General features: G+C 40.7%; 1 protein-coding gene and 1 long non-coding RNA gene across 3 annotated transcripts in view; one reads left to right on the top strand and one right to left on the bottom strand.

Annotated features, from left to right (window-relative positions):
* Positions 1-53,673: 53,673 nt before the first annotated feature.
* LOC131039095 (uncharacterized) lies at positions 53,674-68,808 on the bottom strand. Of its 2 annotated transcripts, XR_009104603.2 has the most exons (5): positions 67,914-68,808; positions 67,615-67,693; positions 66,888-67,107; positions 66,666-66,804; positions 53,674-54,127 (listed from the first exon to the last, which is right to left on the bottom strand). It is a non-coding gene; the product is annotated as an uncharacterized LOC131039095 (long non-coding RNA). The 2 variants fall into 2 exon arrangements; XR_009104602.2 differs by lacking the exon at positions 53,674-54,127 and having other exon boundaries at positions 66,390-66,804.
* Positions 68,809-70,651: 1,843 nt separating this feature from the next.
* Positions 70,652-72,089, top strand: part of LOC131039085 (cytochrome P450 720B2) — a 2,486-nt gene continuing 1,048 nt past the window's right edge. The window contains exons 1-5 of the mRNA XM_057971733.2: positions 70,652-70,991; positions 71,085-71,415; positions 71,524-71,679; positions 71,757-71,993; positions 72,071-72,089. The exon at positions 72,071-72,089 is cut by the window's right edge and continues 65 nt beyond it. Of these exons, the coding sequence (XP_057827716.1) occupies positions 70,768-70,991; positions 71,085-71,415; positions 71,524-71,679; positions 71,757-71,993; positions 72,071-72,089 (967 nt within the window). The 5' untranslated portion in view covers positions 70,652-70,767. The remainder of the gene's footprint in view (positions 70,992-71,084; positions 71,416-71,523; positions 71,680-71,756; positions 71,994-72,070) is intronic.

The following is a 72,089-nucleotide window of genomic DNA, read 5'->3' as shown; positions in this document are numbered from 1 at the left end:
ACATCATGTTTCTTCAACAAAACACACTAATATGAATTGAGCCAACACCATGAGGATAGGGTCGAGTATCATGGCAACTAATCATAATACGTGAAGATGGGGTTCACACATAAGTGTTGGCTCTCAACAATGTCACACTTCCAAAATTGTCAGTCTCAAGACTTCTCCTATTGGGTCAACACCCATCGATGGCCACAAGGCCAAATCAGTGTATCTAGGCTTTGAACTCCTTACTCTAGGCTTAGAGGACCCTACGCAAGGTCTATGAACACTCACTTGGTATTACAATAGAAAGAGCCTTCCTCTAGAACTTTGTTTTCAATGCACACATCATCGGTACTAACTGTTATGATGGATGGTCTATTAGGATGGTAAATAAAATGCTTATTCTTTTTCCACCCTTTGAAACTACAACAAGGTATTTGACTTGGCAGGGTCTCCACACATCACTTCAATAACAAACATTAGGCAATTCAACCTTTTGCCTTCTCAATGCATTTTTTTTTGTCTTTCACTTCTTTTCTCAATCTGATACATAGGGATATCAGACCTTTCATGGCATCATCACACGCGCCTTCCAATATGTAGTCCTTTCATATTTTAGGTGCCTACATACTATGTTGTTGTTAAGTATTGATGTAGTCTTAAGATATCTCATGACTCCATTACATGTCCACACTTGGGTTTACAAACACAACTCTATCAAAATAAAAACAATATCACTAGTAAAACTATGACTGTGACTGATGCTCTGCAAAAAGGATTAGAAAATCTGTTTGATGGCAACACACACAAGAGCACAAGAAACAAACGTTAGTGTTAGCAACAAAAGATTATCCTAAACAGGCATATCAAGAGAGATATTAAGCATGAAATAGAAAGCATATAAACATAAAATGAAATAGCTAATCAAGATGCTCATAGTTGCTCCTCCCTTGTTCCTCTCCTCTCCAAGTCCCAAATGAGTGTAGCTCTCAGCAGCTTTTTGCACTATGGATGCTTATGGAGGATTGAGATTTAATACTAAGCTTCAAATATGAAATGAAAAGCTAAATACTATGCTAGAGTAGATAGTGATGCTATGAAAAAGCTCTATGCTAATGCCAGTATAACAACAATACTCTAAAATGCTTCTCCTTTGCTTGAGGAGAAGGGTTCTATTTATAGAAGAAATAGGGAAATGAAGGGTTAAGATTGAGCAATCTTAACAAGGGTTAGGATTGAAAGTTGGGGATCCATGTGCACAATTGGCACCAATAAAATGGTGACAAGTGTCAACATAGGATTGGGTTGAGAGAAGAGGTTGGAGGCATTAAAGGCCTGAGAAGACCTCATGGTTATCTAGAAGGTAAGGGTCAAGTCTAAATTAAGATTACCCACTGGATTAAGAGTTAATCCAAGGATAAACCTTTGTGCAAATGTTTAAGAGATAATCATGGTCAAAGCATTAAAGGCTTGATGAGACCTTTGGGTTGGGTAGAGGTTGAGTCAAAACAAATGTTTTAACCATGTGGGAGGGTTTGAGGTAACCATTAATGGTTTTTGAAGACTTTGTGGATTAAGTGGTTGAAGGTTGGAAGCTTTCAAAGGTTATCCAAGACTTTGAGGGTTAATTTGTTGAACACACAAAGCATTAATTGCTTTTCAAAGACTTTGGAGTCTTTGAGAAGTGACTCCAATTTGCTTAGGAATGTGACAATATTTAGGGGATGGATTAGGCTAATTAGGAAGGGTTTAGAAGAATCTAGAAGGGGTTTAGGCATACAAGTGGATTTTGTAGGAAAATGCAAGTGGGAGAAATTTTGGTATTTTCAATTAAAATAAAATCATTTATTTCAATTAAATGGTGTAATTTGCATTTGGATAAATATTCAAATAAATATTAATTTATTTAAATGAGAAAAATGAAGATAAAGCATTAAAATGCTTGAAGACTTTGAGGGAAACCATTAAAGGCTTGAAGACTTTAAGGAAAACCATTAAAGTCTTAAGAAGATTATAGAAGGAAGCCATCAAGTTTGAAGACTTTAAAGCCATCAAGTTTGAATACTTTAAGGGAAACCATTAAAGGTTTCAAGTGGGTGAGGATAAATAGGATTTTAAATAAATAATTTATTTAAAATAGTTGTGCAACTTGCTTTTGTAGGAAAATACAAGTGGGTGGAGGATAAAGGTGATTTAAATAAATTATTTATTTAAAATAATTGTGCAACTTGTATTTGTAGGAAAATGCAAGTGGGTGGAGGATAAAGGTGATTTAAATAAATGTTAATTTATTTAAATGTGAGAGGTGGGATTTTGGGGGATTTAAATAAATATTAATTTATTTAAATGTGAGAGAAGATTTAATTAAATAAATATGATTTATTTATTTAATTAATGGTCTGAATTTGGTTAAGTGAATTAAATCAAACAAATTGAATAATTTATTTAATTAATAGGAGAATAGGGTTAAGATGAATTAATTAAATATATTAATTTAATTAATTATTAATTGATGGTTAAATAATCAAATAAATACTAAGTATTCATTTAATTAAGTGGACAGATTTATGTGACTACATTTGCCCCTCTTTGAGACGGTGCGGTTTATCGCGTCGTTTCAAAGAAAGAAAAATAGGTGTGAAGAAATGCCCCATAAAATGTAAATTTAATGGGTGGTATGCCCCCTCGAGGGATGGGCCGATTTTTTTTTGAAAAATCGGGCGATCTCTCGAAAAAGAATGAAAAGCGAAGGGGAGGTAGAATAGAAGAAATTAGAACTAATGATGAAAGAATGGGAGAAAATGGAGTGAATATGAAGAAACAACAAGCCAACGAATACCCTGAGGTCATGCAAGAGATACATAGCAGATGTAGTGTGGGGTTTTGATTGATGCTATACAATTGATCAAAATTGTTTGGACAATCTGGTGCAATCGGTTTAATTGCCCCGGTCAAGTCAAAGCATGACAGTTGATGTCAGTTGGTCGCTTGGACATGATAAAGTCTGAGTAAGTGAATCAAAGTGACCTGATGTGACTTAGACAATTGATGTAATTGCCCGATGAAGTCAAGGTATATGAAGCAAAATACTCGTTGAGACGTAGACAATTGATGTAATTGTCCGTTGGATTGTGTTTGATTGGCTAATCAATTGATAGTATGTGCGTGTGATGGATGGTTGTGGGGAATCATGGTAGCCCCGTTGAGACTAGGTCATTATGATAAATGCCTGATGTAGTCTAGGATTACCATAATCGATTACCTGTTGAGACCCGAAGATACTTGATCAGAGTATCTGTTGATAGTCTAGGTGTGTGTGAGACGATGTATCTGTGCAGATAGAGTAACTTTCTTGACTTATTGGATGACTTAGGATAGGAAACACAATCCCTCCTAGTTAGAGATGGATGGTGATGAACGTGGCTTGATTAGGCTGATTGGGACACGATGTAGGGTATGTGATGCTGATTATTGAGATGGGGAGGGTGGGGGGGGGGGGGTGCAATGTTAGATAGAAGAAATGGAGGACCTATTACATTCCTATGGAAGAAGAGGAAAATAGAGTATCCATTGTCATTACTATGTATGAATGATATGCAACTATTTATGAATGTATGGATGGATGGAATGCAACGGAATGCAATATATACAAATGAGATGGAATGATGATCCATGGTGCATTATTTTTCATCATTGAGCTTTAAAATGTTGTAAGAAAATACAAGCAACTTGACATAAAGATTCAAGATGACCAGAGTCTTTCTTACATGGATTTGATATAGCAAGTTAATACAAGCAACTTGATATAATGGATCAAGTTGACCTGAGTATTGCTTGCGGAACAGATAAGGATTATCTCCTTTCATGCATGACTTGGATCGTCCTTCTTGATCTTAGGCTGATCATATCCTGAGACAAGTGCATACCGTACTAAGAAATAAAAACCTTTATCCAAATTGGATGAGGAGGAACCAAAGAATGAGCATTGTACCTGTAAACAAACAATATATACATAAAGAATAAAGAATATGGATCCTTGGTAATGGTTCATGCTCATATGGTCAAGGTATACGCTGTAGTCAGCAAGCCGTAATGATCTATGACTGCATTTGGCATAAGATCACGTAGCTTAGTGAACTTCCCACGTAGACACCATTAGTACATGCCCCAGAACTTCATCGGAAATAATGCACAAACGATACAAAACAATGCTGAAAGATCCCGATACAGATAAACAAATGAATTACTCACAAATCAACCAAGTATTTGATAGCTTAACATAGTTTTCTTGTCAAAGAAAATGTCATCTTGTCTTTGTTTTGATAAGGAAGGATGCATCCTTGTTTTAAAGACAGTTTTGGATTGTTGATGTGGATTGTGTGGTTGTTTGGTAAATGGTCATTGTGTGAGTAGTTTGTCGCAATGTTTGTTTTGGTATCTGCATGGATGAGTATGTACAAGGTGTTGCCATGTTTTTGTGTGATTTTTCAATGGTTTTGTCGATGTTTTTGGATTTTGAATTGTTTTGAATGTTTTTGGTATTTTTGCGAGATATTTTTGAATGTTTTTGGATTTTTGATGATTGTTTGAATGAAGAACTTAATGAATCATAAGACAATGTAGAATCCACTTCCATCAATAGGTTAAAGGCATTGCCCCCAGTTTTAGACATGACTATGAAAAAGCGGGATGCAAGATGTATGGAGTACTATCATAATTGCAGAGGAATAACAAGCCATGGTTGATGGATGGATGGATGTATGTATGAAGTAGATGTGATCGCCACAAGTCTGAAAGATAATGGAGCCATAGCCTTTACGAGTGGCGCCTGTTTGCCAGGTTTTCACCATCGTTCTTACCCAAGGTGCCACCGGAGTGGTTGTTCACCGTTTGGATGCATGATTTTTCTTTACTTTTTTGAATGTTTTTATATTTTCTTCAGGACATTTTTCTGAATGTTTTTTGGTATTTTCTGGTATGCAGGGGAGCCTGATGCTCTGTACAGCTTAGGTATAAAACCGTTTGAGGTGCATGCTGTTAATTGGATCTGCAAGCGGTTCTCCTTCTGATGTAGCCAACTGATATGCCCCGGACCCAAATACAGCAGTGACAACATATGGGCCCAGCCAGTTTGATTCAAACTTGCCCTGATGTTCTCTGTTTGGTTGGTTGCGAGGATTCTCTCGTAGAACAAGATCACCTACCTCAAATGTACGAGGTCTAACTCGGTGATTGTAGCTTCTGCTCATGCGCTGCTGATAGGCTTTGAGGTGATTGTATGCAGCTTGTCGTTTCTCATCAAGTAACTCTAAGTCCTGAAGACGGGATACTCTGTAGGCTTCATCATCGATGAGATTGTGCAAGGAAACCCGTAATGATGGTATCTCGACCTCAATAGGCAAGATAGCTTCGGCACCATAGACCAATGAATAAGGAGTTGCACCTGTAGGGGTCCGAATGCTAGTTCGATATGCCCATAGCGCTGGATTCAATTGAACATGCCAATCACGGCCGGCATCATTGACTGTCTTCTTTAGGATCCTCAGTATGTTTTTATTGGATGCTTCGGCCTGACCATTGCCTTGTGGGTAATAGGGAGTGGAAAAGCGGTGTTGGATATGAAATTTCTCACAAAGCTCACGAACATCCTGATTTTTGAAAGGAAGACCGTTATCTGTGACAATGGACATGGGCACACCATACCGGCAGATGATGTAATTGAGGATGAATGAGGCGATCTGCTTGCCGGTGACTTGGGTAAGTGGAACAGCTTCGATCCACTTGGTGAAATATTCGGTGGCGGTAATAATGAATTTATGGCCATTGGATGAAGATGGATGGATTTTACCCACAAGATCAAGACCCCATTGACAAAAAGGCCATGGTGTTGTGATTGGTTGCAGTTCTTGAGCTGGTGCATGTATCAGGTCGCCATGAACTTGACATTTCTTGCATTTCCTGACAAAGTAGTAGGAATCATTTTCCATAGATGGCCAATAGTATCCAGCTCGCATGAGTTTCTTGGCTAGTGACGGACCACTTGAGTGAGTCCCGCAAATTCCTTCATGTACCTCTTCCAAAGCCTTTGTTATCTCATCTTGTTCCAGACATCGAAGGAGAGTACCATCAAGACTACGTCGGTATAGGGTTTCAGCAATAATGGTATATCGAGCAGTTTGGCGAATGAAGGTTTTTCGTTGGTTATTTGATTGGTTGGGAGGAAGGGTGTGATCACGGAGATAAGTGTAGAACTCACCATACCATGGGGATTCAGAACCAACAAGGCAACATATCATTTCAGATTCGGGGATATCATAAGCGGGGATCCAAAGTTGTTCTACCAAGAACTCGTAGCGTGTTGAATTTTGTGGAAGATCTAGTAGAGATGCGATGGTAGCCATAGCGTCAGCAGCTCGATTCTGATCTCTTGGTATCTGCTCAAAAGTGATAGTAGTAAATGATGTCTTTAGAGTGTCCACCATTTGCTTATATGGCATGAGTTTATCATCTTTGGTCTGATATTCATCTGTTGCTTGTCGAATGACCAGTTGCGAGTCGCCATATACTTGTAGTTCTTGTAATTTCCATTGTATGGCTAATCTGAGTCCTGTGATCAAAGCCTCATACTCTGCTATGTTGTTTGTGCATGGAAATGTGAGCCTGTAAGACTTCGGGATGCTATCACCTTGAGGTGTGATAAACAGAATGCCTGCCCCCGAGCCATGCCTAGTGTATGAACCATCAAAATATAGTTTCCATGGTTGTGCTTCTGTGATCATGAATATCTCTTCATCTGGAAAATTGGAAATGAGAGGATGATCGCCTATGAGAAGTGCATCGGCCAACTGATCTACAATGACCTGCCCTTTGATAGCTTTACGGTCCACGTACTCAATATCAAATTCACTTAGAATCATCACCCATTTGGCTAAGCGACCTGTCAATTCTGCTTTGCTGAGTAAATACTTGAGTGGATCAATCTTTGCAATGAGTTGTACCTTGTGTGTTAACAGATAGTGCCTTAGTTTGGTGGCTGCCAAGATTACTGCTAGGCAAGCTCGCTCAATAGGTGTGTAATTGAGTTCATAGCCCACAAGTGTGCGAGAGATGTAGTAAATAGCACACTCTTTTCCTTCTGCATTATGTTGTGCCAGTAGTACACCCAATGTTGTACTTGTTGCTGAGATATAAAGTAACAACGGTCTACTTGGATCTGGTGGCATCAGCAATGGTGGATTCATGAGATAGTCTTTAAGCGCCTGAAATGCTTGCTGGCATCGGGCATCCCACTGAAAGCGGATGTTCTTGTGTAGCAGGTGTGTGAATGGGTGACACTTATCAGCCAATTGTGCAATGAATCTGCGGATGGATTGAAGCCGTCCTTGTAGTGTCCTTAGCTGACTGATATTCCTTGGAGGTGGCATGTCCATGATTGCCTTAACCTTTGCTGGATCGACCTCAATACCTTTGCTTGAGACAATGTATCCTAGAAGCTTCCCGGAGGTCACTCCGAAGACACATTTCTTTGGGTTGAGTCGAACATGGTATTGTTCCAGTCTATCAAAGATTTTATCTAAGATGTGAAGATGTCCTTCTCTAGTAAGTGATTTTGCTAGTAAATCATCCACATAATCTTCCATCATAGTATGCATCATGTCATGGAAGATGGTGGTCATTGCTCTTTGATAGGTCGCTCCTGCATTCTTTAGACCAAAAGGCATTACATTCCAGCAGTATGTGCCCCATGGACATGTGAAGGCTGTCTTATGTTGGTCCTCTGGTGCGATCTTTATTTGATTGTATCCTGAAAAGCCATCCATGAGTGAAAGCATGGCATGTCCTGCTGTCAAATCTACTATGATGTCAATATTTGGTAGAGGGAAGTCATCCTTAGGACATGCTTTATTTAGATCTCTAAAGTCTGTACAAATGCGGATGCCCCCTTTTGGTTTGCCAACTGGCACAATATTGGAGATCCATTCTGCATAATCAATTGGTCTAATGAAACCAACATCCAGGAGTTTCTTGAGTTCTGTTTTGACTAGCACGGCAATCTGAGGATGCATCTTACGAAGCTTCTGCTTGACAGGTTTGGCTCCTTTTGCTACTGTGAGATGATGCATGACTAAATCAGGATCAAGCCCAGGCATGTCTGCATATGACCATGCAAAGTTGATCTGACGCTGTTGGAAGAACTCTATAAATTGAGGTTGTTCCTCTGGAGTGAGAAGAGATGCCAGATGTATGATATGAGGATTTTCAGGAGTCCCCACATTGTATTCTTTGGTTTCCTCAATAAGAATCGTTGATCGTTCCTGTTGTGTACTGGCAGGGAGGATGTCAAACCCTTCATCCTCAGGCGCCTCGGAGAGGTTTTCACCATTGGATACGCTCTTTCTTTTTACTTTTGTCGGATCAAATAGTGCCACAGTGTGGTTTTCACTGGAAGATCCATGTTTTATTGTTATATTTTTGCAGCTGAAGGATTTGGCATCCGCCCCGAAGTATGCTGCGCTATTAAGTTCAATGGCGAATCCAGCTTTGTGATCCCCGCTTGGTAGATTATCCCTTAATTCCAAAAAGTCAATGATAGCCTCATCGTTCTGGAAGAGGTCAAGACATGGGGGATTTGGTTGGTTCCATTCAATGAGTTCAGGGTGGATAATGGGCATTACCTCATCGATTAAGTTAAGTGCGGGAGATGTATCAATGAGGGTTAAGACAGTGTGGTGAAGGTCGTTGATGGTACTCTCCCTGTCAGAATCAGGCGTAGGATGAGACGTAGGGTCTGTGGAAGATGTTTCCAGCTCAGGAACCCAAGTGGTCTTTATCTGTGCTTCTCCGTAAACAGGGATGTCTTTGCGGGGTGGAGGTGGTGATGTGTCTTCCTCATCTGAAGTGTTAAGTTGCACTGAATCGAATTCCCACTCATGTGAGTCAGTCTCTGAATCACTTTCCAGCATCCGATTGCTATACCATACTGGGATGTCGCTGGAGTTGAATACTGCAGGTGTGATTGGTTTATGTACCTTTGAGGTGATCGGTGCTGCAGGAACTGTGATGGGGTTTAAAGGTTTTGTCACTGGAAGTATCGATAGTGTTGATTTAGTGGCTTCTATTGGAACGGCTAGTGCCATAGATGTTACTGCGGGTTCCAATGTAGTTGCTGCTACTATTGGTGTTATTGATGGGATTACTGGTGCGATTGGTGGTATGTTTGGCACTGGTGATGGTTGCGGTGGGGTTGTGAGCCTCGATGGGGCAGTGGAGATAGTGTTTGATGGTGCTTTGAGTATGAAAGGTGTCCTCTTTGCAGTAGGTGGGCAATATGGTTTGCTAGGTTTTCCTTTGAATCTGAGTTTAGGAAGGATCTCTTTTTCAAAACCTAGGCCTGTATTACCTTTGGGCTTGAACTCTGGCAGCAGCGGTTCATGTCGTCCTTGTTTGCAGGATCCCAAAGCACTCTGACCATCATATCCCATTCTTTGCATAATGAGGAGGCCTTTGCCATATTGTTCCGTAGGAAGTGTAACTTGCGGTTTGTCAGTGGTGATGGGATCTTTATAGATCCAGTCCGCTAGGTCCTCATCTTGTGTTTCTTCCTCTTGACTCTTTCCAAGGATGAAAGGCGTTAAGGCACATGCTGGCGTGATTAGTCGTTGCTGGAGTAACTGCTGTGGTTTACCATGTGTTCTAGGAGAAGTGGGCATTTGTCCCACACAAAAGAGTTGACTTAAGTTATATTCCCCGGGACCTTCCTCTGCGACTTTCATCTTAAGCTTTTCTTGCTTGGGTATAGGGGTGTTCGAACTGGCAAGAGAGGTGGGATTTACATATGATGTGGAGGAAATGGCTTCCCTATTATTAGGAACAGTAATTTCTGGTTGATGGCTGATATTATGGCAAAATGCAAAGGGATTTGCATCGCCCAGGATTGTGATCTCTGCACCATTATGTGGGAACTTGATACATTGATGGTAGGTAGATGGAACAGCTTGCATGGCATGTATCCAAGGTCTCCCTAATAATAGATTATATGGCAGAGGAAGGTCCAGAACCTGACAAATGATATGCTTTACCACAGGGCCCACTCGGATTGGTAGTACCACAGCTCCTTTGGATGAACACTCTGCATCATCATAGGCCTTGATGGTGATCTTCTTGCGAGGATCCACTGATTCTATTGCATATCCCAATGCTGTGACCAACTGTAGTGTACAGATGTTTAGGCCTGCTCCATTATCTATCAAGACTCGCTTGATCCTGTGTTGGTTGACAAAGCCTTCAATGTGGAGTGAGGCGTTATGAGCTTGTTGGAACGAAGAGTTGTCACTTTCAGAAAAAGTGAGACAAGGTGATGACTTTAGAGTTCCAACCATGGCTTGAAATTGGTCTGTGTTCAGGTTTGCAGGGACTGACGCCTCTTGGAGTGCTTGATCCAAGATTGTTTTATGAGATGGCGATAGGCGCAATAGTTCTAAAATGGATATAAGCGCAGGCGTTTTGTCTAATTGCTCCACAAGATTGTACTGCTTTGGGATGGAGGTGGTGCCTTGTGGAGCTGCCTTGATGGTAACTTTGCCGCGACGCGTAACAACATTGCAATTTGAGGTGGGATTTTTGAAGGTGATAGTTGCAATTTGTTCACTGGCATCATACAGGTGATTGACAGTGTAATTATACGCAGCCTGCGTATAATCAGTGGTATCAGGACCTCGTCTGGAAGTGGAAGGACCCCTTTGATCTTGTGATGGAAGTGGATTCTTGAACATCTGATGATCATTATTGGTTGTTTTTGGGTCATGTCCTTCAATTTCAATTTCTCCTCGGTCAATAAGATCCTGAATGAGATCTTTCAATCGATGACAATTACTTGTCTTATGTCCTCTTCCTTGATGGAACTCACAATGTTCAGTATCTCTCCACCATGCCGGTTTGACTTGAGGCTCATAATTTGATAACTTAGGTAAAGTGATCAAATTCTGAGAAATGAGTTGTCGCATCACTGTTTCAATGGGTTCCCCTAAGGGAGTGTATGTGCGTTTTTGTTTTTGTGGACGAGGTCTTGGTTCATCATGAGATGTGATGCGACCTTGATTAAGAGGAGCATTTGTGTTATTTTGAGGTGGAGGATTTTGTCCTGCAAACCGAACCATAGGTTGTGCATTTTGGACAGTCCGAGCATCCACAACCCCATCGTTGACGATATTTTTATTCTTGTTCCAGAAGTTTGGTTTATCACTATTGAATCGCGGGCGAGGACCATCTTTTGGTTCATTAAAGATTTTGATGAGTCCTTTCTTGATGAGTGCCCTTTCACATTTTATACCCTTGGTGATCATATCGTTAAAGGAGTTTGTGTCTTTGACATCCAGGTGAAATTCCATTTCTTCGTTTAAGTTGGAAATGAAAATTTCCACTAGTTCTCGTTCAGGTAACTGAAGAGAACGTCTGCTAGACATTTGGCGCCATCGTTGCAAGAATACTGAGAATAGTTCACCTGGTTTTTGTTTGGTATTGCACAAATCAGCCATGGTGATGTCGCGTTCAATATTATAAGAGTAATGAGATAGGAACTTCTGGATGAGTTCCTCAAATGTTCTAATGCCACCTGGTAGTCGGGAAAACCATGATGTGGTTGTTCCTCCCAAGCTTTGGGGAAAAAGGCGCATTAAGTATGTGTCTTCATATGCAACTTCGAGACAAGCAGAATGAAATTCTCGGACATGATCACGGGGATCTCCCTTTCCTCTATATTTTTCGAATTTTGGTGTTTCGAACCCGCGTGGAAAGGGTGGCATATAAAGATTCCTATCAAACGGATAGGGACAGATGTCGTTAAGTGAGAATTGATTGGTCCTAACACCACTATGAAGTTGTTGGGCGAGATTCTCGACTTGTTGCCGCAACATCTCCATTTCATTTGGAGGAGGAGGTGGTGGGTTACCTTGAGGGATGTTATATCTGATGTGATTTCTACCTCTTTCCTCCTCATGGCGACTTTGTCTTTCTGATGCTTGTCTTATTTGGGCAAGATCAAAGTCTGAGGGGAGTTTGGCTCCTTCTTGAGCGAGTCTTAAAAAGTGAGCATCCGCATTGCTCCTTAATATTTCATCAAATAATCTGTTAAAATGAGGGTTATGCTGAACCCTTTCGATTGTTGAAGGAGTGGGTGTACCTGGGTTTTCATCATTCCCATTTCCTCCAAGTGCTTCTTGAAATTCATTGAGGTTGTCCTCTTCTTCCCCAATTTCTATTTCTCGTTGCCTTGATCGTGATCGGGTTTGAGCCATTTTGTTTGCAAGTTTGTTTTTGAAGTTGATTGAAGATGATGATGAGTGGTGATGAAATGAAAGATTGATTGGTTGGTGATTTGTGTTGTATGGGGATCTCTAGCACTTTAAGGTAGATGTAACCGAAATTCCTTCTTTGAATTGCTTGTTTGTTTTGATGATTTTGGGATGTGATAAGGTGTAGAGAAATCTGAGATGTGTTACAGATTTTGACTACCTAGTAATGAGAGGATTCACTCATGAACTAGTTTTAACCTGCGTAGATGTGTCTCTTAGGATGAGCTTATCCTAAAAAGTGATGTGATGTGTTTGATTTCAAGCAATATCTAAAAAGGAATCGTGGGACAAGAACCTCTTAATGTTTTGAGAGTTGGGATGGATTGATGATGAAGTGATGATGTATGAGTGGGATGATGGATGAAAATGTTTTCAACTTTCAATAAAAACTTTGTGTCACAAATGGGACAAACTCTTCTTCTTCCCTTTCAGACGTTGGTGGCACTTCTCGAGCTATGTTGTAGGTGATACAGATGTTTGGGAAGAAGTTGGGATTAATCTTTCCTCCTTGATTTTTGTGATAACTCAGAGCTCTATATTGCATAAAAGCTCTGCGGTTCAATGATTCTGAATCAAACTCGTTTGTTTTACCTTGAAGGTATAGACGCATGCGATGTAGAAAGACTCTATGGGAGACAAAGATTTGTCGATTGATATAGAAGAATTTCCTCGTTTTGATCAAAGCCTTTGAGCTTAATGGTCTTCTTTTCAAGGTGATATTCTGATGACACTCCTTCTTTCGCAAGATGTGAAGAATGGTCATAAAATGTGATTCTTTGTTGTTTGCACTGTGTTTTTGGTATTTTTAGTTGTGTTGACAGATGTTGGATGAATACTTTGTTTTTGGGATTGATTTTCTGATTTTTCTTTGACAAGAAAACAAAGCAAGCACACAAACACAAGAATGTTGCCTCAAAAGGCACAAATGAGTATGGGTCTAGATCAACCCAATCCTTGGACTTGTTTTTGACCCTTCCTTTAGATTTATTTTAAGGTGTAATTCCAAAGCCTGAAGTCGGCTCAATTTGCACTAGGTCTGTAAAACGAACACACTTCAAACACTCTTTATCCCTAAGGTCAAATGGCCAGTTGTGATAAATTTAGCCCACATCTTGATATTTCTTCGACTTTGGTACTACATACCTTATGAATCCCGCCGTGGCAGGTAAGGATGTGATATACTAAGTCTTGCACGAGCATAACAAATAGATGATCCCTATGATGGGGGAGTCACCACTTTTATCAAGCCACAAGTGACTTTTCAAAAAGCTATGTTTCTACTCAAGGAAATATGTATGGTGAGTATCTTGGGAGCAAAACCATCTATGCTCTTGCACTAAATTATATCTCAAATATCCTCAATCAATAGAACAGGTGGGCTACTACTTAAAGGTGTTTAGTCATGTTCGATGTTTTTGGACATAAGTTCATTCTGCAGTGACTCACTTAAGAGCCTTGTAACTGGTGGTGGGGCCCATTTGTCCTTTCGGCCAGTTACACTGTAGGAACAGCTATACCCAAGGCTACAGCTTTTGCTCTCACCTGATTTCTATAGCGGCTCGAAGGATTTACCGCTCGAGGTCGTTCCCAAGAGTATCGATCCCTTGGCAGGCCTCTCTTAAAAAGATAAAATTTGAGTGTTACTAACACTTTTCTCTTGCACCTAGGACCACGAGAGCCAAGGGAGAGGATAGTGTGTGTTAGAGGTAGGACCACTCGACCAACTCTTTGCACAAGTGTGCCAAGCACGAAAAACACTTGTTCTTTTTAATCTATCATTGCAATGTGATCTAACTATTTGGAGATGTTGCTCCAACAATCATGGTGTTCTTTTTAATTTTCAAAGGCAATTGTTTGAGTAAACTAGAATTTGAAAATCCTGGTCAACTTAATGAAAAACACGTTTGCATGAAGTAAAATTGCTTTGAAAATGAGACAAGTTGATTGTGAATTTTATTTGCACCAAAAATGGAAGTGTGGATTGTGAGTTTTATCTTGATGCAAGAAATAAAATTTGCCTTGTTGATTTTAAGCACCAAAACGAAGTTTGTTTTCTAACTTGCAAAAAAAATAAAGTTGTTTTTGTATAAGTTTGTGGTTCTTTTTACCTTTGAACAATGAAATTCTTTTTAAGAGCCCCAAACAAATGTGTGATTCTTTTTTAAAAGCCCAAACTTGAAATGTGAAGTTAATTTTAAACCGAAATAAAAAGTGAATTCATTTTTAAAACCAACTTCAAAAACAAGTTAGTAAAAAATATAAATCTACTCTTTAATCTAATTTAAATCTGCACAAAAGAGAAAAATAGTTAGTAAAATCCGCCTATTTGGTGGGCTTCTACAAGCCTAAATTTTTTTTTTTTTTTTGGTTTTTTATTTTTTTTGGTTACAAAGTGATTTGTACAACGTTTTGTTACAATAGCGCTAGTCTGCGTTTGAACAGAGGCACTATTTAACACAAACGTATTAAAAGAAAGGGAAAGACAGAGAAGGGAAAAGCACTGAAACAGGGGGAATAGCGCCAAAATAATGCCAAACGCACCAAAACAGTGTCAAAATCGCAACCTGTGTGACATTTTCAACATTCAAACATGTTATTGGTTAAAAAAAAAAAAAAAAAAAAAAATTGATCTTTTTGGTGTTTGGATTCACGTCGGGTTCACCAAATGATGCTCTGCAAAAAGGATTAGAAAATCTGTTTGATGGCAACACACACAAGAGCACAAGAAACAAACGTTAGTGTTAGCAACAAAAGATTATCCTAAACAGGCATATCAAGAGAGATATTAAGCATGAAATAGAAAGCATATAAACATAAAATGAAATAGCTAATCAAGATGCTCATAGTTGCTCCTCCCTTGTTCCTCTCCTCTCCAAGTCCCAAATGAGTGTAGCTCTCAGCAGCTTTTTGCACTATGGATGCTTATGGAGGATTGAGATTTAATACTAAGCTTCAAATATGAAATGAAAAGCTAAATACTATGCTAGAGTAGATAGTGATGCTATGAAAAAGCTCTATGCTAATGCCAGTATAACAACAATACTCTAAAATGCTTCTCCTTTGCTTGAGGAGAAGGGTTCTATTTATAGAAGAAATAGGGAAATGAAGGGTTAAGATTGAGCAATCTTAACAAGGGTTAGGATTGAAAGTTGGGGATCCATGTGCACAATTGGCACCAATAAAATGGTGACAAGTGTCAACATAGGATTGGGTTGAGAGAAGAGGTTGGAGGCATTAAAGGCCTGAGAAGACCTCATGGTTATCTAGAAGGTAAGGGTCAAGTCTAAATTAAGATTACCCACTGGATTAAGAGTTAATCCAAGGATAAACCTTTGTGCAAATGTTTAAGAGATAATCATGGTCAAAGCATTAAAGGCTTGATGAGACCTTTGGGTTGGGTAGAGGTTGAGTCAAAACAAATGTTTTAACCATGTGGGAGGGTTTGAGGTAACCATTAATGGTTTTTGAAGACTTTGTGGATTAAGTGGTTGAAGGTTGGAAGCTTTCAAAGGTTATCCAAGACTTTGAGGGTTAATTTGTTGAACACACAAAGCATTAATTGCTTTTCAAAGACTTTGGAGTCTTTGAGAAGTGACTCCAATTTGCTTAGGAATGTGACAATATTTAGGGGATGGATTAGGCTAATTAGGAAGGGTTTAGAAGAATCTAGAAGGGGTTTAGGCATACAAGTGGATTTTGTAGGAAAATGCAAGTGGGAGAAATTTTGGTATTTTCAATTAAAATAAAATCATTTATTTCAATTAAATGGTGTAATTTGCATTTGGATAAATATTCAAATAAATATTAATTTATTTAAATGAGAAAAATGAAGATAAAGCATTAAAATGCTTGAAGACTTTGAGGGAAACCATTAAAGGCTTGAAGACTTTAAGGAAAACCATTAAAGTCTTAAGAAGATTATAGAAGGAAGCCATCAAGTTTGAAGACTTTAAAGCCATCAAGTTTGAATACTTTAAGGGAAACCATTAAAGGTTTCAAGTGGGTGAGGATAAATAGGATTTTAAATAAATAATTTATTTAAAATAGTTGTGCAACTTGCTTTTGTAGGAAAATACAAGTGGGTGGAGGATAAAGGTGATTTAAATAAATTATTTATTTAAAATAATTGTGCAACTTGTATTTGTAGGAAAATGCAAGTGGGTGGAGGATAAAGGTGATTTAAATAAATGTTAATTTATTTAAATGTGAGAGGTGGGATTTTGGGGGATTTAAATAAATATTAATTTATTTAAATGTGAGAGAAGATTTAATTAAATAAATATGATTTATTTATTTAATTAATGGTCTGAATTTGGTTAAGTGAATTAAATCAAACAAATTGAATAATTTATTTAATTAATAGGAGAATAGGGTTAAGATGAATTAATTAAATATATTAATTTAATTAATTATTAATTGATGGTTAAATAATCAAATAAATACTAAGTATTCATTTAATTAAGTGGACAGATTTATGTGACTACAGTGACAATCAATACCCTTAGGACAGTCATAGAAATTTAATCTATTTCATTTGGTTTTCATCCACAAACCCTTCTGAAGGTTTCATAGGGTCGCCTTACCCCTCTCTCTATCATCAACCACTTCAAAATACCAATTGCTTGGTCTTCTCACCAAATTCTTCACTCTTACTGCCTTTTACTGTCTAATACATAGAGATATCAGACTGTCCTCATGCCCAAACACGTACCAAATCTAATTTGGAGCCCTACACACAACATAATATGATACATAGCATGAACAAATTCTGTCCCACACATTTGGGTGAATTTATATGCATGGGAGACCAAACTATACATTATTTATCCTCTCGGTTAACACTAGGCAGGGTTTTGACATTTTTTGGAAAAACTATGATATCTTCTTTAAAACACTATGAAATTCAATACCACAAAAAGACAAAATGAAGTTAACTCTATAAACTGTAATCTTGTATTTATTTTTAATTAATGCTTTCCTACATTGTTTGATCCGCCATCTTGTTAGAAATCTCATCTCTATTATGCTTTGATGGATGTCGCATCTTGTTACAAACCTCACATTTTGGCACTAGCAGAAAGGATTTTAGCAAAGGTTGTGGAATGTGGCTTTTAAATCCACCAATTGTCATTCCATCTTGTGCATATGGCTTTTACATGAAGAAGAAATAAATTTGATAAATAGGCCATACGGTGTATGATAAGTCAAGGATGTAAGTACTAAAGGTGTGGCACTAGTGGCTCTGGTACATGAAGGTGACTAGAGGTTGTGGAAGGAGAAATGGTGGAAGTCGGATCTATGGTAGTGGGAGTAGATGTTATTTATACATGAAAATGTTAAGCTAATACTCATCAAATAGCTAGGAATCCAACTTAAGGCATTATATTTGTTAATAAATTTCTCTACCATTGAGCTACTGCCCCCTTTCTTACCATTCCATTGTTGGCTTGAGTGTAGATTATTTTCAACACCCATTATAAGACACATTATAGGTTCTTGAGGCTCCTAACCTAACCTAGTTTGATAACATTTTGAGCTACTACTCATGGACTAGCTAGGTTACCAAGATATGACCTTCTATTTGTTGTTCGAATGCGATCTATGACTAAGTATTAGAGGATCTTACTAACTTGGGTATCATGCTTTTATGTGTCTCTGACATGACTCCTAGTAACTATATAAGGATCTTACTATTCCTAGATCTATACAAACATTTTAGTCATCTCATGACAGCCAAAGAGGGCAATAGTAATTGTATATGGTGAAAATGGATAGCAATAAACAACAATATTGAAAGACTAAAATGGATTCAACCACCAAACCCTAGCCTAACAATGAACAAAGATCCACCATAACATATGAAGATAACCTAAGACAATGCAAAATAACTCAAAAATCACAAAGATTATACCATCACATGTCCACTAGGGTTTTGATCTCCATTCTTCCTATCTCCAGTGATCTTGTTTGATATGCTTGCTCTCAGATTTTTATGTGCACAAGAGCTCAATAAAGAACGGAATGTGGTTGCAAGTAGAATTGTAGTGTAGCTAAGTCCTCCAAAATTAGTCATTAGGGTTTGTCAATGAAGAAAGCATCTCCTTAAATAGAAGACACAATAAGAAATGGAGGGTTAAGATTGAGAGGTGTAAAAAGAGAGGTCGGCTAGGATTAGAGGGTAGGTATAAGAAATACCAAAATAACGAAAGAGGTAGGTAGTGTAGGAAATAAGAGATGAATGACATGTGTCATGTGTAGAAAAAGATAATGAATTAATTAAATAAATAAAGATTTATTTAATTAATAGAAGAAGTGGGATAATTAAATAAATGAAATATTTATTTAATTTAGGAAAGGGATAATTTAAATAAATAAATGTATTTATTTAAATGAGAAATAAGGCTAGAAGAGGATAAATGAATTAATTAAATAAATAAAGATTTATTTAATTAATAGAAGAATTAGGCTTAGATAATTAAATAAATAAAATATTTATTTAATTAGACATGACAATTTTGGGTGTCTACATTTTGCCCCTCTTTGAGACAATGCGGCTTGTCGCGTTGTTTCAAAGAAGATAAGATGAACTGATACCAAGTTGCCCCAGGATGGGAATGATATGCCCCCTCGAGAGATTGGATGAAAAATGTCTGAAAAGATTGCAGACAATCTCTCGATAAGAAAGATGGGATAGAATGGACTGATCGGATAGAGTGACAAAGTCACGGGATGAAGAATACTGACTCAGGAAATGAGGGCGAGGGCTAGGGTAGGCTATAAGATAGACCACGGGCAAAAGACATCCTCATTGTCATCCACACCCTTAGAAGATCACAGTGCAGAGCGAGAAAAGAGCAGCAGTAGTCAGCAGCGATGGCATTCGTTCATAGATTCGACCGTGTCCGCCGATTCCAGCGACCAGCCGATGCAGGAGAGCCGGTAAGTACCCGAAAACCTCCTCGTACTTTCACGCATTTCGAGTTTTGTCATTAATGCACGTTTAGGAGCAATAAATGCGCTAGGAATAGGATAGTGTAAAAGTGCAAAAACGCGCAACCGCGTCTGTGTCAGCGCCAGGCGCGTCTGTGTCCAACAGGCGCGTTTGTGTCGGGTCCAGGCGCGTCTGTGCCTGGAACCGCGTTTGTGTTGATTGCGGACGCGTTTGTGAAATTCAGCCACGTCTGTGATTTTTAGTAGCGTTTATGTCATGCAGGGACGTCTGTGTTCCCTGGTCGCGTTTGTGTCTGGCATAGGCACGTTTGTGTTCAAAAAGCGCGTCTGTGTTGCAGAGGCACGTTTATGCCATCTATAAGCGCGTTTATGAGTTAAAAGCGCGTGTGTGTTGAAACAGTGCGTTTGTGTGTTTAAATGCATGGTTTTAGTCCTTTAGGTCAAATCGGCAGTTCTGTGATGAACATACGCTGTCGATTGGATAAACTGCTGAGAGGATACACTCAAGCAGGTCCTCTAGGAAGATTAGGATAGATCAAGGCACTTTGTGATGAACAGGGAGCACCAGGATAGGCAGCACTTTGTGATGAACAGGGAGTGCGAATGTGAGTGACACTTTGTGATGAACAGGGAATGTCACACACGTAGTACTTTGTGATGAACAGGGAGCACTACTAGGATAAATAGCAACACTTTGTGATGAACAGTGAGTGTCACTAGGGTAGATAGCCATATGCATTTAGGTAGCAAGTAGCATTTTGTGATAAACAGTGAATGCCACGATAACTAACAAGATTGATTTGCTTGACTGCAGGAGTATTTGCCGATGTTGGAGTCACGGGAGAGATTCCCATCGACTCAGAGACTGCGACCAGAGTTGTCTATCCAGGACATGATTTCCGTTGAGGAGATGGGCCTCACACATATGCTCTATGTGCCCGAGTTTCGGGCAAACATGGGGTTGCTGACTGCGTTGGCCGAGAGATGGCACTTAGAGACATGCACGTTTCACCTGCCGATGGGTGAGATGACAGTGACATTGGAGGATGTATACAGGATATTACATGTTCCCATTGATGGAGAGTTGATCCCCTACGACCGTGATGGTGACAGGGAGGCCTTGAGACGGGTCTTTCAGGATCCTGAGTTGGAGATGCGAGCAGGCCATGTAGCCTGGGACACCATGACTGCCACAGGATTAGCATTGCCGGCAGTTGTTGGGGGAGTTATCAGCGGATACTTGTGTCCAGACAGGGCCACTCGAGGATTGGCAGTGGGCTGGGGAGGGGCCTTGGAGACGCTGATGGCAGAGCACACTAGGTATGCATGGGGGCCATGTGTCCTAGCACATTTGTATTATGAGCTGCATCAGTTTGTATACCATGGATCAGTGGGTTTGGGCTGCGGTGTGACTCTCTTGCAGGTGTGGGCTTATGAGCACCTTCCCATCACACGGCCGATTCATTTCAGAGGCAGAGGACAGGGACAGAGTTTTGTGCACCTATATGCGATGATTACATCCCAGCCTCGGATTGGGAGATTGGAGCACTGGAGGAGAGTCATTGATGACATTGACATGGTGATCTGGAGGCCGTACCTGGGGTGCGAGGAGTGGGAGGACGATGCACTGGAGCTGCCCTACACCTTCCGGAGTAGGTACCTGATTGGGCGGACACCCTATGTATTAGAGAGACAGCTGGTGGACAGGGTATGCAGGCAGTATGGCAGGACTCAGAGGATGCCCCGAGGCTCAGGCATGTATGCCCGTACTGTCAGAGATCAGGTGCAGTTTGGCCCACTGCTATCCTATGATCAGGCAGTTATGCAGCTAGCGGAGATGACGCCGATGCCATGGGACATGTGGCCAGAGGTAGATGATGCAGGGATGGACGCAGAGTACTCTGCGTACTGGGCAGAGCATCCATTTCCTAGGTTGACAGATCCAGCAGAGCCAGTGGATGGAGAGGGTGGAGGAGAGGATGATGAGGGAGGAGGGGATGGAGGCAGGGGCCGGCGGAGGCGGAGGGGAGTGGTGGGAGAGAGACGGGTAGCACCTCGGAGGGAGGGAGGTCAGGAGAGAGCAGCTCCAGTGGTGAGAGGACGGGGTGGACTGCCCCTACAGGTGCCAGCAGCACAGGGTCCCAGAGAGGGACAGAGACAGGTGCAGCCAGAGGGACAGAGACAGGTACAGCCACAGGTACCTATACAGGCACAGGGACAGGTGCAGGCAGAGGCGCAGGGACAGGCACCTGTAGAGGAGGAGCCACAGGCAGGGACGGAGAGCGGAGACTCTGAGGAGGATGAGGTGCTTAGGTTGCGGGAGATCTGCCAGGGCCAGGCAGATGAGATTGAGGATTTGGTTCGAGAGAGGAACCACCTCAGGATCAGGGTCCGAGATACAGAGCGGGAGAGGGATCAGGCCATCCAGAGATATACCGAGGTCGAGACAGCTCTGAGGGCAGGTAGGCGGGCAGCAGAGGATGCAGGGGCAGGCTACGCCTATGTTTTGCGAGCCGGAGAGGAGATCGCCTACTAGAGGGATCTATATTATGCAGCCGTGCCAGTAGAGCAGCGGGCTAGGAGCTTCCAGAGATCGTCGCGCACAGCGACGGCTACGGGAGGGAGCCGCAGGAGACAGGCATCCAGCGGTGGGGTTATGGGGCCTCCACCACCACCAGAGGGACAGGGGGATCCTGGGGCGGGTCCATCTATAGCTCAGACTCCGTCGAGGCGAGGCGGCTCCGAGGGAGGGAGTTCCTCATAGCTATAGTGGGCTCCCATTGTATCAGTAGATGTATCATTGTTGTATTGTAGACACCTGCGGGTGATTCTTTTGTAGCCATATGATTCTTTTGACATCATTGTATTATGACACATTTGATTATATATATGAGATGATTCATTTTTTTGCGGCAGCTATATGCATGTGTACCTTATGTGATGAGATGTTCTTATGTGATGCATGTTTTATGATATGGATGCAAATATGTATATGATGCAATGCAATATTTCTTTGTTCTTTTATGTTGTATATGTGATGCATGATGCAAATGTAAATGTATGTGATGCAAATGAATATGATAATGCAAATGATTATTTACATAATGAAAATGTGAGATGTGCTAACATGTGTTGTATGCAGGATGTGATGCAATTATGATATCTATATGTATGTATGAAATGCTTATATGTGGTGATGCAGGTGCAACTATATGAAATGCAAATGTTTTTGGTGTGTCATTATACTGAGTCATGTGATAGCGGGCTACGCGGACTCGAGAAGGACAATGGAAGTCAATCAAGAAAGGGGGATGGAAGACAGAAGATATGAACGTGAAAGAGCTTCTTGTGCGTTATCATCATTGAGCTTTATTATGGCAGAATAGGTTATGACAATCGAGGCATTTGTTCGGCCCAGAAAGTCATTGTACCTGTTTGCATGGAGATAAGACAGTCACAAACAAGGAATGCCCCAGTTCATACTAGACTCACAGTGTCCTCATATCCTTGGACAAGTCATAGCATTACTAAAAGACAATCCACAGACAGCAAATGCAAATAAGTGACGATACCCCATCCTCGCCTTTCTAGTCAAAGACATCCTGGAGATAGAATCTCTAGTCAAAGACATCCTGGAAAAGCTAAAAGACATGTCACCATAAAGATAAAATCAAAAGAAAACCAAGACTCGACACCAACATCCACTGTAGTCCTCAAGTTTGTGTCTCTTGTCACTTGTTTAAGTCTTATTTGATTGTGGTCACAATGTTCACTTTCACCAAAAAGGATAGATAGCACTGAACCATAATGTTGTCCGAGTCTGTTGAAAGATTTGATTTTGTTGAAGCCCATTGTTGCCGCTGTGTCTCATCTGAAACTGACTGAATCCATGAAACTGATACTTTATTGTGGAGAAGATGGAACTTTATTGCGGATCTGCGATGCAAAATGTTGCTTTATTGCGAATTGTGCGCGGATAGACTTGAAGGACGCTAGAAAAAACTGTACTCCTCGAAACATGTGATGTTCTCAGTTCCACACCCATTACTAGACGTAGGAATTGGCCGTAGTCACAGATAGGATCTTTTATTATGGATGGAAAAGGAGTGAAAGGGGAGGGTTTATTATGAATGGCTAACCAATCTTGGGTAGATCAATAACAAGCCATGATGGGAATGGGTAAGTTTATTGTGAGTGAATTGGTCGTGAGTGTGTGCAAAGTGAAAGGATGAAAGGGAATCCTGAAGGAGGGAGGAGCAATGTCTCTACACATGGCGCTGGTGACCCAGTTTTCACCATGGTACTTGCCCAGGGCGCCACTGAAGTGGTTTTCACCGTTAGACGAAATTATTTCTCTTTACTTTTTTGGATTTTTCAATTTTTTTGTTTTTTTTGTTGTCACAAGGTGCCTGTTTGCCAGGTTTTCACCAAGTAACGATTTTTTTGTTTTATAATTTTTTTGTATTTTTGAATTTTTTTGATTTTTTTTGTGTTTTTGCATTAGGATACACAAAAAGAGCTTATGTGTAGAACCTGCGAAGGTGCATGCTGTTGATAGGATCCTCCAAGGATTCACCTTCTGTAGTAGAGAGCTGATATGCCCCAGATCCATATGCTGCTGTGATGATGTAAGGACCCAGCCAGTTGGGTTCAAATTTGCCCTTCTTTTCTCTGTCTTGTTGATTCTTGCGGTTCTCTCTGAGGACTAAGTCACCTACCTCAAATGTGCGAGGCTTGACCTTGTGATTGTAACTGCGACTCATTCGTTGTTGGTAAGCCTTGAGATGATTAAAAGCAGTGTGTCGTCGTTCCTCCAGCAGTTCTAGTTCTTGTAAGCGAGAGACCCTGTAGTTTTCATCGTTGATTATGTTTCTCAAGGAGACCCGTAAAGAAGGTAACTCGACCTCAATAGGCAAGATGGCTTCAGCACCGTAGACAAGTGAGTAAGGTGTAGCTCCTGTAGGTGTGCGGACACTGGTACGATAGGCCCAAAGTGCGGGATTGAGTTGGACATGCCAGTTACGGCCAGCGTCGTCGACTGTCTTTTTAAGGATTTTGAGAATTGTTTTGTTAGATGCCTCAGCTTGGCTATTACCTTGGGGGTAATATGGTGTGGAGAAACGATGAGAGATATGGAAGCGCTCACAGAGTTCACGAACATCCTGGTTCTTGAAAGGACGCCCGTTGTCAGTAATAATGGAAGTAGGGATCCCGTATCGGCAAATGATGTAGTTCAGGATGAAAGTAGCAATTTGTTTCCCAGTAACTTGTGTGAGAGGCACGGCTTCAATCCACTTTGTGAAATACTCTGTGGCTGTGATAATGAATTTATGTCCGTTGGAAGAAGGAGGGTGAATCTTGCCTATGAGATCGAGTCCCCACTGACAAAAGGGCCAAGGAGATGCAAGTGGCTGTAGTTCTTGTGCTGGTGCGTGTATGAGGTCTCCATGAATTTGACACTGCTTACACTTCTTGACAAACTGATATGCATCTTTTTCCATAGTAGGCCAGTAGTATCCAGTCCTGATGAGTTTCTTGGCCAAGGTAGGACCACTAGTATGCGGACCACATATCCCTTCGTGCACTTCTCGTAACGCAATCTGAGCTTCGTCACTCTCTAAACATCTAAGGAGGGTGCCATCTAGACCTCGTCGGTATAGGATATCAGCTAGGATAACGTATCGGGAGGATTGGCGGATGAAAGTGCGGCGTTGGTTGTTCGATAAATCGGGAGGTAAGATATTGTCGCGAAGGTATGTGAATATGGAACCATATAACTGGGATTCAGGACTGACAACACATATCATTTCCGTAGGAGTGATCTCATATGACGGAATCAGCAGGTTGTCAACCAGGAACTCATAACAGGTCTCATTTTGCGGTAGGTCAATGAGTGAAGCAATTGTAGCCATGGCATCAGCAGCACGATTCTGTTCTCTTGGTATCTGCTCAAACTCTATCTTTGCAAAGTGTTGTTTCAGATCATCTACCAGTTGTTTGTAAGGCATTAGCTTTTCATCTTTTGTTTGATAATCATCAGTTGCTTGACGGATGACAAGTTGAGAATCGCCAAAAACACGAAGTTCCTGGATCTTCCACTGAACTGCAATTCTTAACCCAGTTGTTAATGCCTCGTCTTCCGCTATATTGTTGGTGCAAGGAAATGATAAGCGGTATGACTTTGGTATAGAATCACCTTGGGGAGTTATAAAGAGTATACCCGCTCCTGCCCCATGCTGTGTGTATGAGCCATCAAAGTATAGTTGCCATGGCTTTGCAGGTGATATTGTTAGAATGGACTCATCTGGAAATTCTGACTGTAGAGGAACATCATCTATCATGGGAGCATCTGCCAGTTGATCTGCGATGGCTTGTCCTTTGATTGCTTTTCTGTCCACGTATTCAATGTCGAATTCACTCAAAATCATTACCCACTTGGCCAGTCGCCCAGTAAGTGTAGCTTTGTTGAGCAGATATTTTAGTGGATCAATTCTGGCAATCAACTTGGTCTTGTGAGTGAGCATATAATGTCGTAATTTTTGTGAAGCGAAGACCACAGCGAGACATGCACGCTCAATTGGTGTGTAGTTTAGCTCATATCCCACCAATGTGCGATTGATATAGTAGACTGCTTTTTCCTTGCCATCAGATATTTGCTGTGCTAGTAGTGCCCCCAGTGTTGTTGGAGTAGCTGATATGTAAAGTAACAATGGTTGATCTTGAATTGGTGGCATCAAAACTGGCGGGTTCAAAAGATAGTCTTTAAGTGCCTGAAAAGCCTGTTGACAGTTCTCATCCCATTTGAACTTAATGTTTTTGTGTAGCAGGTGCTGGAAAGGATTACACTTATCTGCAAGTTGTGCTATGAATCTTCATATAGACTGGAGTCTCCCTTGTAAAGACCGAAGTTGACTGATATTCTTGGGTGGTGGCATGTCCAAGATAGCCTTGACTTTTGCTGGATCCGCTTCTATTCCTCTTTTAGACACAATGAATCCTAGGAGCTTCCCGGAGGTTACTCCAAAGACACATTTCTTTGGATTTAATCTTACCTTATATTTTTCCAGCCTATCAAAAGCAACTGAAAGTATGTCCAAGTGTGTATTTCTGTCTATTGATTTAACCAAAAGGTCGTCAACATAATCTTCCACCTTTACATGCATGAGATCATGGAAGATAGTGGTCATGGCTCGTTGATACGTGGCACCTGCGTTTTTCAGCCCAAAGGGCATGACATTCCAGCAGAAGGTTCCCCATGGACAAGTGAATGATGTTTTATGTTGATCTTCAGGTGCAATCCTGATCTGATTATATCCAGAGAATCCGTCCATTAAAGATAACATCTCATGGCCTGCTGTGAGATCAACAATTAAATCAATGTTTGGTAATGGGAAATCGTCCTTCGGACAAGCCTTATTGATATCCCTGAAGTCTGTACATATTCGGATGCTGCGATCTGGTTTGCTAACAGGTACTAAGTTGGAAATCCATTCAGGATAATCAATTGGGCGTATGAATCCGACATCTAGTAATTTCTCCAGCTCTGCCTTGACTAGCAATGCCACCTGTGGATGCATTTTTCTCAATTTCTGTTTTACTGGTTTTGCCCCCGGTTTGACTGTTAAATGATGCATTACTAAGTCGGGGTCTAGTCCAGGCATATCAGCATAAGACCATGCGAAGTTGACTTGTCGTTCCTTAAAGAAGCTTATGAATTTTGCTCTCTCGGTCTCTGTCAATGATTGAGCCAAAAATATGTTGTGTGGAACCTCTGCTGTACCAATGTTTGTCTTTATAGTCTCTTCTACCAACATGGATGATTTTTCCTCGTTATCTCTTCAACCAATCTATTGAATTGAGGGTCCATTATAGATTCTTGTATGTCTGCTGATAGTATTGAAGAATTGTCCACATTATCATTGTGTGTAGCGTTGTGTATAGCGTTTGCGCTTTCCATATTTGGATTTTGTCTATAAACATTCATGTCTGGTAATGTAGTGTGCTCAGGATTGTAGAAGACATCATTGTCATACTCATAAGAACTCATGTTTACGAACCCTTGAGCTTCTTTAGCTTTTCTCCTAGATTTTTGAAGACGGGTTTCAACCATGAACTAGGTGTTTAGCAATATGTGAGAGACTAGACGAAAATGACAAGAGTATGTAAGACCAAGAGTTGTATGGAGTGTAAATGAATCTGAAGTTTACTTGCAATGTCCAAAGTGTAAGACCAAGTATGTATGTAGTAGAGTAGGTGTGACTTCCAAAGAGAGGATAGTTTCTCTTGATGAGGTAAGCTGACCTTGACTCTAAGTAAGACCAAATGAGACCCAAAGGTAAGAAACCTTGATGAGGGACCACTTAGCAAAGTGTTGTAGTATGTCGTGTGTTGACAAAGTATAGTGAGGACAAGCAAGTGACCTTTTGACTCAAGTTTAGACAAGTATGAATGTAAAATGAGATGTGAAGCAATGATGGACTGTGTAAGACCTTAGAGCAGGCTGACTGCTAGATGAAATCTGAAGAGACAACCTAGGAAGCTCAAGTATGCCGAAACTGATTTCTTTGTTTGCTGGACTGTTAAAATTTTCAAATCCTGACACAGACGCCTCTGTATACTTCACAGACGCGCTTTTAAGACACAGACGCTATTCTGTTTGACGCAGACGTGATTCTGAGATTTCCTGTTGATGTTTGCTGGGACTGTAACAGTTTTTTTGCAATTGTGGACACAGACGCGCCTGTATACTTCACAGACGCGATTTCCAGACACAGACGTGTCTATGTTCAACACAGACGCTGATAAAACCACAGACGCTATTCTGTACTTCACAGATGCGTTTATCAGACACAGACGCGGTTTTAACAGACACAGACGCATTTCTGTAACCTTAGTGCAATCTTTCCTATCTGTGAATTTGTTTTGCTGTGACCAAATCTGATTTTTCGACTGTTTTTCGTGACAAGAGGACACAGTATTGATGACCCAATGTTTGCAGACTGTTTAGACTCCAAAAAGTGTGTTGTTTGATGTAAAAAGTTTTTGCATACACTTGAAGACACAAAAGACACAATGTTTTGCTGTTTTGTCTTGATTGTTTGAATGTTTATCATAAGTCAAGCACAATTCTTATGGCTGGCCAGGACAATAATTGTTGATCCCACATGGGGTTTTACCCCCGAGGCTACGCTATTCAGAGCGGATACTTAGATTCTTGACCTCACTGGCTCCACCCTCGGCACTCACTTCTCGGGTCAGCCAAGCATCAGTCCCCATGAAAACTCCCCATGGCGAACTTTGTATCTCTACTAAGAACCGTATGTGTGTGGGCCGCTACCAGAGGTCCGACCTCCTGCCTCAACAACTAGAAGGATTTGGGCATCTAAAACAAAATGGTGCTAGTAAGGGCATCCGCTCGTGTGGCCATACATGCGGCACTTTCAGCTCTGTAAATACAGAAGGCTCCCAGCCGGTAGGGGTTACGCCCTACAAATGATCAAATAAATTTGATCAAACGGGTTTATGGGGAGACATAGTGTCGGTATGAACTAATCAGCACACGTTATTCATAGTTTTCACCATGAATACATTTGATTATAGTGGCTTGGAAGAAGATGGCTTTTCTTTTGCTACCACTTGGGTCGTTCTCTTCTCACTAGTAGTCCTAATGACCACACGGGAAGACAGGCCCTCTAAAGAATAAACAAAAAGAGCCTATTGCTCAAGACACAAAAGACAATGGTTCAATTTTAGTGCACCAATTGAAGTGTTTGCTAAGCTATGAAGACAAGGCACACAAATAAAATTACAAAACCCTAACTAAGGCCCTGCAACAAAATTGTTAGTAGTTTGGGCTGTTTCAAATGATAACCCCTTCCTGCAAGCACACAAGTTAGGTAAATTTTAAGAAAACCCAAAAAGACTTTGTGAAAAGAGGCCTTCAACAAAAACGTATTTGCCTCCAAAGCAAGCTGCACCAACCAGGTTAGCTAGATCTGCAAAGGTTAGCCAAAAATAAACCAGATCTGAAACCCTAAGTACAAAATCCGAAAAGCCAAATCGAAAAACTTGAAATTTTTTTTGCAAAAACAGAATGCACAGACGCTGTTATACCAGACACAAACACGTCTGTCCGACACAGACGCGGTTCTGTGATTCGCAGACGCGATTTAAGAACACAGACGCCTCTTTATTCTGCAGACGCGATCAGATGGTTCACAGACGCGATTCGGGATCACAGACGCGACTTTCGGAAACCTGCAAAAATAGAAAATGACAGAAACACAGACGCGATCCAAGATATCACAGACGCCTCTGAAATACAAAAACGTGATCCGAACACTCGCAGACGCGGAAAAAACCTAAAATGTCGTCGAAATCGTCCGATCTGCAACTTCAAAAATGCAAAATCTGCAACAAAAATGTTAAATGCAAAGGGACAAGAGTCCCACCGGGCGTGCCAAAATGTATATGGTGAAAATGGATAGCAATAAACAACAATATTGAAAGACTAAAATGGATTCAACCACCAAACCCTAGCCTAACAATGAACAAAGATCCACCATAACATATGAAGATAACCTAAGACAATGCAAAATAACTCAAAAATCACAAAGATTATACCATCACATGTCCACTAGGGTTTTGATCTCCATTCTTCCTATCTCCAGTGATCTTGTTTGATATGCTTGCTCTCAGATTTTTATGTGCACAAGAGCTCAATAAAGAACGGAATGTGGTTGCAAGTAGAATTGTAGTGTAGCTAAGTCCTCCAAAATTAGTCATTAGGGTTTGTCAATGAAGAAAGCATCTCCTTAAATAGAAGACACAATAAGAAATGGAGGGTTAAGATTGAGAAGTGTAAAAAGAGAGGTCGGCTAGGATTAGAGGGTAGGTATAAGAAATACCAAAATAACGAAAGAGGTAGGTAGTGTAGGAAATAAGAGATGAATGACATGTGTCATGTGTAGAAAAAGATAATGAATTAATTAAATAAATAAAGATTTATTTAATTAATAGAAGAAGTGGGATAATTAAATAAATGAAATATTTATTTAATTTAGGAAAGGGATAATTTAAATAAATAAATGTATTTATTTAAATGAGAAATAAGGCTAGAAGAGGATAAATGAATTAATTAAATAAATAAAGATTTATTTAATTAATAGAAGAATTAGGCTTAGATAATTAAATAAATAAAATATTTATTTAATTAGACATGACAATTTTGGGTGTCTACAGTAATAAGTCTTCATGATGGAAGTCCATTAAAACTGGTAGTCAACATAGTGAAAAATCCTAATCATGTTTAGAGCAATAGGCAACCCTAAGAACAAGAAAAAACAGTCATGTGATAATGCATAGGACAACCTTAATGCCCAAGTTTAGAGAGCATATACAAGATGAATAATGATAGTCTACCAGCAGGGATAAAGACAGGGGTAAGTTCAGTGTCAGGTACATATAAGCATGAATTTCCTGAGTTAGCATTAGAATATATATCAGCCAGTATGATATACATATTTAAATTTAGATTTGTGCATCATTGAATATAAATTCAGATGTTCTTAATAAAGTCAATGACAATTAATATCATATTAAGTTAAGAAGGTAAATTTTATCTACTTATTCAAACAACATTAAAATAACATAACGTTACTGTCATAGATAACATATCAATATATATATCTGCACATAATCTCAAGAATACATAATACAATCAGATTTAGGTTATGCAAATTATGGTAAAACTACAAATTCTTATAAGGAATAACAAACTGATTATAATGAAATGACAATAAGTGGTTAATGTTGATACAAAGTAACACTAACAGGAAACTTTGATGATAATCTAATACACATCACTATTGAACTTACCCCTGCCTCATATAACCCTATGTTGGCTAGGCCCCACCATAATTAGAAGATCCTAATTACTAATGTCCTAAACCTTGCATTTATTGTCACAATTTGACAGTGAGTTGAGTTAGTCCATTAGCGAGATTGGGAAAGAGTTTGGTATTGAGTTTGGTGTTGGTGGAAGGTTCAAGGAGGTACACTACGACATGAAATGACTCTTCTTGTCCCTCATGTGAATGTGCTCCTCTTGAAGCACTACGGCATGGATGACCCTTCCTTCCATTTCCTACACCCTATTTTCTAACCCACACCTCACTTCCTATCATTATTACCTTCCATCTACCTTTCATATCCCCTCTCTTAACCTCCGTCACTTTCCTAGATCCTATCCTAAACCTTAACCTCATACACATTTACTTTTACTTCACCTACCTAACCCCATTCCATCATTCACATCCTTTTATCTCCCCCCATTCACTTTCCTACCTTCCAAACCCCTAACATATCCTAACTTACTCTTTCGCCATTACATCCTTCATCACTTACCTCCCTATCTTATCCTAACCCACACCTCATAACCTTATACCTCTCAACTTCCATTTTATACCACCTTCCTCTCACGATACGCTTATCCTCCCTTCCAAACACCGACAAAAAATGGCACTTGATCACTACACGGTGGTCTGACGGTCCTGCAGTAGGGAGTTTCTATCACGGCCATATATACCAGCATCCATACCCAATGTAAGCTCCTCAGCTAGAGCCTACGTTCAGGCCACTTCCAATGGATGTCAGATACAAGAGTGGCACAATCTGTGTTCTTCCCCATTTGATCACGCAGGTTTAGGTCATCCCGCTCCTTAATTAGGGTCTGCCCAAAGAGGTTATGCCTATAAAGAGGATAATTGATTATTTCATTTGATCAACCATCCAAATCAATCTTATTTATCTCTTTTTCTACCAGACAATGAATATGAGCTAGGGAAAAAAAAGTTATGAGTAGGAAAATTCATTATAATAAAGATAAAACTTGATCATCAACCAACACAAATGCAACCTCCTATGTAAAATTCAAACAATTTCATCACTACATAAAGAAAATTTGACACATTGTCACAAACATAACAATTTTTTCTTCAAGAAAACATCCTATGAATGAATTGGTTGATTACCCTACCTTTTTTCTTCAACCAGATCTTGGCGGCACTGCAATCCAGAACTGTTTCCCTCCTTGTAATACCCAATTTTTTTGTGAATATGGCAGAGGTTGATGGGACGAAGAGGCGGGATTAATGTTTATCAAATGACTTGGTTTTTTTTTTTTTTAAGTAATGCCCGTTGTCATCGGAATTTCGACGAACGCGGTCACTTTTTCAAAAAAAAACAAATTTCATTGCCAATTCCTTCTCTGTCAAAATAAAATGTTGAATTATCGTTGGAATTTCGACAAATGCGGGCATTTTTTCAAAAAAAATCAAATTTGGTCACAATATGCCTTCTCCGTCGGAAACTTTCGTCAGAATTTTAGGCCAAATGTATTAGTGATCACTTCCACACATTATGGGATTGACCTTAGACAAGAGAGTGCAAAAAAAAAATGATAAACAAATGTATTGGAGCAAGTACATGTATATGTACAACAAGAGATGCAAAGCATCATGTTCCTGCCATTAGTTTAGAGTAGAAAAAAGTAGAGATGAAGATAGAGTGGGAGAGAAAGAGAGAGAAATAGATAGAGAGATAAAGAGAGGTAGACTAAGAGTTAAAGATAAAAATAGAGAGACACAAATAAGAAGATTTATAGATAAAGAGAAAGTCGAAAACAAAAAGAGGATTTTGCTAGTTTGAGATAGAGGGGGCAAGAGTGAGAGAGATATATAAGTATATAGAGAGGGAAAGATGTACAAAAGAGGAGAGTAAGAGGGATATGGAGAAATTATTATTATTATTATTATTAAGTTAACTGATTGCATGATGGAATAGAATAGATAGACCTGATTCATGAGTTAAACAAAATAAGTAGTAGTTGAGAGAAGAATTTAAATAAAATATATTTTTTAAAGTTTTTCATGCATTTGGTGTCACAAACACATCAAATTAAATGCTTATAGTTTTTATTGATGGATGTTTTTTCATCCATTATGTGAGTACAATACACCTTTGGCATAAATATAATGTTATAACTAGGGTAAGTGCACCAAGATGGTGAACAAAAAGGGGGGTATAAGTGGACACTTTTTTTTTCTAAAAATAGGGAAACCTGAACTTCAAAGAGCTATTTGAAGGTCATGCACTCAAACCTAGGAGTTGAGAAAAGAATAAAAATTGTAATACTCTGAATCTAGTTTCTAAACTACTAATTTTAAAAAAAATTGGATAAGATCAAGAGGGTCAAACCTTTCACGCATGAAAATCATTTTTTCATAAAAATATAATATAGCTGTTTTCGTGCACTGCACAAAATATAGTTAGATTTAGTATTTTACAAAACCCTTTGGTAGGGTGATAGGTAAGAGTGAGATCTAGAAGTTGTGTATTTTTTTTTCATTTTCCGTTGAGTATTTTTTTTTATGATTTTTGGAAGTGACCGCATCCTAAAAATTTGGTACCTGTTCATGCATTGGCCATAACTTGCATCAAAATAATAAAAAAATGCAAACTTTTTTTAAAAAAGTGTATATAATCTAGTGTAGAACAATAATATGTAATTTATTTTGAATTTGGTCAAGTATATCAAAAGTTATTAAAAAAATGGTAGACATATGTCTGTGAGGACTGTCAAGGCACTAATAAAGAAGATTAAAGTTTACTATGCTAATGTTGTCCAAAAATAGAAAAATTTATATGGTCAGAAAACTAAGAAGATGTGTGAGATTATGGTGGTAATATTAGAGATACCCACTTGATCATTTGTAAACTTGATGACAATGAAGTCAAGAAATCATGTTGGAGGATGAAAAACGTGTAAAGGGACAAAAAAGGGGGGGGGAAATGGGCTTTCAAGCCTTAGGGTCATTTTCCAACCCTCTTACCAAGCCAAAACCTGCACAGGTTTTGAAAAACAAAAAGTTCTATTCACAGTTCTAAATAACCCGTATGGATTATGTAAACTAAAAACATTTTGTTTTTGTTTCACAAAACTCGTACAGGTTACGAAGAACTAAAAAGTTTTTTTTTTTCACAAAACCGTACGGGTTATGAAGACAAAATAATGTATGCTTGTAAACTTAGCATTTAATATACATGTTTTAGACATACCTAGATAATATATGTTTATGTATGTATATATGCATATCTATAGTTATATATACATATATTTATATTGATATATGTATATATGTTTGTATACATGCATGTATCTCTTCTTTTCCTCTCTCTCTCGTCTTTCTTCCCCATCATCGTCTTTGTCTATTCTGAGCCCTAATTATCTTCGTTGAGTTCTATCTCATCTCTCTCCCCCTCACACTTCTCTCTTTTTCGATTCTCTCACCCTTTTCTCCTTCTTGTTCTCTCTCTACCTCATCTCTCTCTCTCTCTCTCTCTCTCTCTCTCTCTCTCTCTCATTATCCTATTCTCACCCTCTCCCCCTTATCTCTCTTTCTCTCCCCCTCCCCCTCCCTCTCCCTCTCCCCCCTCTCCCTCACCCTCTCGTTATCTTATCTCTCTTTATCTCCTTCTCTCTCTCCTATACTCTCTCTCTCTCCCTCTCCCTCTCTTTATCCTATTCTCCCCATCTCTGCCCTCCCTCTCTTTATCCTATTCTCCCCATCTTCGCCCTCCCTCTCCCTCTCCCTCTCTCCAATTTCTCCTCTGTCTCTCCCCCTCTCTCTCCCTCCCCCTCTCCTTATCCTATTATCTCCCTCTCTTCCTATCTCCTATTCTCTCTCTCTCTCTCTCTCTCTCTCTCTCTCTCTCTCTCTCTTCCCAATCTCCCTCTCTCCCTCTCTCTCCCTCTCTACCTCTCCTTTTCCCAATCTCCCTCCCCCTCTCCTTCTCTCCCTCTCTCCCTCTCCTTTTCCCAATCTCCCTCTCTTCCTATCCCCTATTCTCTCTCTTACCCCCCTCTCTCTCTCATGCTCTCCTTTTCCCAATCTCCCTCTCTCTCCCTCTCTCCCTCTCCTTTTTCCCAATCCCCCTCTCTCTCCCTCTCCCCCTCTCCTTTTCCCAATCTCCCTCTCTCCCCCTCTCCCTCTCTCCCACTCATTTTCCCTCTCTTCCTATCCCCTATTCTCTCTCTCTCTCTCTCTCTCTCTCCCTCTCTCTCCTTTTCCCAATCTCCCTCTCCCTCCCTCTCCTATTCCCAATCTCTCTCTCTCTCTCTCTCTCTCTCTCTCCCTCTCTCTCCTTTTCCCAATCTCCCTCTCCCTCCCTCTCCTATTCCCAATCTCTCTCTCTCTCTCTCTCTCTCTCTCTCTCTCTCTCTCTCTCTCTCTCTCTCTCTCTCTCTCTCTCTCTCTCTCTCTCTCTCTCTCTCTCTCTCCTTTTCCCAATCTCCCTCTCTCTCCCTCTCCCCCTCTCCTTTTCCCAATCTCCCTCTCTCTCCCTCTCCCCCTCTCTTTTCCCCAATCTCCCTCTCTCCCCCTCTACTTTTCCTAGTTCTACATAACCCTCTCCCCCCTCTCCTTTTCCCAATCTCCCTCTCCCTCCCTCTCTCCCTCTCCTATTCCCAATCTCCCTCTCCCTCCCTCTCCCTCCCTCTCCCCCTCTCTTTTCCCCAATCTCTCTCTCTCTCTCTCTCTCTCTCTCTCTCTCTCTCTCTCTCTCTCTCTCTCTCTCTCTCTCTCTCTCTCTCTCTCTCCTTTTCCCAATCTCCCTCTCTCTCCCTCTCCCCCTCTCCTTTTCCCAATCTCCCTCTCTCTCCCTCTCCCCCTCTCCTTTTCCTAGTTCTACATAACCCGTACGGGTTATGTAGAACTAAGTCCAAAAATTCTAGTTCTACATAACCCGTATGGGTTATGAGAAATTGTGAACATTGACATAAAAGGTTTCCATAACCCGTACGAGTTATGGGAAAATATTAATATATTTTAGTCCCAACAGCCTAAAAACTAGCATTGCAAGTTGTTTGAAGGCCCCACTACTTTTGCACATGATTTTCTAGGACAGTAATAGTCGGGTTTTCATATTCTTTTGTCACTTTTGCTTTGGAATGATTGATTTGTCTCGTATATTGAATTGTTTTTGAAGTTATTTTATCATTGTTACTTTAGATTATAACAAAATCATGATCATTTGTTGTTTTTTTGCTTTGATCATGATTGATTTTTCTTGTATTTTGGTTTTTTTTTTAAGTTATTTTATTATTGTTACTTTAGATTATAACAAAATGATGATTGTAAAGCGGAAAATCGATCGAACCCTAGTTGCTCTCCCCTCTTCCAACTCCAAGGAGAGAGAAGGGAGGTTACTAGGGTTGACGGTTTTCACTTAGGGAGACTTTACATTCAAAAGAGGGGTTGAAACCCACAAGATCCAATCCCACACAATGCAAGATTGGATCCTAAATGAGTTTCAAGGGTTAAGACAGCAAGGCTACCCTCTTTTGTAAAGAATGTAGATAGAATGATTAGGCTAGGAATGCATAGAAAGTGAGAAAGACTCGCTTATAAACTGAGATAGGGATATAGGATGAAGCTGCGGACCTAGAATTAGCAGTAAAATGTCGATACGGCGTTGTCCTGCAAATTTGAGCAAAAGTTGACAGGACGATGGCACCCGGCGTGCACACGGTCCTCCGAAAAATCCGCGAAACGAAGGGGGATCTATTCGTCTCTACACAAGGATTCCAGATCTTCAATTTCAGCCGCGTACCTGTAACCTACACACAGAAAAGCGAAGACGATTGGGGGGGTTAGGGATTAGGGGTTTGCCTTTAGGTCAAACCCCGGTTTTGGAATTAACCAAGAAATGAGAAATGCTGTAAATGTAAATGATTGTAATGTAAAACAAGTACTAATACCTTGTTGTAAGGATGTTTGTATCCTTATGTGCGAAGGTATAGATGTTGTTGTTTGTTGTATGTTGTATGTTGTAGTATGTGATCTCCTCTTCAATGGTTGAATCCTTGTCTTGAATGCAACACTTAGCCTTGAATGGAGACTTAGAATGATCAATTGCTTGAAGGAATGTTTGAATGCTTGAATGCTTGAATGTTCGAATATCGTTTCCACGCTTGTACACATATGTCCTTCTTACCCAAATGGGAGAGGAAAAGTAGTTTATATACTTGCCAATTAGGGTTAAAAGACTGATTTTCCCGACCTTAGGCCGACCAGGAAATGATATTTTCCAATTTGCAATCAAAAAGACTCGAAGTCCCATAGGAGACCGAGCCCAAAATAGGGCCAGGGACCAGGGCGCTGGGCGCCAGCGCCCTGGGGGCGCCCTGGTCCTGAAGGACCAGGGTGCTGGGCGCTCTGGTCCACCTCCTGGGACAGCAGGGTGCAAGGAGGGATCAAGCCAGGGTGCTGGAAAAATGCAGTTTTTTGGTGTCGTGAGCAAGTTTCAGGGTCTCCATTCAGGTTCCGTGTTGCGTCGCCATCGTGAAGACCGAAATACAGTCGAAATTGCAAGTGTCGCAATTTTAGGATGCTACATTTAGCCCCCACTTTAGCGGGAGTATAGGCGTACGCTCATACTTCTGGTAAAGTACAAGGAAACAACATTGAAAGACTTTCACCACGTCAAGGAGGCAAGACACACCAAGCCCCCAGTGGACTAAGGATCTTATGACCTTGATTGACAAAGTAAAAGGGAAGATCACGAGGGAGAACCATGACTATCAGTAGTAAGGTTCCCTCACTATGAGTCATGCAAGAGAAATACCAAAAATTTTCAAGGCAAAGCTAAGTTCGCCAAGAAATTTTCAAGTATCCTGAAGGGATAGACAGGGTGTATGCCCCCCTACGTTAAAGCGATCGCACACGCCTCAATGGGGGTGATTGCTTTAACATAGTGATACACATAAGAAATGAGAAGGGAAAGGAGCACGTTATCACAAAGATTTAGCCCCCAAGTATGAGATAAACCCAAGGATAATAGATACAAGACACAAAGCACGAGGTGACTTCGCTTTCCTTGGGGTCAGTATGCTGAATGATAAGTCATGTATATATATCATATGTATGTATGCATAATTGTTCGTCATTCCCCAATCAAGGAAGGTCACCTAGAAGAAGAGAACACATGTGTCTTTTGAGTCAACATGAGAGAGACCAAAAGAGATCTCAATGCTTTGCATCGTCCTCAAGTAGACAACACTAAGGACAACAAATAGAAGAATGAGAATAACACATAGAAGAAGTAACAAAAGAGAGGAGGAGAGAATCTGCTATGCTAATGTAACTAGTCTAGCACGTCATCTACCCCCCGATCTTGCTAATCAATGTTTCGGGAAGGTAGGGAACACGCTAGAGGAGGAACATCCAACACAGCAGATGGAGCTATCACAAGATCCAAACAAGGGCTATGTTCATGTTCCAAGCCACGTTGTTCTTGTCTAGGAGCTAGGATAAGTGCTTTAGAAAATTCATTAGATAAATGGTTATCAACATCAACAAGTTCATATTCACTATCAGAAGCAAGAGGAGTAACATGTTCATCATGAATAACATTTTCATCTATATCATCATCAAGATTTATAAAAATAGGATCTTTAACTCGCACAGGATCAAGATCATCATGCATCTTATGTTTAGGAGATTTTGGAGAAAATGGAATAATGCTTGTTGAAGGTGTTTTTGGAGATTGCAAAGTTTGAGAAGCAGCTGCTTGAGCTCTAAGACGACGCTTTCGTCGGCGTTCACGTGCAGAATGATTTCGTCTAGTCTTAGTAGGGAGTGAAGAAGATTGAGGAGGAGGAATGTTCTCATCCTTATCACTTGGGTGTTTAGGTTGTGGTCTCTTAGGCTAGATAATAGGAGAAGAGGAAGGTCTCTTCTCTCTATAAAAGGAAGGAGGAGGAACTGCTCCATATAAAGGAGGAATTTTTGGTTTAGGAAGAAGACCAAGTCCATCATGACGAGGAGGTATAGGTCTACTTTTAGAAGGTTTATTAGGCATAGACATAGTCACATCCATCAGGATGGGTTGGGAATCTTCTTGAGGAAAGACATTAGTTTTATCTTTCAAAGGAAGAACTTCCTTCTCAGGAATGATAGGAATATCAAGTTTAGGTGTTCTAGGTTCACTTAGAGATAGGATCATATCTGTTTTCCACTTTTGATAAGATTTGAAAAGATGATCACTTCGCGGAGGAAGAGATTGGAATTGTTTAGGCCAAAAATAATCAATAGGAACGTTAGAAGTTCTTTCAGCTGGTTTAAAGAGACTATGATTGACAGTAACAACTTCACCATTATGGGGAAATTTCAAACATTTATGAATAGGAGAAGCAATAGCTTTCATGGAAGATAGCCAAGGATAGCCAAGCTTCACACGAAATTGTTCGGATGAAGGAATAATAGCAAAGTTCACATCAAGGGATTTGTTATGAACTTCAATAGGTAATGTAATAGAACCAATTGCAGGAGAAGAAAATGCATCAAATAATTTCACAATCACATCTGTTTTGTCATATATCACTTGATTCAATTGCAAAGTAAAAAGAAATTCTTCGGTAATAACATTAACCATGCACGAAGGATCAATAAGCACTCCACGGCAAGATGTATTCTTGACTTTTGCAATTATGTATAAAGGACCATCAGGTGCCCTGATAGTTTCACTAGAATCAAATGTGATGGAAGATTCTTTAGGGTTTTCTTGCTGCTCTACAAAGTTAATCACATTCGGAGTCATAGACACAAGACCATCAGATGAGAGAGAGGAATCATTAGTCTCATTCGCATTAGAGGTATGGGAAGGTAATGGATCAGTAAAAATCTGAAGATTTTGGTTAGGAGGAGCTACAGATGTATTGCCTTTATCATTCACTCCAGAAACAGAAATAGTATTATTATCAATCAAATCTTGAATTTTACCCTTTAAAGAAAAACATTTTTCAGTATCATGCCCAGGTTGACGATGAAATTGACAAAAAGATTTGTTATCAAAATAAGGTGAATTTATCTTTGTAGGATCAATTTGCCTTATAGGAGGAAGAGTAAGCACATTTTTTTCCAATAGCTTATTCATAATACTATGCAATGATTCATTCAAAGGAGTATACTTTCTTTCTTTCTTGAAAAACTTAGAAATAGGAGGCACACCTGATGTTGCATTCACATTGTTGTTGATGATGTTTTCATTGAATTTGATGGAATCTCTGTTCGGTTTAAACTTTCCAAATGGTTGTTGACTACTATCACCCTTATCACTCGGAGCCATAGGATGTGATTGTTCCATTTGACTCGCAGTCAGTTGATAATTGTGAAGAGTTGCACACAACTGTTGGAAAGAAGTAAACTCAGAAAACAGGAGTTTGTCTCGAATATCTTTTTGTAAATTAGAAATAAAGATTCTTTGAATATCATTGTCAGGCACTGGAAAAGAAATTTGAGCATACAAATGCTTATATCTACCAATGAAATCAGTCACTTTTTCTTTAACACCTTGTTTACAATGCATTAAATCAATCAAAGTAACTTTAGGACTTATATTGTTTTGAAATTGTTGAATGAAAGCATTTGCAAGTTGTTCGAAAGAAGTAATAGAATAAGAAGGCAACGAGCAATACCATTGTAGGGCTTTGTCTCTGAATGTTCTAGTAAACAGTTTTACAAGCAACCTTTGGTCATAAGAAAAATCGGTACATATTGTTTGAAAAGTCTTAACATGTGTTAGAGGATCACCTTTACCATTATAAAGCTCCAAATGCGGGATTTCAACATGTTTAGGAGGGATAGCTCGAACAATGTCAAGAGAAAGTGGGCTCGCAACATCAAATGTGGGCACACTAAACTTAGATTGATTCATAGAGGCAATTTGTTGTTGTAAAGAAGAGACAGTTTGTGCAAGATTGTTAATGGTCGCTTCAGTCGAAGAGTTCATATTAGATGTGTTAGATTGAGATGGAGGAGTTATGTTATTGAAAGAAGGTAAAGAGTAAGGTGGCGGGACACTATGATAGTTAGTCATAGGAGAGGATTGGAAAGGAGGAACACTACAAGGAGGAATGGAATGGTTGAATGAATTGCCCCCTTGCGTCATGTTCATTTGTGGAGATGTAATAGGAACACTCATTGAAGGAATGAATGAAGAAGTCGGATTAAATAAAGGAAGAGGGTTAATTGAAGAAGAAGGATTGCCCCCATGACTGGTGATCATAGGAGGAATGTCTTGTATTGAAGTAGCCATTATGTTTGATGTAAAGGTAGGTATGCCAGCAGTAGAAGTTGTCAAAGGAATAGAATGATTGACTTGAGTGGGAGGTTGTGTATAACCTAAAGTTTCAGCACAACTCTTCATAGGCATCACATTCGAATCCACAATGTGTGCAATACCACGTAAAATATCAATTCCATTCTTATCACTTTGAAGCATATGTTTTAGACCCTCAATTAAAGGAAGAGCTTGACTATCGGGGTATTCTTGAGACATCCATTGTCGAAAATCATCAAATTGGTTATCCAATTTCTCAAGTTGTTCTACAGAAACCTCATGGAGAGCTTCTTCATCATTAGGAGGATTAGAGGAATTACCCATGTCCTCGTTAAAAAGGCTATTCAAATTAGGTTCCATCTCCTCAGTAATTAAACCTTGGAATGACTTAATTCTACGGCTTCATCTAACGGGAATAGTGTAAGTAGGGCTTATTGTTGTAACTCATGCACTAGAGAGGGAGAGGAGATTTTGAATTTTAGAGGTAGCAAATTTCAGTAAAATCAGCCAATCTCCTAGATTTAAGCTGTTAAATGCAATCACAACAATCTCCCGAAATTTCGGAAAAAATGTCAGGGACCGTGGCGCTCGGAGTGCACACGGTCCTCGCAACTTTTTTCGAAATTTGCAGGGATGAAAGTTATGATGATTTTAGAGCTAATCTGAAAAAATTGAGTGATTTTATGATCTGTAGATAGGCCAAATTAAAGTTGCAATCTCAAAATTCAACCCTACCCAGATTGTCGAAAAATGCAAAATTTGAATTTTGAAAAAGAGAGGGAAACTGAAATTTTGAATTTTATGATTTTAGAGAGAATACCAAAAGCAATGCAAGTTTTGAAATTTAAAAATTGACTCAATTTCACGCGAAATTCAATTTTGAAAGCGGAAATCAAAGTTGTTGTAATTAAGCACTTAATTTCAAAAGTCACAAATGGCAAGAATTTGAATGAGGCACTGAAATTTCGAATGAATGCAAACACACTTTTCAGATTTAGGACAGTAGGAACACAATTTTGACACAAAATTTCAATTTCAACAATTTTTGAATGATTAGAAGCCTTAAACCAAGCAATCACAAGACCAACTTTGACTGTAATTTTGAAAGTGTTAGATTTGATAAAATCAGCCAAAATTCTGGATTTTAGCAGGAAAATACAGTAAGATCTTGCTCCCGAAATTTTGAAAAAAATGTCGGGGACGATGGCGCTCGGAGTGCACACGGTCCTCGCAACTTTTTTCCAAATTTTCAGGGATGAAAGATTTTATGATTTTGTTGCGGAATCCAAAGTTCAGCCGATTTGGAGATGTTTTGATCAGTGAAATTGTCGGACAAAGGTTGAATCAAGAGGGTTTCAAAAATTAGGGTTTTGACACTTAACCACTTAATTTTCAAAATTAAAGCACAAATATGAATTGATAATTTGTAATAGAAGGGTAGATCTGAAACAAACATTAACAATTAAACATTTCGCAAGCTCAATTACCAAAAAGAAAATTTTAGGGTTTTTATGCAATCAACCTCTAAAATTTGCAAAAGATCAAACATGGAAATGTAATCAAAGAATCAAATTTTCAAATCTAACCATGAATAATCAGAAAGGATGTTCACGTCGGGTTCACCAAAATGTAAAGCGGAAAATCGATCGAACCCTAGTTGCTCTCCCCTCTTCCAACTCCAAGGAGAGAGAAGGGAGGTTACTAGGGTTGACGGTTTTCACTTAGGGAGACTTTACATTCAAAAGAGGGGTTGAAACCCACAAGATCAAATCCCACACAATGCAAGATTGGATCCTAAATGAGTTTCAAGGGTTAAGACAGCAAGGCTACCCTCTTTTGTAAAGAATGTAGATAGAATGATTAGGCTAGGAATGCATAGAAAGTGAGAAAGACTCGCTTATAAACTGAGATAGGGATATAGGATGAAGCTGCGGACCTGGAATTAGCAGTAAAATGTCGATACAGCGCTGTCCTGCAAATTTGAGCAAAAGTTGACGAGACGATGGTGCCCGGCGTGCACACGGTCCTCCGAAAAATCCGCGAAACGAAGGGGGATCTGTTCGTCTCTGCACAAGGATTCCAGATCTTCAATTTCAGTCGTGTACCTGCAACCTACACACAGAAAAGCGAAGACGATTGGGGGGTTAGGGATTAGGGGTTTGCCTTTAGGTCAAACCCCGGTTTTGGAATTAACCAAGAAATGAGAAATGTTGTAAATGTAAATGATTGTAATGTAAAACAAGTACTAATACCTTGTTGTAAGGATGTTTGTATCCTTATGTGCGAAGGTATAGATGTTGTTGTTTGTTGTATGTTGTATGTTGTAGTATGTGATCTCCTCTTCAATGGTTGAATCCTTGTCTTGAATGCAACACTTAGCCTTGAATGGAGACTTAGAATGATCAATTGCTTGAAGGAATGTTTGAATGCTTGAATGCTTGAATGTTCGAATATCGTTTCCACGCTTGTACACATATGTCCTTCTTACCCAAATGGGAGAGGAAAAGTAGTTTATATACTTGCCAATTAGGGTTAAAAGACTGATTTTCCCGACCTTAGGCCGACCAGGAAATGATATTTTCCAATTTGCAATCAAAAAGACCCGAAGTCCCATAGGAGACCGGGCCCAAAATAGGGCCAGGGACCAGGGCGCTGGGCGCCCTGGTCCACCTCCTGGGACAGCAGGGTGCAAGGAGGGATCAGGCCAGGGTGCTGGAAAAATGCAGTTTTTTGGTGTCGTGAGCAAGTTTCGGGGTCTCCATTTAGGTTCCGTGTTGCATCGCCATCGTGAAGACCGAAATGCAGTCGAAATTGCAAGTGTCGCAATTTTAGGACGCTACAATGATCATTTGTTATTTTTTTGCTATTTGATTATGGATTGTCATCATGATGTTATGTGTAGGACAATGGGAAAGAACAAGAGAGGAACAAATGAACAAAGAGAGGCAACAAAGGAAAGACAAAGGGAGTGTATGAAGAGATTACGTGAAGGTACGCCATCTAATGCACCTAATGAAAGTGATGAACATTCAACAATTAAAATTGATATGATGAATGCACCAAATCAAAATGATCAACATACACCAATTAAAATACATATGATGAATGCACCTAATGAATGCAATGAACATACACCATTTGAAAATGATTCAGTGAATGCACATGTTAATAAAATTGAAGAAGATATACCATTTGAATTTGATGTGATCAATGCACATAATGCACCTAATGAAAATGAAGAGCATGCACCAATCTTAACACCTCTTAAAATAATTCGTAGAAAACCAAAGTTCCTAATAGATATTGATGAAAATATTGTGAAGCCAATGCATGATAAAATATTTGAAAGAACTTGTAGAAGAATGGTTAGAAGAATTTGAAATAACCATTTTGAAAACTTAAATCAAAGTGGAAGATGCCAATTAGTTGTTGAAATGATTAAAAATCTGAAATTTAGAGAGACAGTGAAAATTTTGGGGTTAAGAACATCCCAAAATAATAGTGAAAGAGCCATTGTGAGAAATATTTTTATGCATACCAATCCATTGGTTAGAAATCACGCACTAAAGATGCTAATGTTACTCATCATGTCCTCACATCAATCATAATGGGAAAGGAAATGAAAAAATCTCATTTAATAAGCAAAACAAGCAAGTCATTAAGGATAAGTAGAACCACATTACACTATGCCTTAGAGAGGCAAGAGAAAATCGAGGATCCTAGCAATAATTCTCTTTGGGCATTCTTGGGTAGACTCCCACACAAGGACAAGGTTGTTGTTGATGCACTAAGAATGTTAATTGAGAAATATTGGCATGATAACACAAGGGTTTCACCCAACCAAAGAGATGTTGTTAGAAGGCGAATTGGAATTAGTAATCGCGAGCCACATCCAAAACACTATTTAGATACCACTCAAACACAATTTTATGAAAGGTTTCTTCCAAGCTTTCCTCAGATTAAAATTAGTCAAATATTTTTTGAGATGACAAAACCATTTTATGTTAAGATTAATCATGCACGTACTACATGTTGTTTTAGGGTCCATGTTGAATTTTCCATGCATTATGATATTTATTGCTATATCTGTTGTAGTTTGCACACTAATGATGTTTTGCAGGAATGTGGTCTAGAAGCACCTCCTAAGTCAAGTGTACTATGTAGACAACATGACGGGTGCATTTACTATAAGATGATGTGTTTGAGAGGTTTTTGTCCTACATGTGGCAGTTTGCAACAGTTGCATAGATGCCTCCATCTGGATAGCACACATGAAATTGGTAAGGAACTAGTTTCTATTGAAAATATAAGTCAGTCACATATGGTGTTAAAGATGGAAAAGAATTAAAGAGGTGTGAGTTAGTGAAAAGGGATATATGCGTAGCTGATTTTATGAAGATGTATCAAGAGAAACTAGTGTATGAGTACATAGGTCACACACATAGAGCTAGGTGGTTAGATGATAAATTCAAGTTGTGTAAGGACACTTTACCCCTCGGCACTATTGTCTCTATCATTGATTTTGCTGAGAATTATACACTAAAGCTGCAAAATGAAGTACAATCTATGTATTACCACTCTACACAAGTTACAATTTTTGTACACATAGCATTCATGCATGCACATGATAGGACCGAGGAGAACAGAAAGGTTATAAGAGAATATAACTTCTATATCAATGATGATCGTACTCATTCCTCAGAGTTTGTGCAAGGATGCTTTACAGTCTTCTATGATAGTTTAAGGGAAAGAGATATAAGATACAACCAACACTTAATGTGGTCAGACAATTGCATCGCATACTTTCAAGAATGCAAGGATGTTCTAATGGTTGACTAGGATGCATGTGACAAGTGGTGTGCAATATTTTTGGAATTTCATTGAGGCAATGCATGGAAAGGGAGAGAATGATGGTGTGGAAGCATGTGTAAAAAGATCTCTTACCAGAGAGGAATTGAAGTACGAAGGTGGTGCAATGTTAATAGATGCAAAAACAATTGTGCAATACTATAACTCTACAATGGGACCAGGTAATGTAGGTAAGTCTATGGTTTCTAGATATTTTTGGTTAATAAGTGAATCTAACATTGAAAACTATCTAGATTGTTGTACACTTACTGGATCAAGTGACATGCATTCATTTAGAAGTTCAAATCCAACATCACTAGTTATTTATACTAGACAGATTGCATGCTTTTTCTCTTCATGTATGCATTTTTGGGGGGATGAATGTGAATCAAAAGAGTGGGTTGACCAATGGTCTTGTAGACCTTTGCAAACCCTAGATACATATCAACTTCTTAGAGCACTACAAATGAACTAGATTGAAGCATCAGTGGATTTTGACCATGTATCAGACATAGTTGAACCAGGTAAAGGGTTGCAATTTGCTACAATTTTAAGCTTAATTTATTAATATTAACTTATGTTGATTTTGGTATTAACTTATATCCTTCTATTAAATGCAAGTCATGTATATGCAGTTATTGCGGATGAGAACAATGAAGAAGGAATAGATTACTTTTTGTGTCGTTGTATTGAGGCCAAGAATAAATTGACTTCTACAGTGGTTGATGGGGAGGGTATTGAGTACCCAATACAATCCGTTGTTGTGAAAGGGACATGGCTTAGAAGGTACCGTTGTTGTGTGGAGTTGTATTGATTTGAGTTGTATTGAAGACCTCTTAAACCCATTTATTTAGCAGTCATTGCATTGATTTTGGCATTAACTTATCCTTCTATAAAATGTAGGTACCCTATCAAAAATTCTAATGCCTGGTTGTTTGAGGACTTTGAGACACAGACATATTCTTCATTACTCAAACCTTCTTGTTGCAACAAATATTCATTTGATTAAATATTGTGCTAGACCTCTTAACAAGGATTTGTGGAAAGTTCATGAATCAAACCACGAGGCAATACTTGAGACACTAAGGGTTAGAGCTGATCCAGAAGGTTCACTTGATTGATTTTGGGTCATCTAGAAGAATAATTCTACAATATGGGTATATGCATGAATTTGTGGTACCAAAAAGGTGCCACACTTCAAAAAAAAATTAAAAAGCACATAAGGCGCACGCACTATAGGGCACGCGCCCTATAGTGCGCACGCCTTATAAGGCATGCACCTTATAAGACGTGCATTGTAAACTTCATAAAAACCCTGCTCTACATTTTGGATGCATTTTGCATTCCAAACCCGCGTTTTGGAATTTTCGGGTGCCATTTTATTGCGCTCACCCTTTGTAAAATCTTGAAATTGGGCACTAAGTTGTCCATCTCTCATCAAAATGCGCCCTCTAGTGCGCACGCCTTATAAGGCGTGCACCTTATAAGACGTTCATTGTAAACTTCATAAAACCCCTGCTCTACATTTTGGATGCATTTTGCATTCCAAACAAGTGTTTTGGCATTTTTGGGTGCCATTTTATTGCGCTCGCCCTTTGTAAAATCTTGAAATTGGGCACTAAGTTGTCCATCTCTCATCAAAATGCCGCCACGCCATCGAAGAGCTCAGAGAGCTCGAAGAGGTATGTATTTTTATTTTCTTATTGTTATTTTTTTTAATTAATTTGAAGATTAAACTAGGTTTATTGATTTAAATTTATTTTCATTATCAGGAAATGAGATTAGACAAGAAAATGTTGAAAACACTCAATCACCTCCTCATGAAGACCATATTGAAGAAGAAGCACATCAAGAACCTCCTACAATCCCTAGACATCCCATAGGTACACAAGAAAACCTATTAGGTCAAATAGAAAATTGCCAAAAAGAGCTTGAAGGTTTAATCATAAGGCTAAAATATCCCACAGGAACAAACTCCCATAGGACAAACATTGCCAGTTCTTTGCAATCTATTGTATCTCACATACAATTTGTGAGTGGGCAAATAAATTTTTGGTCCTGTAAGAAGCAAGAACAAAAGCAATTTTATGCTGACAAATTATCATATGTGGCAGTGAAGAAAAAGAAAATTAATAAATTTGACTTGTGTGCTCTTTTTACGGACCCCCGAACGAATCAACCTTTACACCCTAGATGTAGGAGATTCCCTATTCATTGGTGTCATCATGAAGGGATTAAGAAATTTTTTTGGGATAGGTGGTGGATGGTATTTGATCAGCCCCCATGCAATAATCATGAGGTACCCCAATACTTTTTGAGAAAACTGTACTGTGAGTTTGTCCTTAATGAGATCCCAAACTATTTTGATTTTCTAGATTTCCAAGGTAGAGGCGGGGGTTCCTCGCATGATAGAGAGGGTGCACAGTGTGATCCAAATCTCCCACCAAGACCCTTGGCTAGACCTATGGTGGAGCATGTTATTATTCCTTCCATTGTGAAGGAGAGTATTGAGGTCGAAACTCTAGACTCGATTAGCTCACTCACTCAAACCCTTATACAGTATGCTAGGCCTCTAGTAGAGGGTGATGCGAGTGATGATGTTGATTCTTCTAGGCATCGAGTTCCAGCTCATTTTTGTCGATCTTGTGGTTCTCTTTGCACTTATGATCCTAATAGTTCTGAGAATGTACACTCACGAGCGGAGCTTGCTATAGAGAACATTGTCATGACAAAATCCTTGCTGAACAAAACATTTGGCATTGATACCCAGGTGAATTTCATTACAAGTTCATTTCATTCTTTTTATTAAATCTTATATGTAAATTTGAGAATATATCTAAATTAGTAAATTATTATGATAAAAAATCAGGGTCAAAGTGTTCACAATACTAGCAACATTCCTGCAGCACCCTTTTTCACTACTTCGTCGACTCCACAGGTATACAACGAGTGAAAAAATATAATTATTATATGTAGATAGTTGAAACTTATGTGAATAATTTTCTAATTACTCATTTTGGATCTCAAATAGTTTGATGCTAGAGCTTCAACATCAACACCCCATAGTGTATTTCATCGACAGTTTTTCACCCAGGTAAACAATTTATCATTAATGTTGTTATTAAATAATATAGATAGTTTTGGTGATTAATCAATATACTTTGTTTAATTTTCAGATGTTGATATCAGAGACTCCTCTTGTTGTTTGCGCGTCAATGGAGTGCGGTGTTGCTGCAATAGTAGCAAGTTCAACTGCTTTAACAGAAGTATGAGACATATTTGTAAATTTAGTAAATTTAGCATTACATTTGTTATCTTAATAATATGTTATTAAAAATTTTAACGACACTTGTATTTAGTTTAATTTATATTGTGATGCTTACAGGAGGGGCTTGTCACTCCAGATCATGAACGTGCACCTATTGTGGATGAACATCATGATTATTTGTATGCGGTAAGTGACTATTCTATTATATGTCAATTCTAAAATTCAATTTTTGTATATGTTAACATCATTCTTTTCATTGTATCAGGTGGAGTTACAAAAAAGTCTGGAGATGAGGTCGAGTGTACATACTTGAAAGACACCTGCATCATATACATCTCCATCCCCTCAACAGACAAAGATATCTCGTGATTTGTTTCCTTCCCCTAGAGGGAAATGAATAGAAGAGGGTCCTATGTTCTATGCCTATATGGCAATTTTGAACATATGTTTTGTATTACGAATATGTGACATTCTATTGCCATATGGCTTTTGGCAAGCTCCTATTTGACTTTATTGGATACCATGTTGTATGCCTATATGGAAAATTTGAACATATGTTTTGTATTATGAATATTTGACATTCTATGTCTATATGGCTTTTGGCAAGCCCCTATTTGACTTTATTGGATATCATGTTTTATGCCTTTATAGCAATTTTGAACATATGTTTTGTTTTATGAATATGTGAAATTCTAAGTCCATATGGCTTTTGGAAAGCCTATTTGTTTGTATTGGATATATTTGATAGTTTTAACCATATACAATGTTGCATGGATTGTAGCTTTTTGGTTAATGCAAATCATTTATCATGGTTATCCATAATTGCAGTACAAATGATTAGATGAATAATTGCACAAAGTTTATTGTTACTTAAGCTTTGAACCTAAATATGTGTTTGTAATCCAAGACACAAGCCACCCCGATGTGTACGAGCTGACGGTTTGGTGCCGCAACACAACCCCGCAGGATCAGACGAATCATTCTTATGATTAATGGGTGCTAAGAAACGCGATACCGAATATTGACAACTTTGAGCAATTTGAGCACTTGGGTGATTTTGATGCTAGGGTGTGGCCCGCAATGATCAGGCGAGATGGAGAGAAAAAAGAAGACATTCCTAGAGTAAACCCGACCACCCCAACGCGTACGAGCTTGACAGTTCGGTGTCGCGACGAGCGGATTGAAATATGGGCCATTGTGCAACTTTTCATTGAACTCATCTGACACTTTTTGTCGCAACCAAGAAAGAGTTGCCACAAGCAACTAGATCTGAGTCTATCAAAACTGAGAGACTTTTTTAGAGTGTCATAACATGTCCCCGCAGGATCAGACGGATCGTTCTTATGATTAACGGGCACTGAGAAACGCGATGTCGAATATTGACAACTTTGAGCAATTTGAGCACTTGGATGATTTCGCTGCTAGGGTGTGTCCCGCAACGATCAGGTGAGTTGGAGAGAAAAAAGAAGGCATTCCTAGCATAAACCAAGCCACCTTGACGCGTACAAGCTGACGGTTCGGTGCCACGACGAGCGGATTGAAATATGGGGCATTGTGCAACTTTTCATTGAACTCATCTGACGCTTTTTATCGCAACCGAGAAAGAGTCACCACAGAGAAAGAGTTGCCACAAGCAACTGGATCCGAGTCTACCGAAATCGAGAGAGGTTTTTTAAGAGTGCCATAACATGACCCCGCAGGATTAGATGGATCGTTCTTATGATTAATGGGCACCGAGAAACACGATGCCGAATATTGACAACTTTGAGCAGTTTGAGCACTTGGGCAATTTTGCTGCTAGGGTGTGTCTGGCAATGATCGGGCGAGTTGGAGAGAAAAAAGAAGGCATTCCTAGTGTAAACCTGGCCACCCTAACGCGTACAAGCTGACGATTCCGTGTCGCGACGAGCGGATTGAAAGATGGGGCATTGTGCAACTTTTCATTGAACTCATCTGACGCTTTTTGTCGTAACCGAGAAAGAATCGCCACGAGCAACTAGATCCAAGTCTACAAAACCCAAGAGAGGATTTTTTAGAGTGCCATAAAACGACCCTGTAGGATCAGATGGATCATTCTTATGATTAACGGGCGTCGAGAAACGCGATGTCGAATATTGACAACTTTGAGTTGTTTGAGCACTTGGGCGATTTCGTTGCTAGGGTGTGTCCGGCAAAGATCGGGCGAGTTGGAGAGAAAAAAGAAGGCATTCCTAGCGTAAACCCGGCCACCCCAACACGTACAAGCTGACGGTTTGGTTTCGCGATGAGCGAATTGAAAGATGGGGCATTGTGCAACTTTTCATTGAACTCATCTGACGCTTTTTGTCACAATTGAGAAAGAGTCGCCACGAGCAACTGAATCTGAGTCTACCAAAACTGAGAGAGGTTTTTTTACAGTGCCATAACACAACCCCGCAAGATTAGATGGATCTTTCTTATGATTAACGGGCGTGGAGAAACACGATGCCGAATATTGACAACTTTGAGCAATTTGAGCACTTGGGCGATTTCGCTGCTAGGGTGTGTCCCGCAACAATCGGGCGAGTTGGAGAGAAAAAAGAAGGAATTTCTAGTGTAAACCCGGCCACCTCAATGCATATGAGTTGATGGTTCGGTGCCACGACAAGCGGATTGAAAGATGGGGCATTGTGCAACTTTTCATTGAACTCATCTGACGCTTTTTGTCGCAACCGAGAAAGAGTCGCCACAAGCAACTAGATCCGAGTCTACTGAAACCAGGAGAAGATTTTTTAGAGTGCCATAACATGACCCTGCAAGATCGAATGGATCATCCTTATGATTAACAGGCATGGAGAAACACAATGCTGAATATTGACAACTTTGAGTAGTTTGAGCACTTGGTCAATTTCGTTGCTAGGGTGTGTTCGACAACGATCGGGCGAGTTGGAGAGAAAAAAGAAGGCATTCCTAGCGTAAACCTGACCACCCTGACTTGTACGAGCTAATGGTTCAGTGGCACAATGAGCAGATTGAAAGATGGGGCGTTGTGCAACTTTTCATTGAACTCATCTGACGCTTTTTGTCGTAATCGAGAAAGAGTCGCCACGAGCAATTGAATCCGAGTCTACCGAAACTGAGAGAGGCTTTTTTAGAGTGCCATAACATGACCCCACAGGATCAGATGGATCGTTCTTATGATTAACGAGCACCGAGAAAAGTGATGCCAAATATTGACAACTTTGAGCAATTTGAGCACTTGGGCGATTTCGCTGCTAGGGTGTGTCCTGCAATGATCGGGCGAGTTGGAGAGAAAAAAAGGGCATTCCTAGCATAAACCCATCCACCCTAATTCGTACAAGTTGACGGTTCGGTGTCGTGATGAGCAGATTGAAAGATGGGGCATTGTGCAACTTTTCATTGAACTCATCTGACGCTTTTTGTCGCAACCGAGAAAGAGTCACCACGAGCAACTAGATCCAAGTCTACCAAAACCGAGAGAGGATTTTTTAGAGTGCCATAACATGACCCTGCATGATTAGACGGATCATTCTTATGATTAACGGGTGTGGAGAAACACGATGCCGAATATTGACAACTTTGAGCAATTTGAGCACTTGGGCTATTTCGCTGCTAGGGTGTGTCCCGCAACGATCGGGCGAGTTGGAGAGAAAATAGAAGGTATTCCTAGCGTAAACCCAGCCACCCTGACGCGTACAAGCTGACAGTTCGGTGCCACGACGAGCAGATTGAAATATGGGCATTGTGCAACTTTTCATTGAACTCATCTGATGCTTTTTATCGCAACCGAGAAAGAGTCGCCACGAGCAACTGGATCCGAGTCTACTGAAACCAAGAGAGGATTTTTTAGAGTGCCATAACATGACCCCACAGGATCAGACGAATCATTCTTACATGTCACTAAAATCCAGAAAAACCATGCCGAATTTTGACATTTTTTTACACTTTAAGTGATTGACAACAAATGAGCATTTTTTACATCTTTTACCATATTAGCAGGGTATACTTCATGAAATGATCCCATGTGATCTGTAATGGTCCAAAATTACATTATTTACATAAATTACACAAAACAAGACAAAAACACAATTTTTTATATTACAATTCCTCGAGTAGTCAAAAATACAAGTCATGTACATATATCCAAATAAGATTGAACTCATAATTTTTTACATTTACATTTAATCCAATGAACCATCTGGATACGCTCTACTCTTTATCGTGTCTAGTATGGCCTCATGGTCAAACTCACGAACCTTCCATAGGTTCTTGTTTAGAGGTCTACCCCCATATCTGATCAAATGAACATTTGAAGCTACAACAAGGTTAGAATAATGAAGAATCTTCCTATGTGTCTTGAAGTCCTCAAACAACCACAAGTTAGACTTCTTCACTGTGTACCTTCTAAGCCATGTACCAGTAACAACTATTGATCCTGTGCGGTACTCAATATTTTCTCCATCTACCACAGGGTGATCCAATTTCTTTTTTGCGTCCACACAATGACACAGGTAATAATATGTTCCTTCTTCATTGTCTTAAGCTGCAATTACTATGTAAACATGCCCTGCAATGATAAAGTGAGAAGAATTTAGAAAACAACTAAGGTAAAATATTAAAGTACAAAAAATTGCATGTGGATAATTTACCTGGTTCAACTAAATATAACACATGGTCAAAGTCAATTGATGCTTCCATCTATGTGAGTTGTAGTGCACTCGGAGGTCGGTATGTCTCAAGTGGGATTAGAGGTCTCATACACTATTCGTCCACCCACTCCTTTGACTCACAGTCATTATAGGCACCATCTCTACATGAAGAATAATAACATGCATTTCGTCGCGTATAGATAGTCCATGAACCTGCATTAGAGCTTTTGAAAGAGTGTAGCTCACTCGATCCTATCAATGTACAACAATCTTCTGACTTTGCAATGTTATTATCATCTACCAACCAAAAAAATATGCGAACTGAAGACTTACCTTGATTACCTGGACAATTGTACCATTGCACCATTGAACAATTGATTTTGCATCTTTCAAGTTTGCATTCCCTTTGTACTTTAACTCTTATCGTGCTAAAGTTCTTTTAATACATGCTCCTGCATCATCATGCTCCCCTTTACCATGCCCAGCCTCAAAGAAATTCCACATAAGTTGAATAGCAGTCAACTTATGCATCCTACTCAACCAATAAAACATTGGAGAGTTCTTCAATTGCGATGCACAATTATCTGACCATATGATATGTTGACGGAACGATATGCCTCGGCTAGCCAAATCATTGTAGAATATCTAAAAACAACCTTGCACAAACTCTGTAGAGTGAGAGCGATCATCACTGATGTAAAAATGATACTCCCTCAATATCTTCCTATCCTCTTCCATACTATCATGTGCATGAATGAATGCTATATGCACAAATATGGCAACTTGTGTGGAGTTGTAATATTGTGATTGCACCTCGTTCTGCGGTTGTAGTGTGTAGTTCTCTACAAAGTCAACAATTGAAACGATTGTATGAAGTGGAAATGTGTCCTTGCATAGCTTAAATTGTGAGTCCAACCAACGAGCTCGATGGTTATGCCTTGCATACTCATACACTATATTCTCATGAAAGATGCCCATAAACAGATACACTGGAATCTTCTCACTAACCAATTCACATATTTTTGCTTCTTTTCCATCTTTTAGCATGTAGACCACTGTCTTATATTTTCCAAATTCTACTAATTCATTACCAATTTCTTGTCCAATATCCATATGTTGACAAATTTGTAAATGTCACAATCCACCACAATCAACACATGTGCCATACAAGCAACACTTATTTTAATATACTTGACCATCTACTCTTTCACGTACGATGCTAGATATGAATTCCCTTGAAGATATCGGTGGACCATTTATGTTGCATTCCTGCAAAACATTGTTAGCATGCAAATCTATACATATGCGTTGATAAACATCATAATGGTTAGAAAATTCAATATGTACTCTACAAAAACAAGTTGTGCGTGTGTGATTTATTTTGACATAAAAAGGCTTTACCATTTCAAACAATCTTTGACTAATTTTTATTTGAGGATACATACGTTGAAACTTGGCGAAAAATTGTGTTTGAGTCATATCCAAAACGACACCATATGACCCCTTAGGACACCATATGATCCCTTAGGACACCATACAACCCATAACGACACCGTACAGACACCTAAGGGGTCATATGGTGTCCTATGAGGCCATAGGACACCATATGACCCCTTATGTGTTGTTATGGGTCGTATGGTGTCGTAAGGGGTCATATGGTGTCATATGACCCCTTAGGACACCATATGACCCCCTAGGACACAATACGGTGTCGTTATGGGTCGTATGGTGTCGTAAGGGGTCATATGGTGTCATATGACCCCTTAGGACACCATATGACCCCCTAGGACACAATACGGTGTCGTTATGGGTCGTATGGTGTCGTAAGGGGTCATATGGTGTCCTATGACCCCTTAGGACACCATATGACCCCTTAGGACACAATACGATGTCGTTATGGGTCGTATGGTGTTGTAAGGGGTCATATGGTGTCTTCTGACCCCTTAGGACACCATATGACCCCCTAGGACACAATACGGTGTCGTTATGGGTCGTATGGTGTCCTAAAGGGTCATATGCTGTCCTATGACCCCTTAGGACACAATATTGTGTCGTTATGGGTTGTATGGTGTCCTAAGGGGTCATATGGTGTCCTATGACCCCTTAGGACACCATATGAAACCTTACGACACAATATGGTGTCCATACGGATTGTATGGTGTCCTATGACCCATTAGGATACCATATGATGCCTTAGGACACAATACGGTGTCCTAGGGGGTCATATGGTGTCCTAAGGGGTCATAAAGTGTCCTATGACCCCTTAGGACACCATATGACCCCGTAGGACACAATACGGTGTCGTTATGGGTTGTATGGTGTCCTATGACCCCTTAGGTGTCGTTATGGGTTGTATGGTGTCGTAAGGGGTCATATGGTGTCCTATGACCCCTAGGACACCAGATGACCCCCTAGGACACAATACGGTGTCGTTATGGGTCGTATGGTGTCCTAAGGGCTCATATGGCATCTTATGACAACTTAGGACACCATATAACCCCTTAGGACACCATACGACACCTAACAACACCGTATGGACACGGAAGGGGTCATATGGTGTCCTATGGGGCCATAGGACACCATATGACCCCTTATATGTCATTATGGGTAGTATGGTATCATAAGGGGTCATATGGTGTCCTGTGACCCCTTAGGACACCATATGACCCCCTAAGACACAATACGGTGTCGTTATGGGTTGCATGGTGTTGTAAGGGGTCATATGGTGTCCTATGACCCCTAGGACACCATATGACCCCCTAGGACACAATACGGTGTCGTTATGGGTCATATGGTATCGTAAGGGGTCATATGGTGTTCTATGACCCCTTAAGACACCATATGACCCCTTAGGACACAATATGGTGTCGTTATGGGTCGTCTGGTGTCATAAGGGTTCATATGGTGTCCTATGACCCCTAAGGACACCATATGACCCCCTAGGACACAATACGGTGTCGTTATGGGTCATATGGTGTCGTAAGGGGTCATATGATGTCCTATGACCCCTTAGGACACCATATGACCCCTTAGGACACAATATGCTATCGTTATGGGTTGTATGGTGTCGTAAAGGGTCTTATGGTGTCTTATGACACCTTAGGACACCATATGACCCCTTAGGACACAATACGGTGTCGTTATGGGTTGTATGGTATCCTAAGGGGTCATATGGTGTCCTATGACCCCTTAGGACACCATATGACATGTTAGGACATTGTATGGTGTCGTTATGGGTCGTATGGTGTCCTAAGGGGTCATATGGTGTCCTATGACCCCTTAGGACACCATATGACCCCATAGGATACAATACAGTGTCTTAGGGGGTCATATGGTGTCCTAAGGGGTCATATGGTGTCCTATGACCCCTTAGAACACCATATGACCCCGTAGGACACAATACAGTGTCGTTATGGGTCGTATGGTGTCCTAAGGGGTCATATGGTGTCCTATGACCCCTTAGGACACCATATGACCCCTTAGGACACAATATGGTGTCTTTATGGGTCGTATGGACAACTAAGGGGTCATATGGAGTCCTATGGGGCCATAGGACACCATATCACCCCTTATGTGTCATTATGGGTCGTATGGTGTTGTAAGGGGTCATATGATGTCATATGACCCCTTAGAACACCATATCACCCCTTATGTGTCATTATGGGTCGTATGGTGTTGTACCTTAGAACACCATATGACCCCCTAGGACACAATATGTTGTCGTTATGGGTCATAAGGGGTCATATCGTGTCCTATGACCCCTAAGGACACCATATGACCCCTTAGGACACAATACGGTGTCGTTATGGGTTGTATGGTGTCGTAAGGGGTCATATCGTGTCCTATGACCCCTTAGGACACCATATGACCCCCTAGGACACAATACAGTGTCATTATGGGCCGTATGGTGTCTCAAAGGGTCATATGGTGCCGTAAAGGGTCATATGGTGTCCTATGACCCCTTAGGACACAATACGGTGTCGTTATGGGTCGTATGGTGTCTTAAGGGGTCATATGGTGTCCTATGACCCCTTAGGACACCATATGACCCCTTCGGACACAATATGGTGTTGTTATGGGTCGTATGGTGTCCTAAGGGCTAATATGGCGTCCTATGATCCCTTAGGACACCATATGACCCCCTAGGACACAATACGGTGTCCTAGGGGGTCATATGGTGTCCTAAAGTGTCATTTGGTGTCCTATGACCCCTTAGGACACCATATGACCCCGTAGGACACAATAAGGCATCGTTATGGGTCGTATGGTGTCCGAAGGGGTCATATAGTGTCCTATGACCCCTTAGGACACCATGTGACCCCTTAGGACACAATATGGTGTCTTTATGGGTCATATGGACATCTAAGGGGTCATATGGTGTCCTATGGGGCAATAGGACACCATATGACCCCTTAGGTGTCATCATGGGTCGTATGGTGTCGTAAGGGGTCATATGGTGTCCTATGACCCCCTAGGACACAATACAGTATCGTTATGGGTCGTATGGTGTCCTAAGTGGTCATATGGTGTCTTATGACCCCTTAGGACACCATATGACACCTTAGGACACCATACGACCTATAACGACACCATACGACCTATAACGACACCATATGGACACCTAAGGGGTCATATGGTGTCCTATTGGCCCATGGGACACCATATGACCCCTTATGTGTTGTTATGGGTAGTATGGTGTCGTAAGGGGTCATATGGTGTCCTATGACCCCTTAGGACACCATATGACCCCCTAGGACACAATACGGTGTGGTTATGGGTCGTATGGTGTCGTAAGGGGTCATATGGTGTCCTATGACCCTTAGGACACCATATGATCCCCTAAGACACAATACGGTGTCGTTATGGGTCGTATGGTGTCGTAAGGGGTCATATCGTGTCGTATGATGCCTGTAAAGCGAAAAATGATCGAACCCTAGTTGCTCTCCCCCTCTTCCAACTCCAAGGAGAGAGAAGGGAGGTTACTAGGGCTGACGGTTTTCACTTAGGGGAGACTTTACATTCAAAAGAGGGGTTGAAACCCACAAGATCCAATCCCACGCAATGCAAGATTGGATTCTAAATGAGTTTCAAGGGTTAAGACAGCAAGGTTACCCTCTTTTGTAAAGAATGTAGATAGAAGAATTAAGCTGGGAATGCATGAAAAGTGAGAAAGATTCGCTTATAAACTGAGATAGGGATATAGGATGAAGCTGCGGACCTGGAATTAGCAGTAAAATGTCGATACGGCGCTGTCCTACAAATTTGAGCGAAAGTTGACGGGACGATGGTGCCCGACGTGCACACGGTCCTCCAAAAAATCCGCGAAACGAAGGGGGATCTGTTCGTCTCTGCACAAGGATTCCAGATCTTCAATTACAGCCGCGTACCTGCAACCTACACACAGAAAAGAGAAGACGATTGGGGGGTTAGGGATTAGGGGTTTTCCCTTAGGTCAAACCCCGGTTTTGGAATTAACCAAGAAATGAGAAATGTTGTAAATGTAAATGATTGTAATGTAAAACAAGTACTAGTACCTTGTTGTGAGAATATTTGTATTCTTACATGTGAAGGTGTAGATGTTGTTGTATGTTGTATGTTGTATGTTGTAGTATGTGATCTCCTCTTCAATGGTTGAATCCTTGTCTTGAATGCAACACTTAGCCTTGAATGGAGACTTAGAATGATCAATTGCTTGAAGGAATGCTTGAATTGCTTGAATGCTTGAATGTTTGAATATCGTTTCCACCTTTTTTGCATCCATCTATCTCAATGAGAGAGGAAAATGTAGTTTATATACTTGCCAATTAGGGTTAATAGACTGATTTTTCCGACCTTAGGCCGACCAGGAAATGTTATTTTCCAATTTGCAAACAAAAAGACCCGAAGCCCCATAGGAGACCGGGCCCAAAATAGGGCCAAGGACCAGGGCGCTGGGTGCCATGGTCCTGGGGGACCAGGGCGCTGGGCGCCATGGTCCTGGGGGACCAGGGCGCTGGGCGCCATGGTCCTGGGGGACCAGAGCGCTGGGCGCTCTAGTCCCACCTCCCGGGACAGCAGGGTGCAAGGAGGGATCAGGCAGGGTGCTGGAAAAATGCAGTTTTTGATGTCATGGACAAGTTTCGGGGTCTCCATTCAGGTTCAGTGTTGCATCGCCATCGTGAAGACCCAAATGCGGTCGAAATTGCAAGTGTCACAATTTTAGGACGCTACAATGCCTAACAACACCATACGACCCCTAAGACACAATACGATATCATTATGGGTCGTATGGTGTCGTAAGGGGTCATATGGTTTCCTATGACCCCTTAGGAAACCATATGACCCCCTAGGACACAATAAGGTGTCATTATGGGTTGTATGGTGTTGTAAGGGGTCATATGGTGTCCTATGACCCATTAGGACACAATGCGGTGTCGTTATGGGTCGTATGGTGTCCTAAGGGGTCATATGGTGTCCTGTGACCCCTTAGGACACCATATGACCCCTTAGGACACCATATGACCCCTTAGGACACAATATGGTGTCGTTATGGGTCGTATGCTATCCTAAGGGGTCATATGGTGTCCTATGACCCCTTAGGACACCATATGACCCCGTAGGACACAATACGTTGTTGTTATGGGTCGTATGGTGTCCTAAGGGGTCATATGGTGTCCTATGACCCCTTAGGAGAGCATATGACCCCTTAGGACACAATATGGTGTCTTTATGGGTCGTATGGACACCTAAGGGGTCATATGGTGTCCTATGGGGCCATAGAACACCATATGACCCCTTATATGTCGTTATGCATCGTATGGTGTTGTAAGGGGTCATATGGTGTCATATAACCCCTTAAGACACCAAATGACACCCTAGGACACAATATGGTGTCGTTATGGGTCGTATGGTGTCGTAAGGGGTCATATGGTGTCCTATGACCCCTTAGGACACCATATGACCCCCTAGGAAACAATACGGTGTGGTTAAGGGTCATATGGTGTCCTATGACCCCTAGGACACCATATGACCCCCTAGGACACAATACGGTGTCATTATGGGTCATATACTGTCGTAAGGGGTCATATGGTGTCCTATGACCCCTTAGGACACCATATGACCCCTTAGGACACAATTCAATGTCGTTATAGGTCGTATGGTGTCATAAGGGTTCATATGGTGTCCTATGACTGCTTAGGAGACCTTATGACCCCCTAGGACACAATACGGTGTTGTTATGGGTCATACGGTGTCGTAAGGGGTCATATTGTGTCCTATGACCCCTTAGGACACAATATGATATCGTTATGGGTCGTATGGTCTCCTAAGGGGTCATATGGTGTCCTATGACCCGTTAGAGCACCATATGACCCCTTAGGACACAATATGGTCTCGTTATCGATCGTATGGTGTCCTAAGGGGTCATATGGTGTCCTATGACCCCTTAGGACACCATATGACCCCCTAGGACACAATACAATGCCATAGGAGGTCATAATGTGTCCTAAGGGGTCGTATGGTTTCCTATGGCCCCTTAGGACACCATATGACCCTGTAGGACACAATACAGTGTCATTATGGGTTGTCTGGTGTCCTATAACCCTTAGGACATAATATGGTGTCTTTATGGGTCGTATGGACACCTAAGGGGTCATATGGTGTCCTATGGGACCATAGGACACCATATGACCCCTTAGGTGTTGTTATGGGTCGTATGGTGTCGTAAGGGTTCATATGGTGTTCTATGACCCCCTAGGACACCATATGACTCCCTAGGACACAATACGGTGCCGTTTTATGGGTCATATGGTGTCGTAAGGGATCATATGGTGTCCTATGACCCCTAGGACACCATATCACCCCCTAAGACACAATAAGGTGTCGTTATGGGTCGTATGGTGTTGTAAGGGGTCATATGGTGTCCTATGACCCCTTAGGACACCATACGACCTCTTAGGACACAATATAGTGTCATTATGGGTTGTATGGTGTCGTAAGGGCTCATATGGTGTCCTATGATCCCTTAGGACACCATATGACCCCCTAGGACACAATACGGTGTCGTTATGGGTCGTATGGTGTCGTAAGGGGTCATATGGTGTCCTATGACCCCTTAGCAAACCATATGACCCCTTAGGACACAATACGGTGTCGATATGGGTCGTATGGTGTCATTAGGGGTCACATGGCATCCTATGACCCCTTAGGACACCATATGACCTCGTAGGACACAATACGGTGTCGTTATGGGTCGTATGGTGTCGTAAAGGGTCATATGGTGTCATATGACCCCTTAGGACACAATACGGTGTTGTTATGGGTCGTATGGTGTCCTATGACCCCTTAGGACACCATATGACGCCTTAGGAAATAATATGGTGTCGTTATGTGTTGTATGGTGTCCTGAGGGGTCATATGGTGTGCTATGACACCTTAGAACACCATATGATCCCCTGGGACACAATACGGTGTTCTAGAGGGTCATATGGTGTCCTGAGGGGTCATAGGACATCATATGACCCCTTAGGACACCATATAACCCATAACGACACCGTATTTTTTCCTACGGGGTCGTATGGTGTCCTAAGGGGTCATAGGACAACATATGACCCCTTAGGACACCATATGACCCCTTAGAACACAATATGGTGTCTTTATGGGTTGTATGGACACCTAAGGGGTCGTATGGTGTCCTGTGGGGCCATAGGACACCATATGATCCCTTAGGTGTTGTTATGGGTCTTATGGTGTCATAAGGGGTCATATGGTGTCCTATGACACCTAGGACACCATATGACCCCCTAGGACACAATACGGTATTGTTATGGGTCGTATGGTGTCTTAAGGGGTCATATGGTGTCTTATGACCCCTTAGGACACCATATGACCCCTTAGGACACCATACGATGCATAACAACACCGTATGGACACCTAAGGGGTCATATGGTCTCGTATGGGGCCATAGGACACCCTATGACCCCTTATATGTCGTTATGGGTAGTATGGTGTCGTAAGGGGTCATATGGTGTCCTATGACCCCTTAGGACACCATATGACCCCCTAGGACACAATACGGTGTGGTTACGGGTCGTATGGTGTCGTAAGGGGTCATGTGGTGTCCTATGACCCTGGGACACCATATGACTCCCTAGGACACAATATAGTGTCGTTATGGGTCGCATGGTGTCGTAAGGGGTCATATGGTGTCGTAAGGGGTCATGTGGTGTCCTATGATCCCTTAGGACACCATATGACCCCCTAGGACACAATACAATGTCATTATGGGTCGTATGGTGTCGTAAGGGTTCATATGGTGTCCTATGACCCCTTAGGACATAATATGGTGTCATTATGGGTCGTATGGTGTCCTAAGGGGTCATATGGTGTGCTATGACCCCTTAGAACACCATATGATCCCGTAGGACACCACATATGGTGTCCTAAGGGGTCATATGGTGTCCTATGACCCCTTAGGACACCATACAACCTCGTAGGACACAATAAAGTGTCGTTATGGGTCGTATGGTGTCCTAAGGGGTCATATGGTGTCCTATGACCCCTTAGGATACCATATGACCCTGTAGGACACAATACGGTGTCATTATGGGTCGTATGGTGTCCTATGACTCTTAGGAAACCATATGACCCCTTAGGACAAAATATGGTGTCTTTATGGGTCGTATGGACACCTAAGGGGTCATATGGTGTCTTATGGGGCCATAGGACACCATATGACCCCTTAGGTGTCGTTATGGTTCATATGGTGTCGTAAGGGTTCATATGGTGTCCTATGACCCCCTAGGACAGAATACGGTGTCGTTATGGGTCATATGATATCCTAAGGGGTCATATGGTGTCTTATGATCCCTTAGGATAGCATATGACCACTAAGGACAACATACGACCCATAACGACACCTTATGGACACCTAAGGGGTCATATGGTTTCCTATGAGGCCATGGGACACCATATGACCCCTTATGTGTCATTATGGGTAGTATGGTGTCGTAAGGGGTCATATGGTGTCCTATGACCCCTTAGGACACCATATAACCCCCTAAGACACAATACGGTGTCGTAATGGGTTGTAAGGGGTCATATGGTGTCCTATGACCCCTAGCACACCATATGACCCCCTAGGACACAATACGGTGTCGTTATGGGTCGTATGGTGTCCTAAGGGGTCATATGGTGTCGTTATGGGTCATATGGTGTCTTATGACCCCTTAGGACACCATATGACTGCTTAGAACACCATACGACTTATAACGACACCGTATGGACACCTAAGGGGTCATATGGTGTCCTATGGGGATATATTACACCATATGACCCCTTATGTGTCTTTATGGGTAGTATGGTGTCGTAAGGGGTCAGATGGTCTCCTAATGGGTCATATGGTGTCCTATGACCCCTTAGGACACAATACGGTGTCGTTATGGGTCGTATGATGTCCTGAGCGGTCATATGGTGTTCTATGACCCCTTAGGACACCATATGACACCTTAGGACACAATATGGTGTCGTTATGGGTCGTATGGTGTCCTAAGGGGTCATATGGTGTCCTATGCCGTATGGTGTGCTAAGTGGTCATATGGCGTGTTATGACCACTTATCACACCATATGACCCCTTATCACACCATACGACCCATAACAACACCGTATGGACACATAAGGGGTCATATGGTGTCCTATGGGGCCATAGGACACCATATGACCCCTTATGTGTCATTATGGGTAGTATGGTGTCATAAGGGGTCATATGGTGTCCTGTGACCCCTTAGGATACCATATGACCCCCTAGGACACAATACGTTGTGGTTATGGGTCGTATGGTGTCGTAAGGGGTCATATGGTGTCCTATGACCCCTAGGACACCATATGACTGCCTAGGACACAATACAGTGTCGTTATGGGTCGTATGGTGTCTTAAGGGGTCATATGGTGTCCTATAATCCCTTAGGGAACCATATGAGCCCCTAGGACACAATACGGTGTCGTTATGGGTTGTATGGTGTCGTAAGGGGTCATATGGTGTCCTAGGACCCCTTAGGACACCATATGAACCCTTCAGACACCATATGACCCCTTAGGACACAATACGGTGTCGTTATGGGTCGTATGGTGTCCTAAGGGGTCATATGGTGTCATATGACCGCTTAGGACACCATATGACCCCTTAGGACACAATATGGTGTCGTTATGGGTCGTATGGTGTCCTAAGGGGTCATATGGTGTCCTATGACCCCTTAGGACACCATATGACCCCCTAGGATACAATACGGTGTCCTAGGGGGTCATATGATGTCCTAAGGGGTCATATGGTGTCCTATGACCCTTAGGACACCATATGACCCCATAAGACACAATACGGTGTCATTATGGGTCGTATGGTGTCCCAAGGGGTCATATGGTGTCCTATGACCCCTTAGGACACAATATGGTGTCTTTATGGGTCGTATGGACACCTAAGGGATCATAAGGTGTCCTATGGGGCCATAGGACACCATATGAGCCCTTATGTGTCGTTATGGGTCGTATGGTGTTGTAAGGGGTCATATGACACCATATGACCCCTTAGAACACCATATGACCCCCTAGGACACAATATGTTGTCGTTATGGGTCATATGGTGTCCTAAGGGGTCATAGGACACCATATGACCCCTTAGGACACCACACTACCCATAACGAGACCATATTTTGTCCTAAGGGGTCATAGGACACCATATGACCCCTTAGGACACCATACGACCCATAATGACATCATATTGTGTCCTAAGGGGTCATATGGTGTCCTAAGGGGTCATAGGACACCATATGACCCCTTACGACACCATACGACCCATAACGACACCATATTGTGTCCTAGGGTGTCATATGGTGTCCTAAGGGATCATAGGACACCATATGACCTCTTACGACACCATACGACCCATAACGACACCGTATTGTGTCCTAAGGGGTCATATGGTCTCCTAAGGGGTCATAGGACACCATATGACCCCTTACGACACCATACGACCCATAACGACACTGTATTGTGTTCGATGGAGTCATATGGTGTCCTAGGGGTCATAGGACACCATATGACCCCTTACGACACCATACGACCCATAATGACATCGTATTGTATCCTAAGGGGTCATATGGTGTCCTAGGGGTCATAGGACACCATATGACCCATAACTGTTAGGGTTTCAAGTAGATCTGAAGCAAATATGAACTAACAATTATATGCAGATTTAAATACAAAAGATAAAGAAATAAAACAGGACACACATAACACAAAGATTTAACGTGGTTCACCCAGAATGGGTTACGTCTACCATACACAGTCGTCCAACCTTTCTTATTATCCAGCAAAAACAGTACATCAACTTTACAATGCCTTAAGCATCCCAGCCGCTTATAACATGCATTTTTAGGGCAACAACCAGTAAAATAACAACAAAAGACCGAATGCAAACAAGTTACCTTTTGGCGCAGGTAAGGAAGCACATCACGTCCTTGGACCTCCCGCGTTCGTTCAAATATATCGATCAAAGTGTTGTAGAGGCCCATGAAAACTATTCTCATGTCCCCTGGTAGATGCTCGATTTGCAGTGGATCCCATCTGCAGCCAGCCCAAAAGATAAGATTGTTAATATGGCGAATTCGTTAATCGGATAAAGTGAGATGGGGATTAAACGCAGCTACCTTTCAAAAGCTTCGTTGAAGAGGTCACCCACCCCCCAGTGCAAATATGGAAGCTAGGATACGAGCTTGCTCTACCCGGCACTTACTGGATCTTGGGTGGGTCCGGACAAAATCTCTTCTTTGGCTGGCCACCTTTCAGTATTGAAATTCCCAGTTCTTGGCCACCAAGACCCTTTCAAAAAACGCGCTTACTCCCTTTGGCTCCCGCCACCCTTTAACTCTGAAATTGACCAGTTTTCTAAAGCTGTTCAAAAGACTCCTTCGCAATAAGTAATTGAAAGCAGATAAGGCCTCTATTTTATTACTGAATTGACCATTCTGAAGAAAATCTTAAGTCCAAAATAGTAAAGCAAGATGGTTGGTTATCTGTTAAAGGACGCTCCCTTTCTTTTTTATTTAGGTCCTCTGAACCAGCTTTATGTTATGAGGTTTACTCTATGCCCTTGGCTGCCAATAACTGTGCTACCATAGATGTGAGGGTGGTTAAACTCTGCTCTAGCCGTTCCAACCTGACCCTGGGGTCTTATTCTTAATCCTCTTCATGACGACCTTGTTATGAGGGTGAGGAATCGAACTCTCGACCAACGGGAGAGGAATTTACCCATCAACCACCATGGAGAAATGTCCCAGTTAGCTAAACGTTTACTGACAGACAGAGATAGATCCCTACCTCAAATCCCCAAACAATCCACACACATACAAGATCTAATAAAGTTATGGAACTCACCTTGCCTTATGACGATTGTCCTTGCTTGGTTGCTGTCCTTACATGAACGAAATCCAGATCCACAGGTTCCAGTTAAGGCCTGCACATCAACAAACAAACACAACCTTACTCATTCCATTATGACCCATAAATCCAGATCTCAATCTCAAACAGATAGAGACATGCTGAAGCAAACTGTTATCACTCAAAGGAAGTTGTTGATCTATGGTAATCAATCAAACAAAGATAGTTTTTTGGGGGGGAAAAAAGGTAGATCTATATTATGATAAATGAAGAAGAGAACAAATAGAACGATGTACCTGAGTCAAGTGAAGCAACACCTCTTTCACCAAGATCTGGCCACCCAATCCTTAATCCCAAATTGTTGATCCTTCACACAGATTTGATCTCCCGTAGTGAAACCAACATCAACGGTAGGCTATGAGAGTCTACATGAAAGAGCCTGCTCTGATCTGCTCCAAGAATCAATGGGGGTCTAAAACTCTGTAGATTATAATCTGGTCCTGATTTTGGCAGAGTTTGAGCACTATTCACTTAACTTCTTCCTCCCAGAATTCAGGAAGCCTGAGTTAGTTATATGGTCGTCCGCAATGAAGTCATTCATGCAGAGAAATACACGTCTCATTTTATAGAACGATAACCCCTAAATCTTGGATTTGTTGTCGTATATGATGATGTTACTGCTCTAAGAGAGAAATAGATTATTAGTTCAGCCCCTAAATAATAGCAATGAGGATATCTCGTCTATAATAGCAATTCTATTTTGTCTCTATAGAGAAATACGCAGATCTCCTCTTCATTGGCTAAATGGTGACAACCCGTGTTTGTACCTGGTTGGGGGATAGCGAGTAGCTAGTTATTCCGGGTTGTTTTTTGTCCGAGTAGCCTGCATCTTCCTGGTCTATAAGTGTCGATTTTATCTCCACTGATGCCTAGCGGGCAATGGTAGCTAGCCGGTAGCAACAGAGCAGTTTGATTGATTGATGCTGTTGATATTGGATCCGTACCTATTGATTGAACCTGATAACAGCCATGATTCCGGCTTTTGCATAAGCCAGTCTACAATCGATGTATTGTGGTTCAAGCATCACCGCTGCAGCAGTCCAGTATATTGCCACTTCTCTGTGACGAGTAAATTCCAGCTGCGGGAAATTGCAAGCCTTGTACTATCTTTAACAACACAATAAATCTCATCTTAATATCTTTCATTTAAGTTCTTCGCAAAAACACAAATTAAATTATTCTATTATTTAACAATTTTGGCTCCACATAAAATCAATGGGGAAATCACTTTTATCATTTTTGAATAACTAGGAAAACCTATCATTAAAGTTTCATTTCATCTTATTTTTTATTCTTCTTTTGACATAAAGTCATTTAGTCACAACATTGTATCAAAAAGAGGTAAAACATAGACACCTAAATATTTCTTTAGTACACTTTTATCCTTATCAATCAAATAATTTCATTGCCTAATCAAATCCCTTCCATCTAATGACCCCTACCTAATTTAATTTTTACATTGCTTAGTATTTAAATAGCCACTTTTGCATCTCGCATAATTAAATGACTTTATTATTATTTACAACTAATTTCCACCTCACACATGTTTATATCCTCTCCACCAAATTTTGAATCGCTTGTGGGTATAACTACTTATTATTTTTTGTAAGTGCATCGTAACACTTCACAGTCCAATAACCTCCATTAGAACCCTCCATTGTCTCCTTAATCGTAGGGATGTCCTCTCATTCATCCTCGAGTGTATATTGGCTCTCCTGTAATTTTCTAAATTGAGATGTACTCTCATCCATTCATCTTTGCTAACCATGCTACCAGAATAGGTATCTTTTGTGCAAAGTGTCTTACATTCAAAAATCAACTATTAGAGCAAATAATATTCACATTGGAGTTTCATTGATAATTTTTTTTTGAATTCCTTTGTCAACTCTATTTGAGGTTTGCTTTGGTTTGGTCTGATTAAAAAAATTCAGTTTGCATGTGCTTCTGATTTGATTTTCAAACTAATAGCTTACAAGATCATTTCCACAAGTGAAGTCCATGTCTTTAATCTAGGTTAATTTTTGGAAGTATAGAATTCACCTCCACATACGTAAAGATTAGATCCGTAGTCACAATCTTAAAATTGATAAAATTTTCATTATTTTAAAACTTTTAATTAATAGATCCTCATATTACAATATAATAACAAACTAATATATAACATCTATGTCAATGGACCTTTGGTTTGCTAGTGAAATTGAATGGTACTTAATAAGTCCACTAAGGATCAAGTCTTATTGAGTGTGACCTTGAGATTGTACCTATCTACAATAAAAGAAATTCTTCATCAAATTAAAAACTAAATACATTTATTTGTTATACTAATCACAACATTTATTGTCTTATCACTTGTAGGTTCAAACTCTAAAATCCTTTTGTTATTTATTGTCTATCACTGAAGTTGAATGATTATATGAATGAGTGCATAAAATGTTAAGACTTACATATAAAGGTCTAACATCATAAGAGATGAGGTGGAGATTATGTTTCAAACAAATTTGATAGAAAGATACCTTTTAGTCTTTAGCTCTTAATAAAAAATTGCACCCTAAAAATGAACAAACAAAAATGACTTATAATTAATATAAATTCTCCCACAAAATAAATAAATAAATACTTTCTGCAAGGTAAATTGTATTTTCGTATTACGAGAGTAACAAAATGTGAATGACATCGTTAAGCACGCAGATCGTGAGCATGGATTATCTATATGGAATATCGTGAGCATGGATTATCTATATGGAATATCGTGAGCATGGATTATTGGTTGATTCCAAACAAATATTGTGACAAAAAAAGGAATATTACCTACCTATATCGCTTGCTTGTTGCTAGGTAATGCGACAAAAGAAGGAATATTACCTACCTATATCGCTTGCTTGTTGCTAGGTAATGCGACAAAAATCCAGGGAATCGGGCGGGGCGTCTCAAGTTGTCAAGTTCAAGGGTTGAAGAAATCCCGGAGACGTAGGTGGAAGAAGGGCAAACATAAGACAAGAGTGGGGAATCTCCTCTAGGGGATATTAATACAAGAGATGCGTGGCAGCACTAGAAGTAGGAGCAGTGGGTAGAAGGAAGAAGGAAGAAGAAATGGAGTTGGGGTTGATGGTGCTAGCATCGGCATTCACGCTGGCCCTTGCAGCGCTGACGTGGTGGGCAATTGGTAGAAACGGAAATGGAAATTACAAAGATTACAACCTTCCTCTGCCGCGGGGGGCCACAGGATGGCCGCTCATCGGAGAGACAATCACCTTCCTTCGAGCCATCAACAACCCTCATAACCCTCGAAAGTTAGTCGACCACCACGAGCGCAAGTAATAATTAAGCATTTCCTTCCCTCTTTTTCCTTTCTGCTACTTGCATTTTGAATCATGTTTCTAATCGGGAATAGGAATGGGAATTTCCAGATACGGCCCGGTGTTCAGATCGAACTTGTTTGGGAGTTCAAAGACGGTGGTGACGGTGGATCCAGAGTTCAGCAAATATGTGCTGCAAAACGAGGGAAGGCTGTTCCATACCAAATACCCGCTGTCAATGAGAACCATCATTGGCAAATTCAGCATATTGGCGGTGCGCGGCGAACTTCAGAGGAAGCTCCATGGAACTGTTAACAAATTCTTGAGCGTCGAGATGCTGAGCTCGGAATCCATTGGCTATATCCAGAACATCTTTGATTTGGGAATGCTCAAGTGGGAGGGCCACAACAGAGAATTGCATCTTCAGGAGGAGATCCATAAGGCAAACCCCACCTCTTCAATATTCAAGATTGTGTAGCCAGCAAAAGATTTTATGAATTTATTATCCCCACCCCCGCCTCTCATCATCAATAATATTGGATTCCCGCAGGTTGTTTTGAATTTGATGGCAAAGAAATTGCTCGACTTAAATCCAGAGAACGATATGAAAGAAATCGACAAACTTAGGGCTCTTGATGACCTGGCAGGGGCGATCGTAACCATCCCCATCAACATTCCGGGCTCGCCTTTCTCAAAGGGAATCAAGGTGAGTGCTCATTTTTCGTCAGTCGTAATTGTATTTTCAATTTTGTGAGGTCTTGAGATTACCTTGTAATTTGGCAGGCCAGGAAAACGCTGCATAAAAAGATAAACGAGTGCATAAAGGAGAGGAAGGAGCATCCAGAAGTGGTCCGCAGTGATCTGTTGACTCACCTTTTGAAGGAAGCCGCGTTCCCCGAGGAGGTCATTGCAGAGTTGATATTGTCTCTCTTCTTTGCCTCTTACGAGACTTCCTCTAAAGCCCTCACTTTTGCTATTAAATTTCTCACTGACAGCCCGCGGGCGTTGAAGGAAATGAGGGTGAGCATTCCTACAACAAAACAAACCCTCCTTTGATATGCTATATATAGTCTATTGCTGATTGTAGTGTTACGCAGGCGGAGCATGACGCCCTGG

The sequence above is a fragment of the Cryptomeria japonica genome, chromosome 7 (genome assembly GCF_030272615.1).
Source record: "Cryptomeria japonica chromosome 7, Sugi_1.0, whole genome shotgun sequence".
In the NCBI taxonomy this organism is placed as follows: domain Eukaryota; kingdom Viridiplantae; phylum Streptophyta; class Pinopsida; order Cupressales; family Cupressaceae; genus Cryptomeria; species Cryptomeria japonica.
Note: the sequence above shows the minus strand (reverse complement) of the source record. Positions and strands in the feature narration are given on the sequence as shown.